General features: G+C 42.8%; 1 protein-coding gene across 1 annotated transcript; it reads left to right on the forward strand.

The window, feature by feature from the left end:
* The first annotated feature begins 13,123 nt into the window (after nucleotides 1–13,123).
* Nucleotides 13,124–33,979, forward strand: Cdc42ep3 (CDC42 effector protein 3). Its single transcript, XM_051177885.1, has 2 exons — nucleotides 13,124–13,308; nucleotides 32,257–33,979. The coding sequence occupies exon 2, from the start codon at nucleotides 32,483–32,485 to the stop codon at nucleotides 33,248–33,250; it is 768 nt and encodes a 255-aa protein (XP_051033842.1). The 5' UTR covers nucleotides 13,124–13,308; nucleotides 32,257–32,482; the 3' UTR covers nucleotides 33,251–33,979.
* Nucleotides 33,980–72,089: the final 38,110 nt, after the last annotated feature.

Raw genomic sequence — 72,089 nt, forward strand, 5'->3', positions numbered from 1 at the left:
CCTGCATCCCACACAACACACCTCCTTGCTTCCACTTATGACTTTGTCTCCTTAGGCCGTTATTTGAGGTGCCACTTTCTAAGATTGTCTTGGGTTTTGATGATCTAGATGGTCTGTTTGAAAACAGGGTAACCTGGCTGACCTTGAATTCACAATCTTCCCAGCTCATTCCTCAGTGCTTTGGGCTTGTAGTCATGTGTCTACACATCTGGCATTCTTCACAGTCTTTGGAGTAAAATTCCCTTCTATTACAAACTAATTTTTTTTTTCATTATTGGATGGAGGTCATGCATTTGAAAGGTAAAGAGCACAGTATAAAGCAAATTCTGATCAAGCTGCTATGAGCAACAAGAATTGTGACTGTTGATGTTGATCTTAGCGACCTATCCAGGCTAGTGTTTATTAGATTACTCTACTGTCCCCTCCCCTTCATAATGTGCTCTCTGAGTGAAGTCACTCACATAGTTCAGCCTGCAATGAAATAGCAAGAATTTATAATCTTCTTCAATGACTAAGTAGCTATATAACCAATTTGACACTATCCTAATGGGAGCCTTGCCCCATTTATTTGATTATTCAGTCATCCACATAATCTCATGGATATTTATTATATGCTGTGGACGATAACTCAATTCTACTTTATGATGCATCTCAAATTATTCTAGAGTTGACCACTGGAACTTTTCTGTTGACTTCTGTGTTCCTTTCACATAGTCATGGTGTTTCAAAAGAGCCTTTTTATTTCTAGAACTACAAGATACTTAAGGCTCATCCTACATATTTCATCATCCTCTCCAAGAACCAGCCATTTCTTTAAGGAGTCTGACTCTTTTATTGGAGAATGGTGTTAAATGCCAAGATCTTGGGTGTGCTTCTTGCAGATGTGATGCTATGGCTTCTAGGCTCATCCCCATGTTTATGTGTCCATGTTGACATGTGTCCATATCAACCTACCTGCATAGTCATAGATCTATAAAAATTCCTATTTGTAATCATCAACATCTACAATATGTATGTGCTAACATTTCAACTCCAGCCCACAGAGATAAATCTTGCAAGCCTACACCCTCTCCCTCCTTCAGTGGGGACCAGGCTCCCACTTCCAGCTATCTGTTTTTTCAACTGATTGACTCCAGTGAAGTTTATAGCACTTTTGTAATTGTTAACCCATACTCCCATAGAAAACAAAGCCATAAACTAGCATGCCTTTAATCTTATGGACCCATTCAATTCCAGATTCACTTGGGTCAACACTGTCCCACACCCACTTCTGTGAAGTTGTTTCATCATTTATCACACAGATAGATTGTTTTGTCATACTTTACACTCCATCCTGAAGTCCTCCAACCTCCTAAGTGATTTTTAAATCTTGCATAAAGTTTATCTTTATCCTTTAAAGTTCTACAGGTTTTAACAAGAGCATAGTCTCATGCATCTACCCTGATAGTAGCAAAAAGAAGTTTCACTGTGTTGATGAAGGGGGGGAGGGCTTAGCTAAATCTTCCTCTGAGCTGGAATCCCTAGAAACCACTTATTTGTTTAGCTTTTCTGTAAGAGTTCTGCCTTTTCAGAGTGTCATGTGAAGTGAGTGATAGGTATGTAGCTTTCAGTCCTGGCTTTTTTTACTAAGCAACAGGTGTGCAAGATTCAATACCCTTTCTGCTGCATGGGTGTCCTAAGATCTGTAGCACCTGCTTGGGGCTAGTTACAAGCCAAGCCATTATAAACATTCTGACACTGTGTGGTTCTTGACGTCATTGGTAGTGTGAGGAGGTGGACTGATGGTGACATTGTGTGTAACTATGTAAAGACCTTCCTGGCTGTTTTCTAAAGTGGCAATTACCATTTTGAATTAATTTCTCCAGTGAGTAAGAGTTTCTATTATCCCACAAAGCCTCTGCACCCTTAACAATATCTGTGTATTTGTGTGCATGTTGGGGGTGGGATATCAGGATGAGAAGGCGTAATCACTTTAATTGGTGTTTTAACATCACATTGTTATTTGAACACTGTTTGAAATACTACAACCTTGTTGGTGAAATTAGACCCAACAAGAGACTTGAGTCACTGCCACAAAGCATTTTGACAGTTGGAAGTGGCTGAGTCTAAAGCAAAAAGGATGGTTCTCAGTGGTTCTCTCAGAGGTGGATGTAGAAATCTTTACCTTGAATCTGCCATTTGCTTGAAGCTTCCACATTCATCATCTCAAATGAAAGGGCAATGATGTAATGCTGAGAGGAGAGAGAGTTTTACAGTGGTTTTCACATGAAAGTCGAAGAAAGGTGGGTTTCTAAATTTTGTTTTATTTGTTTGTTTGTTTAGTATATATGCATAAAGTCAAGAGCCTCCTCCCATCAAGAAAGTATTACTTCAAAATGTCCATAATGGCTTGTGAACGTGACTCAACAGGCTTATCTAGCCCTGGCTTGGGGTGATTAGGCCAAGAGATCTTGCGTCTATAAAAGGAGAGCCTGATAAAGTTGGTGGCTGAGTGTGGACTTAGATTAGTGGTTTGCATATGAAAGGCAGACCCTAAGGCAAGTGCTTTCCTGGCTCAAGGAATTTGCTAAGCATGGGAGAGACCTGCCCCTTCCTAAATCAGCAAGGCTTAAAAGGTTAGAGCACCCTTCTTTGCATGAATTTGATTGTTGGGTCTATTTGCAATGGTGCTAAAGAGGCAGCTTGGCCTTGCTTGTTCCTGAAATCTAAGCTATAGAACTGTGCCTTCCTCCATGGTTGGGACACCCCCTCCTTCACAGCCTGCAAAGGTGTGGTTGCTTCTGGTATGAATGGCTGTGGTGCACCTGTTCTGTCCTTCATGCTTTGCAAAGCACATTGATGCACCTGTTGTACGACCCTTTGTGACCCCTCTGGAGATGGAAGATTTGCCCTGTACTTTTATTGCCATTTAATGGCTCTCAGATCTTCCTTCATGCCAGAGAATCTAAATGTTTACAGATGCCTTGTCTGTTAATCACTGGGTGATCTATGCTGTTTCCTTTTCTCTACTAGGGTTTAGGTACTAGACTTTCTCTCCAGGGCTAACCCTAATGCTTTATCCACCAGAGGCACATCTGCTCTACAGATCCCATAATAGGAAGTGTTCCCAGAGACATAGGGGTGACTGGGCTGTTCCTAAATGGTAGGTAAAATAGATGTGAACATTTGAGAATAAAGCAATCTCATCCATCTTCATGTCACTTTCAAAATATGTGCTGTAACAACCTCCCCACACCAAGGCCACCCTTACAGATGAAAGTAAAGCTTAGAGAGCTGAGGTATAGTGACCCCAAGTCACAGACCTGCTGGTGGAGAGCCAGGGACTCAACGTGGCTGCTGACTCCACAGCATGTGTTTTTCTAGAAACCGTGACCTCCCACAGTCATAACTCAGGGCACATTCCCGTCCTAATCTTTATGAAAGCTCCACTTCAAGTAAAAGCAATATCATTTTGGAAAAAACAAAACTAGAACTTCTTCTATATTAAGGATTTTTATTACTAACTGGATGATCTAGAGGGGGGAAATGCAGTATTGATTCATTTTGTATTCTTTTAATGAAATACTTGGGATAATTAACTTTAACTTTTTAAATTTTATTTATTATTATTATTATTATTGCATGTGTACACACATGAATGCTGTAGCACATGTATGGAAGTCAGAGGACAATTTTCAGGAATTTGTTCTCTCCAATGAGGTCATCATGCTTACATAGCCAGTGTCCCTATACTCTAAGCCATCTTGCCAGCCCCTGAGATAATTAGGTTTAAGAGAACAGGTTTATTGCCTAATAGTGAAATTCTGGACCATGGTTAATGGGATCAATAGCAATGGTTAAGAGTATATGATGTAAAAATGATGTGACAAGGTCTTACAATTCCGAAGGTCATTCTCTCAATGACACGGTCTGGCTCTGAAGGTCTATAGCACCTGCCAATATTATAATCCTTCAGCAAAAACCTTGCAATGCATTAAGCTTTGAGAGACATTTAACATTTAAACAATAGCAATCAGTAACTTTCTTTGGAGCTTCGGTTTCCCCCACCTTAAGATGTAAGCCAAGAACTAAATGACCTTTAAGATTCAATAAGGCTTTGGTGATCTTTAGATAATCAGTTGCTTTCAGGATGAGAAACATCTGAGAAAAGATAGGCAAGGCCCTCATCTGATAATCATTGTAGCTAGTGTTTTTCTGGCAATATTTGTCTTTAAGTTCTGTAAACTCTATTGACTAGGAGTAAGCAGAAGACCAACTTTTATTAACTTGAAAGCACATAAACTAGAAATGCCTACTATGAAAAGCCATCATCTATCAAGCTGCCTGGGCTCACAAGAGCAAGTCCACTCCATCCAGGTACCCTACGGACTACCTTGTTGGTAACCTATAATCCTGGTAAATGGCCCCAGAATGCCAATAAACCAGGGGTTCTTGAGCACAGGCCATTATTTTGAGCCTCTGAACAGCCATTCATTTCTCGATGCTAGTTTTATTGTTATATTTGTATATCCACACTTACATCTCTGTTTTATTACACAGCCATACCAAAACAACACTGGGTATTTTATCAGAGAAGAAGCCTTAAAGTATGTGAAAACAATTTATTTTCTCAGAGTTCTAGAAGCTGCAAACCTACGATTAGCAGGGCCAGTTTCTCTTTAGCCTTCTTATCTTGGTTTGAAGATGGCCCCTTTGTCTCTGGTGTCTCCTTGTGTATTCAAAGTTCCTGTAATTAAGAATGGCCGTCACACTGATTCGAGTGGACTTAGATGATCTCACTTGATTATCTCACTTATTATCTTCTAATATGGTCATTCTGGTATATAGAGGGTTAGAACTCTAATATAAGAGGAAAATTATTCAATTCATCCTACAACAATGCTGGAGTCCCATTGTTGATTCTTTTAAGCCCTCCTCAAATACATTTTCCCTTCATTAAGGCTGAACCTTAACAAGTTGGAATCTCTCCTTCATTATAAGCCCTTTACCCCAGTCTACTTAACAAAGGCCCCACTAGAAGGCTGATTCTTTCAATGACTGAAAACAATCTTGTTTAATAAGTAACGTCTTCTGTAATTCTCTCTGCATCGGCTCACATGATTTTTTTTTTTTTTTTTTTTTTTTGTCCTTTTGTTTGAAGACAAAGAATATAGGAATATAAATCAAATGGAGGATTCACACACACACACACACACACACACACACACACACACACACACACACACACACCTATGTGCACATGACAGAGAGAGAGAGAGATTACAGCTATTGTGAGAGCTCCTTCTTGTAAAAGATAAGAATCTAGGGAAGCTAGGTGATGAAAAGAAGGGCAGGAAAGGGCTTGTAGAAAGATGGAAAGGAAGAAGGTATTGGAGGAGGACACAGGAGGACAGAGATGAAGCTCATCCCCGCCATTCTGCTAGGAATCCTCTTGTTCCTCATTAAAGGAGTCTTCAATCCTCATAGATGCTTTCTGTGTCTCGCCATTTTGCCCAATTATAAAGATTCCCACAACATGTGGTGCCCTCATACCTGTGTGATGGAAAGTTTAAGAATCACCCCATATTAATCAAGGCATTCTTATTCCTCTATCCAAAATCAATCTCTTCTCTTGCAGATCACTCAAAGTGGTTTCAGCTGTGCCTTTTGGAGTCTCTCTGAATCCCTTTGGTTTACTATACCAAAGAACTATTCTAGATACTGGGTGGATTACAGAAACCATTTATTTCAGTTATGAAGGATGGAAAGTCCAAAATGAAGGCCAAGCTCTGCACTGAGTGAAGGCCATTTCCTGGTTCCCAGGCAGCTGGCAAAGAGCTGGGGACTCTCATGGAGGCTCTAAGTACTAACCCTAATCATAAGGGCTTCATCCTGGTTCCCTTAATCACCTCACATGGGCCCTACCTACTTCCTAAAACCATCACTTCAGAGATTAAGATTCTTAATGCATGTGTTTGGGGACACAAATACTGAGCTTTTAATAGAGCTCAAAAGAGTCAGGAAGGAATCTCAGGATACTCTGATAAGAGGGTGGGTGGGGTTCAAAGAGGAAAGAGCTCCTCACTAGAGAGCAGCAGGGACAGCTGCACCTGGAATGGGCAGCACAGGCCCCACTTAGAATTCCATTTCTATATGAGAAACCTTCAAAACTGCTAATGCATAGCCATATGGCAGTTTTACTGCCATACATCCTTTATTATCTATTTCACATTATTCTAATTTTAGTGTATATTGTCCCATCATCAGACAACATATCAGAGTATGAAGTCTTGCCAAATACTCAGGAGGCAGAAGCAGGAGAATCTCTGTGAGTTTGAGGTCAACCTGGTCTACAAAGACTGTGTGGGAGATGACAAATATATATTGCTATTGTGTGAGCTGATGTTTATTATATATTGTCTTGCATTAGTTAGTTGTATGCTTGTCTTATCATCATTTCAGGTTTAAAATACCCATGTCAAGGAAGTGTGTTCATCTTTGTATCCCTTGAGGTTCTTATTACAGTGCCTGAAATTCTGGTGTTCAACAAATAGAAGCTGAATGACAATAAGAATGTCGAAACACGTTCACTAGCAAGCAAATTTGTGTTATAAATCCTAGGAATTACAGCATAATGAAATGAGTGAATACAATACTTATCTCTGCTTTCTAGATACTCACAATTAGAAACAATAAAGATAAGATTTTAAAAACACAAGGAAATCCTATGTCCTCCTTAGGAACAAAGATTTTTCTGTAGGTTTTTGGAGGATTACCTTGGAAAAGTTTAGCCCTGGATGTTGCGAGACTCTCACAGTATTTATGAGCTTTATAAGGTTTTCTGTGTGTCAGTCAACTCTTATATAGGTGCCCAATTTGAATGCCTCCTAACTCTCAGAAAAGTGCTCTGGGACACAGCCAGAGGCCTCTAGATGCCTTGGAAAATGGCAAAAGACATATAGGTCAGTTCACTGTGTTAGTCTGGTGGCTTGGCACAAAGTGGGCACCTCATGAATGTGGGTTGAATATGTGACAGGGTTCACTCCCATTGTTAACCACCCCATTAAATCAGTGGCCTGGTAACTCAAAGCACTGTTAAGGACACATACGAACTCTATTGTTACCTAGAAAGTAAACAGCCAGGTGAAGAATGTAACAAACAACCATTCCACCAAGTAGGAGAGATGTATCCAAGAACCCAAAGTGTTAGCAAAGTGAGGTTCTGGCACCTGAGAGTAAACCACATGAGCATTCCTATCACTTATGGCTCACAAATGTCTCTTAGTCACTGGTTTTTAGTAGTAATCAGATTGTGCCCACATCTACATTTGAAGGTCAAAGCCACAAATATTTAAATATCATTTTCTGTGATATAAATGCCAGGATGGCCCTGTGTGTGTGCATTCTATAGTTCATTTCCTGGTTTCTTTGGGGGGAGGGGATCCTAGTTAACTAACCTGTGATAAACCCTCAGAAGAGGAACTGTCCTTTGTGCACACGAAGATTTCTGACTTTGGGTGGCAGTGAGACCTTTGAGATTTCATGCATCTGCAGATGCAAGGGTATGCTTTTCATGTGTCAGGAGAGAAATAATCCTTCTTCTTGCTTACATTATAGTCTATGTGCACATTTTGTCCAGCACCAAAGAAGACAAATGTCTAGATTTGTAAACAGGCACAAATGAAAGAAAACTCCGAGGAAGAACCAGTTGGGACTGAGATCCACAAAGAGCAAATGATCACTAATCTAGATGACCTGCAGTGAGTCACAAATCTTTTCTGTTATTTACTCACCAAAGTATCCTTTTGTTCAACAAATACTTACCGTGTGTGCCAGATATTAAGTACTGGGGGTTATTTTCTCTTTCAAAAACCACTTAAATCCCTGCTCTGTGCCAAGTACTGATCAAGGGTTTGGGGTGCAACAGTGAATAAATCAGGCAATGTTTCTGCCCTCCTGCAATTTATGCAATTTATGGGGCCAGGGGAAACAATAAACAAACATGCTATCTCGGTATGTCAGGTGGTAAGTCCTATGGAGAAGAATGAGAAGGTAAAGGGATAAAAAGGGCCAGGACTTTATCTTGGACCATTTCTGGGGAGCTAATGTAAAGCAGAAACCTGAAGACAGCTAAGAGGCAGACATATAGATACCTGGCAAAAGACCCTATCCAGAGACCATAATAGCAATGATTCAATTAATCATTCTCAAAGCTGGGAAAGGGAGTGGAATGAGGAAAGACTCACTGTACACAAAAGCCTTTTAAGTTGCCACAAATTTCTTCTGGAATGTGAAAAAGGTTTTGTTGTTGTTTATGTTGTTAGCTTGCAGATTACAGGCCTAAGCATCTTACTACTTGTGGTGCTTTGGAAGAAAATGGCCCCCCAGAGAAGGGTGTGGCCTTTTTGGAGGAAGTGTGTCACTGTGGAGGTGAGCTTTGAGATCTTTTTCTCAAGCTTCCCTCAGTGTGACAGTCAGTCAACTTCCTGCTGCCTGCAAGATGTAGCACTCTCAGCTCCAGCATCACATCTGCCTGCACACTGCCATGCTCCTCCTCATGATCATAATAGACTGAACCTCTTAACTATAAGCAAGCCACTCTTAATTAAATGTTTTCTTTATAAGAGTTGCTGTGGTCATGGTGTCTCTTCACAACATGGTAAAAGACACTAACCAACACAGACAAAACAACCTGAAATGAAGATAACATGAGATATACATAAAAGGATGATTAAGAATAACAAAGGCTACATAAATTGTAGGTGATGCTCATCATCAGTCGCTGGTTTCCACTAACAATCAGCTTCATCATATCTGAGGGTCTCATTCACAAATGAAATTTGTTCCCGCCTGCATTACTAAACTTGCACAAATGTCTTCAAAGTTCCAGGCAGACTTTTTGCCCTGTTCAGATCTGTACACCAGGCCTTCAATCTGTAAGCTAACATAGTCTCAAATATACAATTTCCTGCTCCATTTGATTAGATGAAACTTGGTCTCTTAACCAAAAGGTGACTTGAGCTTCTTTATTTACAAGGAAATTGCTGGTTAGAAAATTTCTTAGCCTTTTGGCAACTAGTGAAGCCGATTCATTAGCACAGGTTAGTGTAGTTCCTCTCAAAGGCAATTACAATCAATGAGCCAAAAGGATCTCTAAGTTGTAGCTACAGATGCAGTTAAAAAGTTTTAATCAAGCTAGGGACATAGCTCAATTATAGAATATGTGCCTAGCATGTGCTCTGGGTTTCATCACCAGCACCATCAAATAAAGTCTCAACCCTCCACTTTCTTAACCACCCCCCCACACACACTTAGATCTAACTTGGGGAGATAATGGAGAACATGCATACTTCAGTTCAACCTGAATGTGGCTTTTGTGGGGGGGAACCCTAGCTGAGCACACGGAGTACATTTCAGCTTTTGCAGGAAGAAACATAGTTATGTTATTATACATGGACTATAAAGACTGTGTGTGTGTGTGCCTTATTTTCAAATGTTTGAATTTTAGAACTTAAACGTGTTTTGTATTTCTTGTTCAGTCAGACTAAAGAGAAGACACTGAAATTTTGGTCTCAGCACTCATGTGGTATAATCCAGGAATGCTTAATATAACATTATGCTGTAGCTAGAGAGTTCAGAAACAAGGCATTTAGACTCACTGATGATTGTTATTAAGGGCTTTTTATTCAACAGATATTACTGATTGCCTACTATGTGCTAGCCCTGTCCTAGGTACAGAAACTACAAAGTACTTTATATCATACATTACAGAATACAGGCCATAACCAAGACTGTAAATATAGATGATGTCATGTCAGGTCATGAAGAAACTATTTTTCCTGCTTTATTCAGGGAAAGGGAATTTGGGTGGGGCTGCTATTTTAGGTGAGGGAAAGCCTCACCCTTGAAGTCTTAGTTGAAAAAAGATCTTAATGAATAGAGAAAGGAGGTTTTGAAGTTTGGGGGGAAGAAGTGTCCAGGACAGAAAGAGAACAGGGCTCAGTTGGCATAAACTGCAGGGCAGGTTGGAATCTAGTATGGTAGAAGCTGTGTGAAAAGCAAGCAAGTGTTGCAAAAATGAAGGTGACATGAAAGCCCATGTGACAGGGTTTCCTATGCATCCTGCCTGTCCCCACCCCACCCCACCCCATCCCACCCAAGCCAGTGGAGCCAACACTAGTCTAGTCTGGCTCTGGCTTCATTCGGGGGAAGTTAAAGAGGTGATAAGTAATGGAAAAGAAAAACTGCTATGAGCCAGACAAGGTGGCACATGTTTGTAATTCTGGCTCTGTCAGATATTGGTGGCCAGGCTAAATGACAGAAGATTCTGTCTCAAAAAAACAAAAAAGGGTGCTAAGTGTGGTGGCACACATCTTTAATCCTAGCACTCAGAGGGCAGAGGCAGGTAGATCTCTATAGTTCTAGGTCAGACTGGCCTATATATCCAGTCCAGGTCAGCCAAGACTACATAAAACCACACTCTGTTATGAGCAGGTATGGGCAGCCCCAACCTGCATATGCTGGCATGCTGTCTGTCCTGTGTATCTTATATAAGAGGTATGAGGAACGTGTCTTATACTCTGCTCTTGTCTAGAGTCAAAACTAATAGAAAAAGATTCATTCATTGTTCTCTGTGCTCTGTGTTCGTCACAGGCTTCCAAGATCTTTGAATTGACCATTCCAAGGCTTAACATGTTCCTAAATTCAGAGCAAAGTGTCAGACTCCACAGTCTTCCTTAAGCAAAGTTTTTCTTCTTCTTTAGGGGGAAAGCCTCCCAATGGTAACGTCTAAATCCACCCCATGAAACCTAAAAGCCACCATAACCAAGTCAGGAAATGAACTCATTCGGAAGGAAAATTCATAACATGAGGTGATGGGCACAAATAAAGAGAAGCCAGGATAAGTCAGACCAGCACCACCAGACCCTCAAAGAGGTGGGTTATTCACACACTGTTTAGGGCCCAGCAGTAAAGACCCAGAGAGAGAGAAAGAGAGAGAGAGAGAGAGAGAGAGAGAGAGAGAGAGAGAGAGAGAGAGACAGAAAGACAGATAGAGCCAGAGATGGACACACAGAGAGAAACAGAGAGAGAGAGAGAGAGAGAGAGGAGAAGGACATCAATAGCACCCAAGAATGAAAATGGGGTTTTGGAATAAAAGTCCTAACCTCTAGCCACCTGCCACCCTATGTTTGCACAAAATGTAAAAGAAATTATTTATTTAGACATGTGGAAATGAGCTGCTTTAAATAGCAGCTAACAATAGAACAAATAAAAAAAGAAATCTCACAGGACATATGTGTAAGGAATGTCTTTATGTGTGCAAAAGGAATTTTTCATATTGTATTTCATAAATGTATATACATGCATATTTGTACTTTTAAAATACCATATGTAATGGAAGTTGTGCATAAATATTTATAAAAATATCTTTATCCAACTAGGCCAGTAACATTTAATATTTTTCAATAAAGTCATATATAAAATATATACATTAGTACCAAATGGAACACTTATTTTGAAATATGAACCCCAAGTAAAACTCTGAGGAATCTGCAGTGGAACCCAGGTATCTGCCAAAGGAAATTTCGGAGCAGTTGTCAGTTGAAAAAAGGAAACAATGCGGGGCCTCTTCACCACTGTTTTGCTTGTCAAAATTTTGGTATTGCTTCTGCAGTTTTATATTTGACTTCCGACCTCAGGGCCAACTATTATTTTCTTTGAGGCTTTTAACACTCCACCCAAGTATTCTGCTTTCCCAAATAGTTGTGTCCGCTTCCTTTTCAACTTCACCTTAACATCCACCGTGGCTTAAGACTTGGACTTAACGTGCACCCCAGTCTAAGGTTTCAGAGCGATGGGGAGCAGGGGGGTGCAGAGCGGAGGGAGCACCCCATACTGCTCTGGGAAGCCAAGGTCCCCAGGAGGGGCTGCGCTTTGTGCCAGGATTTCCAGCAACTTGAGAGTCCCGGGGTTGGAGCCTGGCCCTGATCGTGCGACTCCTCGGGGTTCCAGCTCTTTTTCCAAATCAACGGAGCTGATGGGAATCTCACCCGGAAAACGCCACCTTTTCCTGTCTCCTACCAGGCAGACCGAGGGAGAGGGAAGAGAAGGCCGCCCATTAAGACAATTAACATTAATTAATTCACTGGGTTCCCACTGAAGTTCTGGGGCGGGACGTCCTGAGGCCTTAGCCGGGTGACCGACAGGCGCAGGTGTCGCCACGGGCGGAATTTTATGGTGCGGAGCCTCAGCAGCTGCACCACTTGCGCCGCCTCTCAGAGTGTCCGGGAGAGCCACCACCGGCTTCCGCAGCTTTCCGCCAGTCTCCGAAAGATCTGGAGGGGGAGGAGTCGCCTCCCTCTGACAGGAAAAACCTGCTGCGTCGGCGTTTCCTCTCGTCCCGCAGGGTCTCAGCCTCCAGACACGCGTCTCCTGCGCGCTAAATCCGCGCTCCGTGTTTTGGCGATAGCTTGCGAGGGGAGTGAGCTGCCCATTGACAGCACGAGACCCTCCCCTCCCCTCCTCTCCTTTCCGCTTCCCTCCTGGGTGCTACGGCGGCTTTTGGGGTCCCGAGGGAGGTGTGGCCCGCGCTGTGGCGGCCGGCAAAGCGGTCTTCCTTCACCGCAGGTCCCCTCCGTCAGCAGCAAAGCCCGTCACTGCTAGATGGGCTAGGTAGGACAAGGAGAGGCGGGGACATGAGGGTGAGCTCGAGGGTGCCTGGCGCGGGCGGAGTCCTATTGTCCTCACTGTGCGGGCAGCGACGCTCCTGGGCCACCTCTTTGACCGCCACTTTTCTTTGTGCCCAAGGGAGCCGTAGGCGGCTTTGCCTCTGAGAGGAGCCACATCTCGGGGGAGTGGGACTAGGAGGTGACAGTGGGCGTCTATTGTCTTCCAAGAGCCCGCTGCCGCGCCGCCTGTGGTGCGGGGCTGGGGACAGGTACGGCGGAGGAGGGTCCCGGGCGGTCAGCACCCTTATCCCCGCCCTGCCCCTTCCTCACCAGCCCCGCCCCGCTTCGGGCCACGCCCCGCACCCCGCGCCCCGCCCTCGGCAGGTTGAGGCGGTGCGTCCGGTCGCCGCGCGCTCAGTGTTGTGAGCACTTCCAATCACCGCTGGCAGCACAGCAGCAGGACACATACGGGTAATCCCGTTTCGCGGCTGCTGCCTCCCGGGAAACTCCGTGCACAATTCCCGGAGCAGATTATAAGGTGAGCCGTCACCGTCCCTCCGGATCGCTCGGGTGCACCGGTGAGGACTGCTTACGCCCTCGGGAGGCGACCGTGGCCGACGCCCGTCCCTGGGGCAGAAGTGAAGCGACTCCGCGACCGCTGGTGAGTGAGTGTGTAGTCCTGGCTGCGTCTGTCCAACCGTGAACCTTAGTCCCTTACAGCTCGTGCTGGTGTTGGGCTCGGAAGACTTAAAGGGTGTGAGGATAACCTAGGCACCGCCTTCTTGAGCTGATGTTCAGAGGACCAAATGGGACCTGAAGCTACTCAGGAGGGAATCAAAAGCAGAGCTCTGCCTCTGGCGCCTACTTCTTTAGGGTGGGGCTGCGGGCAGCAGGGCCCCCACCGAGTTATTGACAGCCATTCTGGGCACATGTTGCGTTTTTCCATCAGAACAAACCGCACACACTTGGCTACCGTGCCTCTCTAGTTGTGTTTGCATCCGGGCGGCACATGTGAGTGCACCGCGTAGCTCTGCTGTTCCCTTGCTGGCAGAGGCAGCACTTTGTAACTGAGGTGCCAGCCAACCTGCAGATCTGGCAGTTGAAAAAGGATGTTTTTGTTTTTGTTTTTTCTTTTTTGACTGCGATTTCTGAACAACTGAAGCGTTTACAAAATCTTCCATCCTCCTCCTCCTACTGCTCCTCTTCTTTTTCTCTTCGTCCTCCTCACTAAGTGCCTTGACACAGACATGTGAGGAGGAATGGATCTGGCCAGTCATTTTTTCTTTATGAATTATTATACTCCACCCCCTCTTGCCTTTGGGAGGGAAGGCATGTGTTTCATCTTATAAATAGAAAGTAGCATATTTTTTTGGCAGGACCTGCTTTATACTGCACCGTCTAGGAGAGGTCAGTTTAAAAATAAATATGCACTTGAATGTTACATTACCGAGCTGGCTGTGGCATGGACGATCTGCGCAGACAACAGCATCAAAGCTGGGAGAACATCTGTGTTGAAAGGAGTAAAAGCCCCAGAGTGCAGCCCAGGCTGACAGTCAAGTAATTACATTGTGTTTAAAAAAAAAAAAAAAAAAAAAAAAAGTGAGTGAATTAAAACAGGGTGGGAAGAGGAATGTCAAGTGGGGATTGGAACCTGAATCATTGCAGTGGTGGTGTATTTAGGGGAGTGGACTACTGCTGTGTACAGTGTGTAGGGGACCCTAGGGAGGGAACTGATGGATATGTTAGGGAGACAAGATTTCTTCTGCTCCCTCCCCCCCCCAGCTTGTAGCCCTTGCAAATATCCTGAGTTCTGGGAGGGGGATGGAGGAGGGGTACTGGCCTTGAAAATATTAGGAGGGTAGCAGATGTCCCTGCTATAATAGCAGACCCAGATTTAGGATTTCCCCTTAACATCACAAGGAGAAATAAGCCTCTCCAGGAAGCAGCCACTATGCCCTAGGGGTATCCCTAAGTCCATTAAAAGACTCTTGCAATGTTCCCACTTGTAAAAAAGATCTTTCATCTAGCGACTAAACTAGGAAGCACCATTTCTGGACTGTTCCAGAAGTCTCCACCATTGTGGTTTGATGGACAGTTCCGATATAAGTGTACACAAACACCCTTTTCAGGGCGAAGGACTCAGACATGAGGCAGTTGTGAAATGTCTAACATTGTCAGGTGTGAAATAAACGATAAGATCTATATTCAAGGAATGGCTGACAGTCCATCTGAAAGTGCCTAGGTTTCCCAGTAGCTCCACCCATGGCATAAAACAGGACTACCAGCCCTTGGGGAATTGTGGAAACCTTCTGGGTCCATGGCAATTTCTGTTTTCCAGCCTTCTCATCTGCTAGAGATTTGTAATCTGGATTCCATGATTGGAACATGGTGCTGAGGCTGTGGCAACCCCTGAAGTAACATGAGCTCCCTCTCACCCCACTAATCTGAGCTCTTAAATTCTGCCTAGAAAGACAGCTAAAGTACTGCACATTGTTATTTTGCTTTTTTATTGTGAACTCAAATGGGATCTAGGATACATAGAAAGCTATAACAGTGACTGCAGCACGGCTCCCTGAGCCGGTTGGCCCAGTCTGCTCTCCAGCTTCCCCTTTAACATGGTACTTTGTTTTATGTCTGACATGTTCACAAAAGCTGCCCTTTTCCACTTGTTAAATTCCTGCTATTCAACAGCATGGGGGGATAAAATCACTTTAACCTGTATTATTGTGTGGTTTTAACCAAGCCATAAAATTTTCACAAGCTCTTTGCCCATTAGACATAGAATTTACCCAGTGGGTGGAATACAATTCCTGACCTAGAAAGCCCTCAGGAAGACTGTGATGATTATTATTATTATTATTATTATTACTCTTGCTTTAGTCTGATTTCATGTAGACTCAGCCTAGTTTCTTTCAAACTGGAGTCCCACAGAACTGTTTCTCTTTTCATTGATCAAGAACATATAATTGTATTTTTAAATACGCTGTATTTCCCAGAGAAAAAGTTGAGTCATTTGAGACTAGCAGCAGATTCATTTAGAAACAAAACCTTGATATGTAAAATAAGAAAATAAATAAATAATAACAGAAAGAAAGGAAGAAAATCTCTTCAGAGTGCAGGTCAGAGAATTCTAATGGACCACATGTTGGGACATCAAAAGTAATTCTATCATAAAGCCTGTCGTAATAAATGCTAAGCTAAGTACTCTTCCCCCATTGCCTGAATTAACTCCTTTATTTCTAAGTAATCATTCCATGAAAGAAGGTGTGTCAGTACCTGCATTATCGAGGTATTATGACTGAAGACAAGCCAATTATGTAGTTTGCCCAAGATTAGGCAGTAAAGAACATACCTGAATGTGGATGTGCCTATGTGGCAAATTCTACATGGGAGCCAGTGCCTTTTGAGTTAGAGTCTGGGAAAACCTGAAGTTAACTCAGTGTCAGACAGCCTAGACACATTGCCTGGATCTTTCATCTTAGTGCTTGTGTGATGCTGGGCAAGTGACTTAGCTTATGTGATTGTCACATGTAACATCCATAGCTAGTCTTTTAGATAAATGGTATAGTACGTCTTTTCTAGAAGAAACTTGGGCTCTGAAGAGTTCTATAATTTGGTCAACATTACACAGCTAAGTAAGTAGCAGAGCATGGTTTGAACTCAGGTATGTTTGGTCTAGTACTGAATAGCACACCTCCATTATCTGGCAGGAAGGGGAGAGGAGCTATCAAATATGATTACTGTTATGGCTTTGGGCCTCTGGAAAGGAGCTCATTTTATGTTATTCTATCTCACCATATCACCACCCAAAGGAAGTAATTGCCAGCCTTAGGGAATATAACTTGATTATTAAGAGTTCCTCCATCCTGTGTGTGGTGACCTTGTTCTACTGCCAAGCTAGCATGAAACTACTAGAGTTGGTCTAAGCAGTTAATGTCCCAAACAAAGTAAAAAACATGGGACTCTGACACCAGAAATCCATGCCCCAGCTGGGAACAAGGCATTGTTGTATCTAGGAATGAATACAGCCTCCATGTAGGTAGTCCATGGCCTTGGTTCAGTCAGAGGCAGTAGGGCTAAGTAACCATGCCTGGTAAGTCATTATATCCAGGAATATTCAGTGCCTGTTGGGTAGTGATACTGCCCTGAGAATTCCAGGCAAGTCAGGAGGTTGGGCAGGAAGGCCCTGAACTCTGTCCTTGGCAGGAGGGGGCTTGTGACAGTGGTGTTCATACCATGGATGCTGCTAGATAAATGTGTGTGAAAGATAGAGTGAAGAGGCCTAAGAGGCTGAGCACTCTTGCTCAGGACTGTCCTGGTTCCTGTTTCTCATCAGCTGTGAAGTCTGCTGCTTAGTCCCCAGGACAAAGTCTGGAAATTGCCTCAGAGTTGGGGCTATCTAGCTTAATATGTAATTTTTTTCTCTCTCTTCTCTCTCCCTTTAAAGACTGCAAAACAAAACAACATCCTACAAAATATGACAACTAGCCAAATCTATAGCAATCAGCAATTTATCAAGGAAGGTTTTTTGTTGTTGTTGCTTTTCTTAAAACAAAACAAAACAAAAAAAAAGTGTTCCCTTTGGCCTTGATAAACTTCAGTGACAACTTCTGCTAGATTGGAGTGATAACAGAGTGATAGGGCTTCTGGTGAAAAAGTAGCTTTTAAAACTGTGCAGCTTTATAGTAGGAAACATAGGCATTAAAACGATGGCTATTTGTTGTGGTTTTGTCTTGTTTCTTGTCTTGGTTTTTGAGACAGGGTTTCTATAACTCAGGCTGATCTTGAATGCTTGGTCCTTCAGCCTCAGCCTCCTGAATTCTGGAATTATATGTAAGTACCCCAGTATCCTGCAGTGACTACCCCCACTCATCACCCAGAAGATGACTTCTGAGTACTCAAACTGTGTATGGAAACTGATGAGCCTTATGTTGAGTTTGTGTGGCCATTACTGTTAGCCTAAATGATTAATTCACAATAGAACTCTCAAGTAGGAAGTTTAAAAAGCAAAAGATGTTTTGTGATATGGAAGCTATTTCCATGTTCAGAAAGGATTGGCCTTCTAGCCTTAAACAGTGTTTGCAGTGGTCGCATTCCTGCAATGCCCCAATGGGGTGACTCCTAAAGCATTTCCAAAGACTCAGATAGATCAGGAAAGGATTCTGTGGAAAGCCAGTTTGATGAGGTCCCTTTCCTGCAGGATGTTGTCATTCCTGTTGCACAGGTGCACAGCAACGCTTCCTGGGGAGAGAGTGTCTACTCTGTCTCAGATTGCTTTGCCCTCACAGTGGCTGCAGGACTCACTCTAGAGAGCATCACGACACAGTTGTACAGACTTTGTGCCTTGCAGCCTGCCAAGCTGCAGGCAGTACAGGAATGGGGCTGAAGGAGCATGCCCGAGAAGGATGCTGGCAAATCAATGGTGGTTCTGTTTGATAAAACTGACCCAGATTGCCCAGGGACAATCAAAATATGGGAAGGACTAATTTGAAAACATGTGTTGGTATCTTGACATGGATCCCAGTGGTGGGATTCTGGCCTCTCTTGGAGCCTGTGTTTCCTCGCTAACGAGGTTTGGTGTTAGTTGAGATCATCCCTAACTCTAATAAGCCAATGTCCATCCTTGTGACCTATTAGCATAGCAGGTCCTGCTAATTATAAAGTGTGGCCTTGAGCCAGCAAATATTGATGCAGTTCTCGCCTAAGGAGCCAGAGCAGGCTGCAAGGCAAGAACTTCAAAGGTGAGCTTCTGTTTAGACAGCTTACACATTTGGGAATCCATCTTATTCTGGTGACATCCTGAAGGTTATATTTATAGACACATCTTTTCAATGATAAATCTCTGTCATGAATCTATTTGAGAAAGACCGGTACTATTCAAATACATCACAATCATTTAGGCTACACGCATCTTTAAACACACAAACACATTTCCGGTGAAATCTGGTTTGGTCATTTGGGAATATATTTGATTTCTTACCCTTTATTTGATTTTTTGCCTAGAGTCAGTTCAGGCTGAAAACATTGGGGTTTTGGGTTTTGGGATTTTTTGGTTTTTTTTTTAATCCCAGCAGGAGTGGAGGTCATACACTTTGGGGTGACCAGCTGTTCACAAGGCAGATATTCTCTTCTCCAGGTGTCTTCTATTACCATGTGAAAAAATAGGGAAGGCAGCCAGCTCTAAATTCCTGGAATTATCATTCTTTTTCCTTTTCTGGGGCATGCCATAGTATTCTGGGCTTTCTTCTGTGTGGCACTTACTGTATTTAGAATAATCTTTTTTAAAATATTTATTTGTTTGTTTGCTTGCTTGCTTGGTTGTTTGATGGTTTTTGAGAGAGGGTCCTGTGTATCCCAGGCTGGTTTAGAATTGACAGGTACCTTCCTCTACTTCCTGAGCACTAAGATCATAATCATGAACTGTGGTAGTAATAATCCATTGATTCCTTCAGTTGTAGAGAGGGAGGAATGATGAGCAAAAGGGTCAAGACTATGCTGGGGGAACCCACAGAAACAGCTGACCCAAGAAAGTAAAGGCCCATGGACATCAGTCTGACGTGGGGAACCAATATAGGACCCAACCAGGTCCCCTGAAAATGGGTATAAGTTGGGAGGCCTGGGCAGTCTATGGGACCTCTGGCAGTGGAACCAGTGTTTATCCCTAGTGTACAAATGGGCTTTGGGAGCCTGTTCCCTATAAAGTGATACTCTCTCAGCCTAGACACACGCAGAAGGGCCCAGGTCCTGTCCCAAATGATGTGACAGACTTTGATGATCCCCCATGAGAGGCCTCACCCTCCCTGAGGAGTGGATGGAGGCTAGGATGGGGAATTGGTGGGGGGAATGGGAGAACAGGACAGAGAGGTAACTGGGAACGGTATGTAAAATAAGATTTTTTAAAAATTTAAATAAAAATTAACTAAAAAATACAATAAATTCAGGCTTAAAAAATAATTAATTGATTCCTATGACTGCCTAATTAAGATGTCTGAAGGCAGAGATTAAGCCTACTTTATCTAAGCATTCTTATTTCCCCAGTAAAACTATCAAGTAGACAATTTAATCCTGGCCTTACCACCCAGTTCTTCCTGTAGCATCTTGTAAATTGTTAAGAAGTCTTTATTACTTCTCTAGTTTATTAAAGTCATTTCTTCTTTACTATAAAACATTCAAATTCAAGGGAGGTGGCCTGGTGGCCGTGCCATCTGAGAATGCTATAGAAATTAGGGGAGCCTGCACCAGGACATTATTTAGAGTACAGCTTAGAAGTAGCAACCTCCACAGAGTCTTCTTTTGCCCTAAGGATGACTGTGATGCCTAGATGTCCACTGTGAGCATGAGGGCTCTTGGGTTTCCTTTCACTATCACAGACCTCGCCATGGCCTGTGAACCAATTATCCAAGGCCATGTTCACTTATCTTTCTCTACACATTGTGTATCATTACTATGGCCCCCTTTCCTAGAACAGAATCTGGTACTACATAGTTCTTTAGTGGATGCTGTCTGTTGATAAACACTTGAGGGGCCAGCCTCAAGCTAGGTGACTGTACACAGAAGCTGGAGCCACTTGAGTCTCTGTAGTCAGGTCGTAACACCAAACTAGACATGTTTCCTTATTCTCCAATGTCTTCAGAGTGAGATATCTTCTAGTCATGCTGAGCTGGAGCTTGGTGGGAAGCTTGGTACATGCTCATGCTGGTGGCTTTTATTCTGGATCCTTCATGAAAGGACCACTTAATCCAGTGGCTCATCTGGAAGGAGGTGATTGCTGCCACCAGCGTGGTGGGGCACACTCAGTTGGGTCTCAGCTGCTATGTATGGAGTCAAAACAGGAATTGCTTCATGGTTCAGTTTTGTCTTGAGTGGAAAGTTTGACTTTTGGAACCACATCATTTGGAAGACTTTACACTTAGTTAAAACAAACAATTAGGTGACTAGTTGTTAAAGTCTAAAAGGAATAAAATTGGAAGAAACTTCTGAGAAGGCTATTTTTGGTTGCCATCTTGACTATATCTGGAATTAACTAAAACCAAAGTAGCTGCCTCTGCCTTGGATTGGGCCTCATTGCCTGCTAGACCTTTGCCAGTCATGTCATGCCCTGAGAAGATACCTATGATTCAATTTCAAGTTTTCAGAGGAGTCACTGACTCAGAGGAGTCTTTAGAGGAAGTCACTGGCATTGATTAGCACCCTGATTCCAGGAAGGGGAACAGAAATGGTATAAGTATTGTGATGGGCACTGGCTTCTGGAAACCCTTAAAGCATGGGGTCTCCAGATAAGGTCCAGCAAAGCAGGCTATAGAAAAGTCTCATGCTGCTTAGGGTCTGTGCAAGGAGCCTCCAAGGTCTTTAGCCTTTTCAGCCACCAACTCAAAATGTCAGCTCGCAAGTAAGCTTGTGGTAAGCTAATGCCCAGGTCTGTTTTTATACAAGCTGCCAGCCACATCCTGCCTCATTCTGCACTTATGTTTTTATATAATTAGCTTTAACCCAAATCAGGACTTCCTACTTATTCATTTGATTCCCACCCCTACTAGACTCTTTTAAGGTAATATTAAATCCTGGTCTGTCACTGGCACATGGAGGGACCCTTGTGGGTCCCATGCTATCTAGAGACAAGTGCAGCTGCTATGTCCTTCAGGTCATTCCTCCTATCAGCAAGACTCTTTTCTGGCTTTGCCAAAAAGTCCATTTCATGTGTACGGATCTACTTAACAGCTCTCACCAAAGAAGCAGAGGAAACGAGGTGCTGCAAGAATTTGCCAGTGCCTGCTGAACCGTATTTCTCAATTTCACTAAAAAGAGATGCAACAATCAACATGGAATCTCATTCTTGTTTTGAAAGCAGTATGACTATGTCACTATAGTTTTTCAAAGGCTCTACAAAGTGACCAGATGGAGACAAGTGTTTGCTGCTCCTTAGACATTCCATTCTCCTGAAGTCCTGGGAATCTGTTTTTACATGAAGTGGAGTCCTTTCCTATGGCTGTTGCCTGCTTCACCTAGGGCTCCCCTTCACTATAGACTGTCCATTGTAGGCTTTTAGGACACCTAAGCCAAGTTCTCTCTCCTGAACTTACTTCCCTCTAAGAGGAAAGAACAGCAAGATGGGGCTCATCACTCCTTAAGTTGGAACTGAGTGTAACTGGAAGGTCTGAATGGTCTAAGATAGTCTTAACTCTAACAGTGGTGGGTAGAAGTCATTTCCCTTTTAAATTCCACTTTCACAAACATATGCTCTCTTTAGCACCTTCTGTGAGTAAGATGGTTCTTTCTCATGGCTGACAGCCTAATGGGGGTGTTGGGCAAGAAAGCAGTAACTACAATACAGTGTGATAGTTGGTGGATGTCAGATGAATGCATGACAAGAAGGAATTCCTGAGACCTTGGCAACTGGGAAGAACTACAGCTTCAGGGACAACAGGTCCTCGATTTGCCTGTGTGGTCCCATGCTATCCTATTTCTAGACTGTAAGGGTGGGCCTGCCCCTAAAGGGTTTTAAGATTACAAGTGGACTCTAGGTGAAATGATAAGAGGCATATACACAACAGAGATTGTGGGGATAATGAGGAGAGAGACTTGGTGATAGGACTATGGCTAGGGAGAAGTTGGGCTGACAGCTGGGTTTTGGCATTTACAACGAGAAGAAAGCACAGGAGGCCCTCACTATGAGCAGCCAGAGGGAGGAAAGATGGAGTTTCCCAGTAAAGAAAAGTGGGGACCCTCAGAATGCAGGAGAGAAATTCAGTGATTTTGAACCACTGTTTTGCCTATTGACTTCAATTTCCAATCTGTGGTGGAATAATACTACTTACCGAGCACAGTGAGATATACAGCTCGGACCCCACACAGCAGGTTCAACAGTATACAACCCCCAGAGCTATAGGTAGCCACTTCAGTGAGAAAACAAAACACCAACCATGTATGGCAGTGTTTCTAAGAGCTTTCTTTCTATTTCTTTGCCTTCAGACTGGTCCTGGTCCATAGACCACTTTCAGTGGTTCTAGTCTAGACTGAAGTTCTACTCTGAAAGTTATCATTAGATGTAGTAGTTGTATCCATGTCCAGTGTGTGATTCAAGGGTTGGGGGTGGACAACAGTCCCCTAGCCATGTAGAGATGCAAGCTTCTAAAGCAAAGTTCAAACCCTTCTTGTAAGGGGTTAGTTGATGTCTTACACTTTGAGAGCCACGTACATTCTCTGCCTGGCTATCTCTTCCAACCTTTGAGAGCAGCAGCAATTCTGCATGTTTTTCCTCCAACTTCAGTTCTGTTCAGACTCACAGCCTCATAGTTATTTGTTGGGGGACTGATTATTCCAGGGAATGGAGGGTGTCCTGTCCTGTCCACTTAAGGTCATAGGATGAAAAATACCTGCAGATATTTTTTCCTTGCTTGGGTGCAGAACTACCATCCATGGAGCACCACTGGTTGGTGTAGAGTATAAAAACAAATGCCTGTTCATTGTGTGTTCCAATAAAACTTTGTTTACCACAACAGGTAAGGGCCTAGATCTGCCCCAACTATTCTAGTTTCTTGACATAAGTGATGGAGAGAAAGAATGAGCTTAGTGGCCAGCATATAAAAAGACTCAACAGTAGCTCTCCTTTATAGCACCATACTCTTGAGGTAGACATAAAAAGCCAAAGCCAGAAAACAGGAAAATAACAAATGACATAAGTTCTACATGATACCTAAGAACATCTCCCCCCCCCCCCCCCCCAAGCCACACAGAGTGAAGCAGGATTACGTGAGGTGAGTTTGGGAAAACTTCCTCCAGGAAGGAAATGACTGTGAAACATATCTCAGAGGATGTTATGAATAGTGTTTTGATCGTAAGAAGGTAAGGATGGCATTCCACCTAAGGACACAGCTTGGTTTTAGAAAGTTAGGAGGGCAGTGAAATGTGAACGGTGACGGAGAGCTATTGTCCCATGTCCAGTGATTGCGCACTGTCACATGCTCATGCTTCCTCTGGGAAAAGAATTAACAACATTGGATATTTTCTAAGAACAGGATGTTTGTTTTTTCCTTCAGGCTCAGAGGTTTCCTTGTTGCTTTAAATGTTTAATTTCAAAGTCAAATTCCTTTTGAGATTATTTTTCATAATAGCAAACTTACTAAGAAGCTGTAGTGAGTTAGAGGTGGAAGAATGAGTGTGTAGGACACCATTCTGGGTGTCCGACAAGGTCAAGTTAGTGTCTTTCGGTCATTGCTACTGAGATCTCAACATATTCTTTCTTCTGGTGCTGCTGGGCTTGAGAATAAATAGTTTTGGTTGGTAAGTATCATGTTATCAAATCCACGTTCAGATATGGCAGAAATTCTGGCTCCTTCTGATTGACCCAACACATGAACTCAATATAAAACTGTTGCCTAGATGATGGGGTCTAAGTATTCCATGAGCTAAAACCTGCCTGGCCCACTGCAAGCACCTGTCTATTAGATACTGCATGTGTCAATTCTTTAGAAAGCCAGGCATTTAAGATTCACCTCATCTACAGAGTCATTTGCGCCGTGGGTTGCTTTCTTGGAGCCAATCAACCTGTCTTTTGTGATGAAAAAATCAAACTGGTTATGGATTGAATATTTCCAAATTTGGAGTTCAATGTCTGCTATATGATTGTTGTAGGAGACAGAATGATAAATAAGACCCAGTTTGTGCTTGTAGAAGCGTTTTCAGCTTATTTAGAGCATTCTTGAATTCACTCAAACATGTATATAGACAAGGGTATAATTAACCTAGGGGAGTCTTCTGTAGACATGGTTGACAGTGGAATGGCCACATATCCAGTGCAGATGTGATGCAGAGAAGCCTGTTTTAACCCTCAGGGAGCATGGGTGACTTGTAGACAGCCCTAACAAGATAGGAGGATGGCTTGGGAATCACCTTTGTCCCTTTTGTGACCCCAAAGGAGTTCTCAGAATGTACAATATGAGAATATAGCTCAACAGCAAAGAACCATAGCTTTGCCTCTCTGTAGTGCTCTGAATTTCTGGTCACTGCCAACCTATTTTGCATCATTTGGTACTACAGTCAGAACTGGAGTTCTGCACAGGCAACGCCGGCTGACATAATGTTAGCAGAGTTTGTTGCCCTCTAGTTTTTGAGCACCTCAGCAATCTTGGGAGATCTTGGCTATGGGGCAAAGTTTGTAATGACTGAACAGTTCTAAAAACAAGAAAGTCAAAATTCTTTCTGTGTTGATATTATCCTTGTATCATCACAGACCAAGTTGAAGAAGGTGAGCAGCTCACAGGAATGACCTTGTTGGATTCCTACTTGTCAAAATAGAATGCCTGCTGGCTGCTTCTGGCCTGCACTGAGGCGAAGTCCCTGTAAAACTAGTCATGCAAAATGAACCAGGCATGAGAGAACTTGTCCTTGACGTACCTTGTTATAACTGTCAGGAATCAATGTCCACATAGTCTGCCCTTGTAACTTTTATAAGGGAAAACACCCTAATGGGCTCTGTTCACAAGTGTGAGTACCTTGGGAGGTGGGAGTCCTGTCATTTAGTTTTGCTTCTAAAAGATCTTTCAAATAGTGCAATTAAGTCCTGTTAAATGTAAGGAGTGTATGTAAATTAGCAGTGAGTGTCCCATGTGGTTTTTGTGGGTCCCCATATAATTGGGGTTGTAAAAGGAAAGTAAATACAAGCTGTTGTTTAATCATAAGTAAGAAGTTCATCTGTTAAATAATTGAAGGTGGGTGTATCAGACTTTCTGAGTGGGTCCATACAATACAGGCTGCTTAGTCTGGCAAGGGTTTGCAGGGCTCAGCAATGAGGGACTTGTACTCATAGAAGCTCACAGTCTTGCAATATGCTGGTCTGCCCTCAGTTTAAGAACCATGGACAGGAGATAAGACTCTAAAGATAGAAAAGGCATCTTATCTTCTGGTGGGTGGGGTAGAAGTGGTCAGAAATATGAAAAGCATGCCTTTTAGGATGCTGTTGCCAGGCTCTTCTTTGGGATCTTCTCTAGTCTTGAATACCCCACCCCCACCCCATTTAAGTTCAGCATGGAGTATCTAATGCCAAAATTCTCTCCATGAATTTTGAAATTCTTTCCTAGGAGAAGCCCCCTGCTGAGGTTTGAAAGAGAACTGGCCTGAGGCATCTGCTTTGTAGGAAGGCTTAACTTTCCTGACACCAAAGGTTGCCTAATCATTAGCAAGTGAAAACATAGCTGTGCTAGAACAGAAAGCCTTTTCAGGGGCCAGACTGTGGGCCTGTTTTATGGGGGAGTGTGAAAAGGAACAGTGGGGAAATAAGTGAGTGTGTTCCCCTGTGGGAGGGTTAACACCAAAAAATACCTTGTGGGAGGCTCTGGGTACAAGCTCCTTCCCCTGTGGGGCACTCGGTCTGTAGGTCTATAGAGCATATTTTGTCTGTTGCACCCCCTGGGTTTTTCCCTAGAGAAGAAGTCCAGATCTGTGTTCTGGTGTTTTCTGCTTAGTTGCCCTAAAGCCCTCCCTGAACAAGTTAATCTTTTTCATTACAATGAAAAGAAGCCTTCAGATCACTAAAGATCAGTGTTCTCTTAGTTTTCTTTTAGTTGTTGGAGTGTTCGTTCACCTTCCTCGATTCACCTCCAGTTGCCCTCCTCAGAAACATGTTCCAGATGGCCTTCATGCTTCTAAAGAGTAGAGCCCAGAGGCCAGTGCAGTTCAGGAATCTTTAGTGCAATGGAGGGATGGAGGAGTTACTGCTTTCTCCGCCCGGTTGGTGGCAGAGAGGAATACACAGAAGATGCTCAGGCAGGGAGCAAGGTGGAGGGTGGTTATTCTGTGCTACCTAAGAATGTTGATTTATACAGGAAAGAGTAACTATGTTTTTGCTTTTTGATGGGCAGATGGTGGTGCTGTTGCTGGGTGGGGCAGGGGATGAGGGTGGGGGAGGATGGTATTCATGGTTACCATGCTGGGGCAAAAGGACAAAAGGGAGATATGATCAGAATTTGAGCATGGGGATATGGCTTGGTGATTCAGTGCCTGAACATATGCCTAGACCCTGGGTCCTATACCCAGTATAGATGGGGAAAAGAAGTTGGGATGCCCCTGAGTGATCTGTGAATCCCAACTCATTTCCTACAAGGGAAGGAAAAGAACAAGTCCCTCAGGAAGGTGGCACCATCCTCACACACAACCTACCCTTGTTTTCTCATGTCTGTTTTGAATTAACATTGCAACCTTGCAACCTGTTTTGCAGGATGCAGGACTTTTTTTTTTTTTTTTTGTATCCTTTCTCCCAACTAAGGATGAATCCAAAAATAATTAGTAGATAAACCAAGCATTCCTTTCTTAAAATAAATGGATTCCTCACCCCCACACCCAATTTCAACCTCTTTGTTCTTTTTAGAACCTAGTAAGTTATCAGTATACCTAATTCTGAGCAATTCAAGAACTAATTTTTCCATTAGTAATTTGTTTTTTTTGGTTTTGTTTTTTTTTAATAACCCTTGCCCCACACCCCCTTGCTGTCTGCTTACTTATTTTTGAATTCATATTAGTCAGGTTCTCTAGAGTCACAGAACTTGTGGAATGAATCTCTCAATATTTTTCTCTGTGTGTCTCTGTCTCTCTCTTTCTCTCCCTCAATACATATAAAGGGGATTTATTGGAATGATTTGCAAGCTGCCATCCACTAATCCAACAATAGCTAGCTGTGAACAGAAGGTCCAGGAATCTAGTACTTGCTCATTCCCACAAGGCTGGGTGTCTCAGATGGTCTTCAGTATATCCTAGAATCCCAAAGAAGTAGGCTCCAAGAAATGTGTATGCTAGCAAGGTGAGGGCAAGCAGGCAATGAGCAAAGGCTTCCTTAAGTCCTTGTATAGACTTCCAGAAGAAGGAATGGCCCATATTAAAGGCGTGACTTCCCACCTCAAGATCCAAATCAAAGGTGTGCGTCTTCCTATCTCAAAGGTCTGGACTAGAAGTGGATTCACCCACTTAAAACCAAGCAGAAAAATCTCTCACAGGTGTGCCCTCATTTCTAGATTCTAGTTCATTCTGGATATAGTCAAGTTGACAACTGAGAATAGCCATCACAGTATGTTTTGCATTTGGTTTGCTGAAAGAGTGATAGAAGAAATAGATGATGAGATCATCAACTTTGTGGAGAAACAAGCTGGATATGGTGCCTCCTGCTTACAGTCTCCACACTTGGCAGCAGGATAATTGGAAGGTGAGGCCTGCCTGGGCTACATAGTGAGTTCTAAGATAGCTTAGGCCACAGAGTGAGACACTGGATCCAAAAGCTAGATAAAATGAGAGAAAGCAAAGCTGGACATATTGATCCACACCTATGGCCCTAACAGGATGGAAGCAAAAACAGAGGTTTGGTTATGAAAGCCTCTCATCCTGTGTCCCCCCAAATAATCACCAATAAAGAAATGGTTCCATTTTTTCTCATAATCAAATTGTTATTGCTATGGGTTATTTTTAATTATTATCTACCATATACGCTTAAGATCGTCACAAGTAAATAACTAAAATTACCTAGGCTCGTACAAGAGTGACAACCCCACCATCCGCCTTCCTTATCAGAGGTGTGTGTTTAATATCCCCTAAGGTCTTACTCTGGGTGTTATTATCTGTTTTAGTTAGGGCGTCTGTTGCTCTGAGGAGACACCATGACCACAGCAACTCTTATAAAATAAAACATTTAATTGGGGTGGCTTACAGTTTCAGAGGTTTAGTTCATTATCATGGTGGGACATAGTGTCCTGCAGGCAGACATGGTGCTGTCTATATCTTAATGAGAAGGCAACAGGAAGTAAATTGAAACACGGAGCATATCTTGAGCATAGGAGACCTCAAAGCCCACTCCTATAGTGGCACACTTCCTCCAACAAGGCCACATCTACTCCAACAAAGTCACATTTCCTAACAGTGCCATTCTTGATGAGCTTACAGGGACCAATTATATCCACGCTACCACAACATCCTTGGATTTCTCACGGATACCTGCAAGTAGGAGTATGCCCATCAGAAGCGGGATATCCCCTGTCTTCTTGGGAGAGAATGCCTAATGATTTGCTGGGAGCTGGGCCTATTGTTGGCAGAGTTCCCTTGCCAGTGCCCAGAACTTGAGTGTTTGTCTTCAAAGGAATGTAACTCATAGTAGCAGATTTCAGAGTCAAGGCATGGGCATTGAGAACAGCCTTTCTGTCTTTAAAGAAGGACCCAGGAAGATAGTGAGAGTGCACAAATTCTAAAGAAAGCTGGAAACACTAAAGACTGAACAGCAAGCTCTTGATCAAAGGAGATGGGTAAAGATATGGAACGGGAGCCCAATGTGATGTCAATGACCAAGCACCCTCAGTGCCTGGCTGAGCCAGAGTTCACACTGGTGGTGGGATCTTGACTGAAGCACAGTAATAAACTCTGATCATGTGGCACCTGGATTTTGCCAGACCTAAGTACCATGTGCAAAATTGGCTCTTAGGCCAGTGTCTGAGCCTTACACATTTACTTGTTACATTTTTATGATTAAAACAGCCAGTTCATTCACATGGGTCAGAAACCTGAAATCACAAAGAATCAACATGAATGTATCCTTTTCACCTTTGTCCCTTTCCATTCACATTTGCTCTCTGAGGGCACTCACCATTTTGAGTTTCTTACCTATTTATAGATACATTGTATAGAAACACAAGGTAAGGCAGTTAGATTACATACTTCACCTCTGCTCCTTCTTGGTCTTCCTTTGAACTTGGACTCTTGGCCTATGGCTGTATTAAGTTTCTTTCTTTCATAGATGTAAATACTACCATTTTGTGTGTCTGGACCATCTGTACGGATCTTCTGTAGGTAGACAATTAGGTTGTTTCCAGCTCTTGACTGTCACAAATGTTTGATTGGACACCCTTTACATAGTATCTCCCATATCATTAAGTGAACTGCGTGTCTATATATGGAATTGAGTACAAAGGCGTATGATCTGTTGGCTGGCTGGAAGCTGGGGCTGTTCACATTTCTCCCCTCCTGTGTACAGGAGCCTCTTCTCTATCTTCCTTGGCTTCCTTTGTGTTTACAACAGGCTCTGGAATACAGTCCTTTAGTAACTAGGAAGCCAAATTTCCTCTAAATGTCCTGTCACCTCAAGAGTGGGAGCCTAGCCTTCTGGCTGCTTAGCATGCTTCTGGCTCTAATACACTGTCTTGGCAGGGTGACTCAAAGCCTGTGTCTCATTTGTAAATGGGGACTTTTAACATTGTAACAGGAGCTTCTTGGGTTCTTGTGAGTTGGAGAATGAAGCATTGTGGGAACATAGAGGCCCTCAGTAAATACCATGTCTTTCTAGGGAAGACTTTAGCTTTCTGTGTGAGCAGTGGCAGAAATAGTGTCCAAAGAGCCAAGAGCCTGGAAAGGGAAAGGAGATCTACTAGCTGATAAGCAAGGCTGGGAGGATTCATGAATCCAGGAGAGGACACTGGGTCATAGCTACCAGGTGCTGCCCAGCACTTCCTCTTTCAAATGGGAGAGTTGGTGAGTTGGTGTTTTTGTCCAACATCCTCACGTTTAAAAATCAAAACACCCTTTCATTGTATTTGACAGCTGTTAGGCCTGGCACATGGTGTCTGGTGTCTTACCTTCTATTGCTTATGTAGCTTTCTCACAGCCCCTTCCTTCTCCCCCTGTCCTGCCCCGGTATCTCTGTTTTTTGTTTTTTTTTTTTTTTTTTTTTTTTTGTTTGTTTGTTTTGTTTTTGTTTTTGTTTTTTTTTTGTCTTCATGCCAACAACATAAATCCCAGCCTTTACCAAGCCAAGGGAGCCTCTTGCTAAAAAGGTCACAATCTCTGTAGCCAGGCAGGGGCTGCTTTAAAAGGCCCAGCCAGGAAGCCATGGTACTGAACACCCCTCCCTCAGATAGGAGCAAGTATTTCTTCCCATTCTCCTCCCTACCATCCCCTGTCCTTGTTCATTTGTAAAATGAATGTGAGTGGCCCTGTCAGGGGCAGAAGACTGTTCTTTGGTATTCTGGAATGCTCTGCCCTGGATACTTCTGGGCCTTATATAACCCCTCAAGCAGGCATCTGGCCCTGTCAGGGGCAGAAGACTGTTCTTTGGTATTCTGGAATGCCCTGCCCTGGATACTTCTGGGCCTTATATAACCCCTCAAGCAGGCATCCCTGGCAAGTAGCAAATCTTTTCCATGGCAGCTGCTATCCTGGCATTGTATGCTGATAATACTGCCTTGGGTGGGGAGGGAGAGTGTTCTTCACCAGAAGAACCTACCACCTCCTGGGGCAAGAAAATGTCACGGGAGCCCTAGGTTGGGGCTTTGTGTTGTGTACCTATAGTGCAAGGAAGATATTTTATCAGGTCTTCCAGGGGCTCAGTTTTTTGGGTTTTTGGTGTTGTGAGATAGGACCTCAAGTGTCTCAGAGTGGCCTTGAACTAGTGCAGGATGACCTATAAGTCATGACCCTCCTGCCTCCGCCTCTCTAGTGCTGATGGTACAGGCATTTACCATCACACCCTCTGTAGGGTTTCACCTTTTGTTATTGAGACAAGACCCAAACCAGAGCTGAACAAGACCATGAAGACCCGAGTCCTACTTTACTTGGTGGCACTGTGGTCAGTGAACTGTTGGCAAGAGCAAACCTGTTGCTGCCTCCTCCTCGCACACAAAGCCAAATAGGGCTGGGTGTCTTTTACTCTTCCTTCTCTGCCTTTTCAGGCCTGGGTGGCTGGCCAGCCTGCTGGTACATGCCTGATAAGCCAATTCCCAGACTGAGTGAGCTATTAACCTTTGCCAGTGGGTGGTGGATCACGGCCCTTGTCACCTGTCACTTATAAGTGAATTTAAAACACTTGCTGAAAGGAGAGAAATATGGAACAGATGTAGAGGACCTCCAGCTGCTGCCAAGCAAATGTGACTGTGTTTCAAGCCATTGTCTAACCTAGTCCTAACACTATTGATTGTCAGCCAGGGGACCAGGAGGGGAAGCAGGGTGTGAGAAGAAGGGCAATTTTAGCTTCTCAGTGTCAGCTTCTGGGGTAGATGGGATGGAGGGGGATTTTCAAAAGTTAAGTTTCTCATTAGCAAGGGAGGGGCTGACATGCTTGGACCTTCTTTGGAACTCTACAGTGTCTACAGGGAGGCTGCGTTGGTTTTACCTGCATTGATGTCCACTTATATTAAGTCATGGTTTCTATGGCTTTCTGGGAAAGGTTTAGAGCCCAGGCCTCACATGGGTGCTGGAATCTGAACCCAGGTCCCCTACAAAAACAGCAAGTTCTTCTAACTGCTGACACAGTGTCTCTAATCCCTGACAGCAGATTTTAGAAGAGAGGGAGACTAAAATCTTAGATGTGTTCAGAACACTATACCATGTTTAAAAAGTTCTGATATTCTATGGTTTAGGGGCTAAGTACCTCTTTCACTGTTTTCCCCTGAACTAAGACCAACATTAGTGAATTCTTCCTGAAATTAAAGTTCTTATCACAGTTAAGAGAAGCAAATAAGTTGGGTTTTAGGTGTGAAGTGGCCTTGCCTTTATTTCCAGGCAATGGGATAATAAATTCCTGGGCAGTGGTAGGCCTGAATGAACCCTAAAGGATGGGAGATCACACCTGGTTCGATTTCTTTTCTAGGTGTCTCGGTGCTGTGGAAGGGACTGGATGATGTAACCAGTTCTGCAGGAAGATGCACATGATCCTTTGCTGAGTAAGACTTCCCAGACCCTGTGTCATTTCAGAGCCACCTGAGAAAAAAAATAATGTGATGGTTCTTACCAGAAGGGCTTTTGAAAGTGTGGGATACCCGTGAAGAAGGTCGTCTTTTCCCCATCTGTGAAATACACATTCTTAGATTTGTAAAATGCCAGCCAAGACCCCAATTTACCTGAAAGCGGCCAACAACAAAAAGGGAAAGAAATTTAAACTGAGGGACATTCTGTCCCCTGACATGATCAGTCCTCCCTTGGGGGACTTTCGTCACACCATTCACATTGGCAAAGAGGGCCAGCATGATGTCTTTGGGGATATTTCCTTCCTTCAAGGGAACTATGAGCTCTTGCCTGGTAACCAAGAAAAAGCACACTTGGGCCAGTTCCCTAGACATAATGACTTCTTCCGGGCCAACAGTACCTTGGACTCAATGTTCACAGAAACACCCTCCCCAGTGCTCAAAAATGCCATCTCCCTCCCGACCATTGGAGGATCTCAGGCTCTCATGCTGCCCTTATTGTCACCGGTGACATTCAGTTCCAAGCAGGAGTCCTTTGGGCGTCCTAAGTTGCCAAGGCTCAGCTGTGAGCCTGTCATGGAAGAAAAAGTTGAGGAGAAAAACAATCTGTTGGAGAATGGAACAGTGCACCAGGGAGATACCTCATGGGGTTCCTCCAGTGGCTCTGCTTCTCAGTCCAGCCAGGGCAGGGACAGCCACTCCTCCAGCCTGTCTGAACAGTACTCTGACTGGCCTGCGGAGGACATGTTTGAGCGTCCTGCCTCCTGTGAGCTCATGAAGTCGAAGACTAAATCAGAGGAGTCCCTCTCCGACCTGACAGGCTCTCTGCTCTCACTGCAGCTGGATCTTGGGCCCTCACTTTTAGATGAGGTCCTGAATGTCATGGATAAAAATAAGTAACCTGGAGTCAGCTCTTTTCCTTTGGAGTAAGAGGTACCAAAATAGGCAGAAAACAAAAACTCAACTAACCACAACTGATGGAAAGAACCGCCCTTTCTGATTTTTTGTTTGTTTTGTTTTGTTTTCAGCAGTGTGATGCATTTTCTGAAATAACGTTCCTTTTCCTACAAAATATTTTTTTAACCGCCGTGCCGTTTGCAAAAACAATTTTGAAAACAATAATTTTAAAAATTTAAAAAAAAAAACCTATCCTGGTAAAACGAAAAAGAGAGAGAGGGAATGAATCAGAGCTCATTTTTAGCAGGCACTGATGATATTCGCTCAGTTTTGTTTGTTTGTTTGCAGACAGGCAGAAATCCAGGCTGTCTGAAGAGGGTTGGCTGGGTCAATGGGTCTTTCCAAGGTGCTTTACAGTATGTTGTGAGAAGGAAATCGAAACTTGCTTAACACCTAAGCCTTTTCTTTCCCTAGACTCTTTTGTATATTGTATCTCTTGGGCTCACTATAGTGACTTCTCCAGTGTTAAGATTTTGCTGTTTTCATATTCGAACAACCTTATGGGACCCGGTTTTTTTTTTTTTTTTCTTTTCTTGTGGTTCTTATATATCCCTATTTCCATGTTGCAGAAGTTTGACTGTCAGCTACATGTTGGTAAAAACAAGCAAGGTATTATTGTAACTAAGTTATTTTTAAAGTTGAAATATATTTTTATGTGCCTTTGGCTCTTTATTGCAGTCTACATTTTATAGATAATACATCAAGTGTTATTTGTCTTGTTTCCATTAGGGCTTCCTTGTAAGCTGTGTATGTCTATTTGCCAAAAAAAAAAAAAAAAACCTATTCACTATTAGTGCCCCCCCACCCCTGCTCATTTGTTAATCATACTTCTAATAGCATCAACGATAGACTGTGAAGTGTGTGGGCACAGGATGCCCACGATGCTGCTGCAGAGACTTAGGACATTTCATGCTTCCATTACCTACGTCATACCACACAATAAAGAGTAAATGCTAAAATGAACTTGCTCATTTATAGTTATAATCAAGAACAGAAAAGAAGACATTAAAGACTAGCTAGTAATGTACCCAAGCCTTTAAAATACACTGAGAGATGATTTCTATGTGTTTTGCAGTTTTGACTTCTTTTTATTAAGGTTTACTTCTAGAAACAGCAACATGAGAAATGAACATGTGAGGTTATTTTTGTTGTTGTCTTATACAAATGTTAGTGCTGAGAGAGAGGAGAAGAAGGGGGTGGAGTCTGTAGGCCTTTGCTCAGGCCCAGTTTATTAGCCTGTCTTGTTCATGGCTTATAGACTCTGATGTCTTAAAGACAAAGGTTTGTCAGGCATCCTAGGTCCTATAGACAAGATTAAGGTAGCTACAGACATCAATCAAGGGCCCTTCCCTGTTCAGAGGATCCCCAGATGCCCTGAGGCCATTGGTTAAGGAACCAGGAACAGGAAATTACACACAGATTCCTATCTTGACTCAGGTACTCCTCCCTACTCTGAGCCTTGTTGCCAACAGTGAGTGCCAGCTCTCTCTCCTTCATGTATCCTCCTCAGCAGTCAGCGACTCCTTCCTGGAGTTCAGAGTTCCTGCACTTGTATCATATGATGTATGAAATAACCTTTGAACTTACAAGTAAGATTCACTTCAGTGGCTAGCCAAATAGAGGAGGAAAAAGTTTTACCCTAGAGCATTGAGTCTGCCCAAAAATTCCCAAGTTTCTTACCTTGGCCCCACTTTCCACTGTTCCTTTCTGTCAGATCACACTCATTCACGGTTCAGGACTCCTTCCTTCCTTCCTTCCTTCCTCCTTTCCTTTTGTATAGCTGGTGCCAGCCAAACTCTTTCAACACTTTCCCCCTCTTAATTACTGGTCATATTCAGTCTCACTACACTCTGTCTGCTGCATGGTCTCAGGGAAAGAGGGAGGAATGTGCCTTCATTGTTGCCTCTGTCAGTGGTGGAAAATAGCTCTGGCAGGGTTTCATCTTCGAAGTGGCCGTACATCCCACATGCATTTACCCATTTGGTTTTTTTCTAAACCCTAATACACATTCTCCAAAATACATACTTTTTCTAGACCAAACAACTAAAATGCACACACATGTTCAAGTAGGTGTAGTTGATATAGCAATAAATACCCTTCCATTACCAAGGAAACAGAGCCTCCTCTCACAGCTTTCTGATAGCCTGGTTGTTCTCCTGGGAGCAGGTACTCTGGTGGTGATTAATTTCTGTCCTATAGGCACTTCGACTCACACCTGCTGAGAGCTGATTGGATGTTCTCAAGTGGTATCTCCCACTTATAATCTAATTTATCTTCACTAATTTAAAGATAAGGAAACCAAAATGTCCATTATTTATAAGCCAAAAAAGCATGACAAGCCACCTATGTGTGACCCAACAACCAGAAATATGTCTCACCATCTGTATAAGTAGGGACCCTTTCTTTTAAAATAGGCAAGACTTTTTATAGGTAAATGTTTGTTCTCGTGGGCAGTAAGACCTAACCCCCCCCCCAAAAAAAACTATATTATTTCAGCCAAAAATTATATGCTAAAGTAAAATTGTCAGAGTACTTAGCTATTCACTAATATAAAGTCATTAATTTCAGCTGGCCAGCATCACAGTCCACAAGCACATTGACAAGTAGGAAAGAGAACCCAGGTTTCCAGAATACAGCCTTATCCTTTTATACATCATAAGCTAACACTTTTCCCTGAAGGCCACTGCAAATGTGTACATCATGGAATGGCAGAGATCTATGAGCCCTTGAATTAACTTGATAGCTATTTTAGGGGGGAAAAAAAAAAACAGAAAACATACATTAGGGTGTGGTTCTAATCCGCCCTTTAATACAGAGGCTGGGGAGACTTCGTCATGTTACTTTGAGATGCATCAACCTTAGAGCAGGTTCACACAATGCCCTTTTTGCAGAGGGTTTCACCTTTGGGAAGTATACTGGCAGCCTAGCCACAGATAATACCCTCTGATTTAGGTTTGGTCTCCCAGATTATTAATAGTTAATTTCCCCCCTTAAGCCACTAAAGTATATAAAAATAGCACTGTGTCATATGCCCTTTATAAAAATATAAAACAACTGTCCTGTGGCCCTACCTGCACTCTTAGGCTAGATTCAGCAGAACAAGAGAACATTCTAAATGTCACATCACTTGGTAAGCCACCTGAAGACTTGTTCAGCTTTAAGAGACTGGAGAAAGTCATAACATTGAAAAGTAGCCATACACATTAGCTCATGGTTCTGGTAAAGATTGTGCTCACTTTGTAAGGGAGAAAAATGGTCACTGCTAAACATGCTAACCCAGTTGTTGAATCTGGTTACCATGAAGATCACACACTTTATTTTAAAAGTACAGTTTTATCCAGGGTATTTTTCATCTGAGAATGTTTAATTTTCACTTTACTTTTTGAGCAAGTAAGTCATTTGAGCAAGGAGTCATTATTCTGCAGTATGTTGCTCCAAAGAGCATCATGTGAGAACATCATCTTATTTTATGAAGTGATATGCAACAATTAGATTTTTTCTACAATCACTGTGCCATGCTATCTCCCAAATTTACTTTCAAAATTCTGATAGCGATAAAACTTTTGGTAGCTTCTGAGAGACATCAATCTTCTTCATCCTTTGAAGGTCAGCCAGATTTCACTCATGGGAAGTAGACTGCCACAGCTGATAGAAGACACCCCTCTGAGTTGAAACCATTGTGCATGTAGACACAGTACATCTGACACCATACATCAAAATCAGTGAGGCTGGCTAAGTAAATTTGGTTGTGTGTTTACCATAATAAAATCACTATTAGGCCAGGGAATAGAGCATGTGATTTGTTGCTAAAAGATTGTTGGGAAAAAAAGAGTTCTGGGGTTTCTGGAAGGTAATACTGAAGCAGCTTCTTGGAAGAGGAGTATCCAAAGAGGTTCCTCAGGAGACTGGTAAGATTCCTTTAGGGAAGAGGGGAAGATGGGGGAGAAAACAATTAAGAACAAACAAAAAGGATGCACCCCTACCCAGAATAGGATTTCTATTCAGAACACTCCAGGCACAGGGAGTGTGTTTTAAATGCACACTTTCAGTCCTGAAAGCTTAGACTCACATGAAGACCCAGTGAGAGAAGAGGACACTTTGGAATCAAATTGCTAAAGAGATGGTTCCCAAAATTAATTGTTATCAAAATCTGGGCACCATCTTGGTTTTTAAAACTCACACCCATTCTGTAGGGCTTGAAATAAAGGGCTTGAGCCCAAACCCCCTCCCAAAAAAACAAAACAAACAAACAAACAAACAAAAACCTCTTTGAATTATATTTTCATGAAAATTCCATTTTTATTAGATATCACCAAAAAAACGTCCATTAAAACTCCAAAGGGTGTTGTCTTCATACCCATGGTTAGCCTGTTCATAGGCAAAAATGGTAAATTCTGAACAACTCTGAACAGTCAGCTCTACTGCCAAATCTTCCACTCTACAGTACTTCCATTGCTGGAGATGGGTTCCTTTGAGTGAGGCATCATGTTAAACATGGAGTCTCCTGTAAATCAATAACATCTGAAAGTCGTCAACAATGGGATGTGAACTTGCATGTTAGATGGCAAGTGTAGGAACATAGGTCCCTAGCAAGTCTAATGGGAGGGAGAGAGTAGGACTAGAAAAAACAATGACTTCATTTAATGTATTTTGCTTGGGACCGAAAAAGACCAGGAAGCAAAGAGTGAGGAGGTCACTAAATGTGGCTCTAACCAAAAGAGATTATACAAATTATTGTTAGCTGGTCTCCCTCCCTGGTGCTAGAGAAGTACACCAAACTTTTGTGATTGAGTCTAATTTCAAATCAACCAAATTAGGTTCTACAGAGGATTAACACAAGATCCCCATGAGTGACAGGATTCCCCTCCCACTACGGTTACAAACCTTCAAGGCATTATGTCTTTGATACCAAATGCTGATGTTTCTAAATCACTAGCCTAGGATTCTGCCGTGCCCACCTTAGCAACAAAAGTCAAGTGAAGGGATTCTTTTGGTTTAGTTTGTTTTTTGTTTGTTTGTTTGTTTGCCTTGTAAGACCAGCCATTAAGAATGCCCCATAGACATGTGGGATTTGGAAAAGCCTAAAACCACACTAAATATTGGTATTTTCACAGTAGTAATGTCCAGTCATACTTTTTTTTTTTTTTTAAAGAAAGATGGGGTATTGTTAAAAGTAGAAGAAAACAATGGTTATCTGCATAGCTTTACCCCCACTGCATGGCAATAAAATGGGGAAGGAATCAGAAGTCAAAAGCAAGCATTTATGGTTCTCTGGCAGCAGCTTTTTCCACCATAAATGGCAAGAAGCAAGAACAGATGAACACAGTGTTAGATATTAGATTAGTATCCAATAAAATGCTCTCCTCACAGTTTGACCATTGCCCCATATGGCCAAATAAAGCAGTGTTGTGAAGCAGCGCTCTGCAGTAAAAGGAACAAGGGCTGAGTTTACTGTTATTAAAAATACAACTGTCTCTCTTGACTTCATAAAAGCATTGGATATCCATCAGCTGCCTCGGGTAAATGAGAGGAAACCTTACAAGTGTTTTGATAGTAGAACACACACAAGATCCCTGGAAGTGAAAAGCTAAGGGAAGCAAGAACTTTCCACAGCAGCCACCCTTAGAAAATTTCTAACCAGGGGTTAGCAAAGCATCTATAGTGAAATGGCTTCCAAGGGGAGAAGAGCTACCTTTCTAAACAGCCAGGAAGTAGACACACATAGGTAGGTCTCCTGACTTCCTACCCTTGAACATCATTGGTTTTGCCTTTCAAGGGACAGTCCTGAGCTTCCCTGCTCAGTCTTGCCCTTCAAACTTCAGGTAATGACAGTCTAGTGTCATCAAAGGATGTGATCTGGGTAGGACACACATCTCCAATCTATCTTTCCAACAGGAACTCTTTTTAGATTGACCTACTATTAAAACACTTCAATGAATAATATAGCTACAGTAGTCATTAGATTGCCAAAGACATGAAATCTTCATTCCTAGAACCTAAGACTGACTTTATTGGGGCTGAGGGGTGGGGGTGGGGCTTGACAAGTACAATTGAGGATCTTGAGATGGAATTATTCTGGATTGGCCAAATGACCCTAACTGCAACTCCAATGGTCTCTGTAGCAGAGAGGTAAAAGGAAAGATGTCACATAGAAGAGGAGGAGACAATGTGACCACAGAGACAGAGGCCAGAGATGCATACATAAATCAAGGAATGTTAACAGCCACCAAGAGATGAAAATGCATTCCCCTACATCTCCAGACAGTGTGCGGCCTGGATGACAACTGGAAGTATATAGGATGGTGAAAGCTGAGATGTGTCCTCTAATGTCCAGGTAGCTATTTGGAGCGAGGGCTTAAAATTTTTAATTAAGGTTGAATAAGCTTATAAACGTGGAACCCAAATTGGATAGGACTTATGCCCTAATTTAGAGAGGAAGAGACATTAAGATCATGTGTGCCCATACACATACACAGACACACAGGACAGGCTATGTAGGGATATAACAAGCAAGCAGGCATCTTCAAGCTAAGGACACACCAACTCTGCTGGTACCTTGGTTTTGAACTTCCAGCATCCAGAGCTGTGAAAAAAAAAATACTTTTATGTTTAAACCATCCAGTCTGTGGCATTTTGTTAGCCCTAGCTAACTAACATGGAAAGTTAACAAAGCAGACTTTCTTGAAATGTTAGATTCTCTAAGGGGATAAGGCCAGGAGAACTCTCATGTTGCCAATAACCTCCCTCCCCTCATCTTAGTCTGCACTATAGGGAACATTTCCACAGTCCCTCTGACTGCAATAAAGACAGGTGGGCCATCCTAGGCAGAAACAAAGCCTAGCTCTGTACTGACAGTTGAGAAATCATCTCCTGCTCTAGGTGCAGAGAAAGCTGCATGTTGGGATCTGGTAATAGAGAATCTCATCAGACAAAGAAGGGATGTCCAAGCCATAGGCAAAGTTCAGCCTCCTTCAGGGGGGCTATTGTCACTTATAAGGATGCTGCTGTGGAAAGTAGTATATGAGCGGTGGGGAGATTTGGGGGATGTTGAGAGGAAGGAAAGGATTAAAACATTTTGAATCATGTTTCCAGCCCCAGGCAGCATTTGCTATGGGCCAGATTCTAACTCTGCCATCAGCTAAGAACAGAAAGGAACCAAAAAGACTGTTGATGTGTTGTTGCTAGAGAGACCATCTTCACAGCTTTCTTCCTCTTTCCCACACAGATACCAGGCAAGTTAAAGAGGCCTTTCCAGGATACAGCAGGCAAATCAAAGATGGGGCCAGAAAGCTCTCCAGAGGGCTGTTTAGACAACATTCAGGACACCAACTGACAAAGAAAGCCAATGTGTTGGAACAAGCAAAGTGTCCCCCATCTATTTTCCACAGAAAAACTGGTTATAAAAACACTGTGAGGGAATGAATGTGCTGTCATGGCAACCAGGCTCTGGTACCTACAGTAGATATGGAAGGCTCCATTCCTTGACACCCTTGTAACATACTGGACTCCCAACACTGGCGCTAAGGGAAGTTCCACTCTAGATTACCTCAACTCACTGCTGAGGCTCCTTAGAGGATCCAGGGTCCTGACTACTCCAGGGTGGCACAAGCAGACAAAGAGGAAAGAAAGTGGGGCCTGCTGCCCCAAAGGCAGTAGCAGGGACATAGCAAATCCTTTACTTGTAAGGGAGGTAGGGAAAAGGAGGGAGAACAGAGGACCTCAAGAGCCCTGGAAATAGAAAGAGACCTAAAGAGAACAGGACTCAGTCTAAAGGACAGAGCTGAACTAAATGGCTGGCATGGTCCATCAGTTGCACTGATGGAGGCTTCTTCTCTGGAAAACACGCTCAACTACCCCTCTGAACACCAGGGACAGCCTTGCCTCACCCCAGAAATGTCTTCGATCCCCTCTAGGAAGTCATTTACACCTATATCTCCATTTCCTCATTTCACTGCACACTCTCTGAAGCCACTATCATCTAGGTGCTTTGCTACTGTTCCACTGATGTTGCATTTGCCAAAGTCACCAGGGAGCTGCTGTCCTAAAGCCACACTGTCCCCTCTTGCCTCTTCTGCTGCTCTCCCTCCACCAGGCCCAGCTTCTCTCTCTTCTCTCAGATTTCCTCCCCCCCCCCCTTATACCAACCTAATCCTTCCTGGTCTCTCTCTTCCTCCACCCATCCTAACTCACCTGTGCCTCCATGGCCACCCTCACTGTGGTTATGAACCCAACAGAAGGTGTTTGGACTAAAGACACAGTGGCAGCAGCATGTCCCTCCCCAGGAGTGCTGCTTATGAACCCCCTAGTAACAGAGAACAAGAGATGACTGGGGACTTTAAGTCTTGCCTATTGACTCCTTATAGATTAACCAGTCCTCTTTTAAATTGTCACCAAGTAAGCATTAACCTTTGGGCCACTTGGCATTCTGTTAGTTCACCTACAAGCAAACTTATGTAACCATAAGAGTTGTGAGGACTTACCTCAGTATAGACTTACATTGTTGTAGCTGACAGTGGGGGGGGGGGGGGGGAAGCCAGGATACAACAACAAATAGCATTTAAACTATCTCTCTCCTATTTATAGCCATCTCTCAAAGAACTCCAAAAGAAACCCATTGCCTAGTCAGTGGTTATGCCAGAATTTTCCTGGAGAGTCCAGAGAAAGGGAAGAAAGGCTATGAATATTTATACATTCATCTTTTGTTATAATACATAGTAAATTTTTACATTAGTTTGTGCAAAGTCTTAGTCTTAAATCCCACATCCACAGTATAGCCTAAGAGCCTTTGATTCCAGGACTACCCATTTAAAACCACAATCCCAGCTAAATATTCACCAGCTCCCCATGGTAAAAGAGGGGTTTGGATACTTCAAAATGGATCCTAGGGCCTTTGTTTTCACTTGAGACCATGTATGTGTGTATCATGCTTCAATCACACCGCCCACCCCACTCAGGACTTGCCAACCCCACAAAATTCCAGGCTTTTCAGCTTTTGTGTCTTCATATGGGCACTCCTCTTTTCCTGACACACACCACCAGAAGTCTCACATCCTGTGTTTGAACTCCCAGCAACCAGATATCTTCTAGTTTGGAGCTCTATCACTCCTTCCACAGGTTCCTCCCAAAGGGTCTCTCACAATATCAGAATGCATCCTCCTGCTAAACTGAAGTAGTCTTCCAGGCCAACATGGAGCTATTATTGTTCAATAAAAGACAGGATGAGAGAATGAATAAGAATGAATAAGTGGATTAAAAGTAGCAACTAAAATTAATGGTCATTCAAGAACTTTTTTTTTAACTCTACATGAATGACTTCTCAGGGACCTTAACTGAATAGAAGAAGTGGCATCATTTTGGAGGAGAATTTTTGAGGAAAAGAGAACAAGGAAATATGAGTTTCTGAATAAGAATGACCCCCATGAGCTCATAGATTTGGATGCTCGGTGATCAGGGAGTGGAACTATTTGAAAGAATTAGGTGTAGCCTTATTAGAGGAAGTGTGTCCCTGGGGGTGAGCTTTGAGGCTTCAAAAGCCCAAGCCAAGCCCAGAGACTCTCTGTCTGTCTCTGTTTCTCCCCTCCCACACCCCCCTGCTGCCTGTGGATCTGAGTGTAGAACCCTCAGCTACTTCTGCATGCCACCCATTCTTCCTACCATCCTGAAAATGGACTAACCCTCTGAAACGGTAAGACAGCCTCAGTTAAATGCCTCCCTTTATAAGAGTGGCTGTGGTTGGGGTGTTTCTTCACAGCAATAGAACACTGACTAAGACATCTACCATATTAAAAGAAAGAGAGAGAGAGAGAGACTAATAGGATTAAAGCCATTTCCAAAAATAGACATTTACAAATGTTTGCTTGGACCTGAGTTGATTTCTATATTATAGATTTTAGTTAATTACCTAATAAAAGAAAAGTAGTTCTATAGAAAAACATTATTTTGCAGCCTTTTAAAATGCTTGAAGGACAAGAATGTGACTTGGATCTTGTAGGAGTCCTGAACAAGCTTAAACAAACATTTTTAATCAACATTAGTGCTTTAAGAACATTTTAATCTGCCACTTAAGACACACTAATGTGCAAGTTGGCACAAAAGAAAACAAAATCCTGTTACCTTCAACATACATTATTTAAATGCACTCCAGTCACTGTGTTTCAGATGCCCTGCCCTGCCCTGTTATGAGCACACAATAGAACAGGAAGTCAGAAGCAAATAATTTTACATCCTAATTGAGATTCGTGATAGTTTGAATGAGATTTCCCCTATGAATTGACTGGCTGGATGCAAGCACTAGGAATGAAGACAGGCAATTCTGCCTTCTCTTTGTTGTGTCAGATTGTAGACTTCTGTTCACAAGTGTCACAGTTCCTAAAACAAGGAACAGATTCTACACAGATATTCCTATATGCTAAAACAAAATGTTCATCAGCTTATATATGCAGTGTGTGTGTGTGTGTGTGTGTGTGTGTGTGTGTGTGTGTGTGTATGAGTATGAGAGAGAGAGAGAATTACACACATTTTGAAAACAAGCAGGAGAATAAAACTTGAAGCAAGAGTATCACCAAGAAAGACAGCACCAAGCAGGCCCATCTCTAGGGTATGTGCCTCTAGCACCATTTTTTCAAGGACCTCATCTATATAAGCAATTTAAAAAATATATTTTACAAAATTCATGTGCCTATTTGAGACATAGTTATTTTAAACAAGGTTTCAGAATAATGTATCAAAAGGATTTTTTTTCTTATTTTTATTGTCCAATCAGTATAGGTAATGATTAGGTGGTACTTCCTGTAGATGCCAGAACCAACCCTTTTGTTCTTCACTGTCTGATGTTCTAATTCCATATTTCTTTATCAGAAAAAAAGGACAGAGACACTGTATGGCTCTTCAGACTATGTTCTGTAATCCCAGTACTGAGGAGTTCAACGCCATATACTAGAGGCCACCTGAGACATACATACCATTTTCTGTGTTTCCCCGGTGCCAATTATTTAATGTTGGTCCTATTGTCACTTATGACATGCTTTCACTGCCCTGCCACCCACTAATCCCAGCTTTCAGTGGCTTAGAAGTTGGTGCTGAACTCTGAGGGTAACAAAAGGCTTAGCTTACCCAGAATATTCAGAAAGTGTGAATGTTAATTTAATTTTTTCATACTGTATTCCTTATTTTGTATTTTATAGCAAAGCTACAGCAGATTTTCCCAACTCTTTCTTCCTTTGAAGTCCTTAGGGACATTGCTACATTCCTGTAATTTGATTTCTTTCAACACTAACAGACCCCTAGCCTTTCACACACCACCTCCAATGGGAAAGGTGGGAAATGTGGGAAGGGATCAAGAGTAGAAAACTAAGGGTGGTCCCATTTGTGCAAAGAATGCCGGTCTCTTTCCAATGCAGCTTACACACATAGATTTCATGTCAACACACTGGCTGGAAACAGGGAAAGCATAACTAAGGAGCTGCTGGCTTTGGAGGACAACAGTTCCTAACAATCTCTGAGTACAAGAGTGTGGCTACTCTTGTACTGGCTGATTTCTCAGGGGTGGCTGTGGACTATCCTAGTACATGAATGAGAAGTTGACAAGAGCAAGGACAGAGGATGCCACCTTTGCTTCCCTGGAGTGTCATGGACTGGAGGATGCTGGGTATCAGAATATGAAGCAATAAGGGCTGATAGACCCCACATGAAACACAAGTGTAAGAGTCAGCAATAGACCACAGTTAACTCAAAGTCTTGAACTCATAGATACCAAGTGATTGAGAGACATCAACATCAGTGCATAGCACTCTGGGCTCAACCGCACACAGTCTTAAAGAATGACTTTATCTGAGGAGCATCTTATCAAGCAGCCTTAGAATCAAGGTCAGGCTTAGGGCCCCAGCAAGATCCCATCAATGTAAGGTCTGAACTTCTGGAGAACCTTATATGAGAATGAAGAATAGAACTTAAAGATCACCACAAAGAGGATGAACAGGGACCAGGCTCTCATCTCCAGACACTTCCTTGAGAGGGCACTGCTAGCCCAGATCTTCTCAAAGGTTTGGGAATACAGAAGAGACTCCAAAGGATAGAAATCCCTGGGATAACTGTGGTGTCCGGAGCTGAGGATGACCAACCACAGCTTTCACCAAGCATTTTAGCTAGAATTTTCATCACTGTCACCAAATACGTGGCAGAAAAACTTAAAGAAGGAAAAGAATTTATTTTGGATCATGGGTTTGGGAGGCTTGGTCTACAGTTCCTTGGTACATGCTCTTACACAGGGTATCATGGCAATGGAAACCTGGAATGGATAAGAGCTTCTCCATCTCATTACAGACAGGAAAGAGGGAGGGAGAAAGGGAGAGAAGAAGAGAGAGAGAAAAATAGAAGAAGGAGAAGAAGAAGGAGGAGGAGAAGAAGAAGAAGAGAAGGGAAGGGAAGGAAGGAAGGACAGAGAGGCAGTAATTCACTTGCCCTATCAGGCCCCAGCTCTCACTTTTTCCCAGCTTCCAATAATATCATCATATTGTCATCTATCAATTGATTAGATATGGGTCCTTATGATGGAATTAATTCTTTTTCTGGAAGCCCCTCCCAGGCACACCCAGAAGTATGGTTTTCTAGTCTCCTAGGTGTTTCTTAGTCAAATCAAATGGGCAAAATTAACCATCACACCAACCCTAAGGGTCATGGAAAAATCCAATGAACAGACTAGCTAAGCTAATGTCCTCCACACAACTACAGAGTGATATATATTGAACCCAAATATCCTGGTCGCAGAAGCCAAGTTCTCCCTGTGTGAAGTTACCTGGATATTGTGTATTCAGCTAGACAAAGCCTGAGTCACTATTATGATAAACACCAGTCTGTAACTTTAAATAAGAGTCCTACCTCACAATACAATTTTGTCGGGATTAAACTAACTTTGCTATGTCCACACAGTCTCTGTCACAACCACTCAGTTCAGTAGCATGAGAGCAATGGCAGATGACAGACAATGCGTAGCTGAATGCACATCGATCTCTTTACTTCAGTGAAACCACATAAAAAGAACTGGGGCCGGGAAGGTGCTTTTCCTGTGAGCAAAAGTACCTGGGTTCAATGCCCAGCAGCCAAAAACAAACAAACAAAAAACTGAGTGTGGAGTATACAATGATGAAGTGCTTGCAGTTTCCACTTGGAGAGACAGAGACTGATGGATCCTGGGGCTCACTGGGTCTAAGCCAACTAAAGTCCCTGCCTATAAACAAACAAACAAACAAATAAATGGCAGTGTTTGAAAAATGATACCTGATATTGTACAAGTGTTTGTGCGCACGCGCGCGCGCACGCGCGCGCGCACACACACACCCACACCCACACCCACATACACAGAGAGAGGGGGGGCAGAGAGAGACAAAGAGAGCTGAGTTTGGTTTCCAGGCCTCCTTAGTTTACCAATTAGTTATCTAGAGAACCAGTTTGGACAACAGTAAAGGACTTGCAAGCATTCAATAAACATTAGCTATTATTATGCTAGCAAAATAGCTACATTTAAACTCATTAGTTTAAGGTCCTGGTGTGCTCACCATTAAAAAAAAAAAAAGCCACATTATTTTAGAGCAGCTTGAGGGGAATGGTGAGGGGATGCACATTTTCATCACTTGAATTCTTCCTCTATACTGTCATTTGTTCAAAAATTATTACAGATACTTGCCACTGACACCTGCCATTATGTGAATGAAATATGAGTCAACAGGATCAGATGATAATAAAATTAAAGTAGTGATCGTGTGCTCCAGGAATAGGTACATAAAAGAAGCCACCGTCTCTTGGTGTAGATGCCATATATTTTAAATGCAATGCATCCTTCATATTCACGTTTCAGCTACATAAAGTAGTGGAAATCTCAAATGTTGCAAGTCAGTGTTTCAAACCTAATTAATCTATGTGATACAAAGTCAGCTTTACTGGCATTTATTTGTGACCCCACAGCTACCTTTATAGTGACGTATCTGAAACCCACATATCTTTGGTGAGCAGCTTTCCTCATCTTTGGGAAGTGAGCTTTTTCTCCAATCTAGCCCTGTGATCTAGCAGCTACCATTCATGCCAAATGGTTATGGTGTTGGGGACTGGGAAGTAGAGGTGGGCCTTCTGCTAATCTTAGGTCCAGCTGTCCAGGGGATGTTTGTCAGACAGATTGGAACCTGTACAAAAGGGACAGCAAAAGCCAAGGATGGAAAAGGTATGTGTGTGTGTGGGGGGGGGCGGTTCTAGTGACCCAGCCCTCCTTCTAACTATCTTATAGATGCAGCTTCTTCCCTGTCACCCTAAGGTTTGGTACAAGAGGCAAGGAATTCCCCTTTTGCCTAAGCAAGTTTCAGCTGATCTTGGATCATAATACCCCGAGGGATGTGAATTAGTGCATGTGGCTTACCCCATCCTCAAATGTCACTCGAGTGCTGTGGCTTTGTGAAAGCAGGGAAGAAAGCTCATTCAAGGACAAGACAGCTTGGCTGAAGGTGGCTCACTTCAGCTTCCCCAGAAAATCAGGGAGAACTGAGTAAAGCAAGAAGAGAGTGACTATAAATGACTACAAGTGGCTTTTATATGTGTCTTTTATGACAAGCACAAGAAGCAATGCTGTTCTTACTTAGAGGAAGGGAGTAATCCCAGCTAATCTCAAGGTTAAGGGATTATATATTGAAGATATCTTGCAGCAAGTGGCCAACCCTGAAGCTTAGGCAGCAAAGCATAATTCTGGAGAAACCTTGTAAAAAAAGAAATAGCAGAATCCACTGATTATTTTTTCAGTTGTATTTCTTTCTTGGATTTTAGGGAATCGTAATATGGTCAGTTGGGAGGTAGAGAACAGGTATAGCTCACACAGTGCTTGTGGTACAGTTTAGACTCCTAGGCATCCTTAAGGTGAGAAGAATCAATTATCTGGTCTGTTCCCATCTGCTGTTCGGTAGCAGGTGAGAAGGAATAAAGAATGAGCAAGACCTCTCGGGGCCAATGATCCTGTTCAAGTCCTGAATCATTTTTTTTTCAAAAATTAAAATGGAGCCAGGCACCAGTGGTGCATGCCTTTAATCCCAGCACTCAGGAGGCAGAGGCAGGCAGATCTCTGTGAGTTCGAGGCCAGCCTGCTCTACAGAGCGAGTTCCAGGACAGCCTCCAAAGCAATACAGAGAAACCCTGTCTCAAAAAACAAAGAAACAAAAATTAAAATGGGCTACTCAAATTCTCCAAAAATCAGCTTCCTTTTGCATAAAATCAAGTGATAAGATTGCCTGTTTCAAATGGGATAATAGGTGCAAAAGGTAAGATGTACACTATTCTCTTATAGTGAATAGCTATTTTCATTTGCTAATCCTCAAGGGCATCAACTATTCACACATTAGTGTGACCTAACCAACCAACTGCTTCTCCTAGGACTTACCCTGAGAAAATGAATGTTCTAAAGAAGTAGAAGAAGAAAATTTTAGGGAAGTGGTGTATAAAAAAAAGGAGGAGGAATTTGATGACCTTCCATCACATCAGAGCTTGAATATGAAACAGTTCTCCATCAGCTCCTATTTTACATGGCTGTTCCCCAGCTACAGCTGTTTCTGGAGGCTGTGGGACTTTTTAGGATATAGGGCCTAGCTGACTGAAGTAGTCACGAGCAGTAATTAGTCCTTCAGACATTATACCTGGACCCTGTTCAGGGTCTGATCTTCTGCTCCCTTATTCTGCTGTAATACAAAATAGCTGGCCACCATATTTTCTCCCAACATAGTGTGGGTGTCCCCTGAGCCATCAAGGACAGACTTTTCTGAAAGTAGAAGCCAAAATTAGCTTTTCCTCTTTCAATTGCTTCTGTTGGGTACTTTGGTTACAGTGATGCAAAAATAACCAGTAGAAAAAGGAAGAGAGATGGGTGTGGTGGTGCAAGCCTTTAATCCCAGCACTTGGTAGTCAGAGGCAGGCATATCTCTGTGAGTTTGAGGCTAGCCTGGTCTACATAGTGAGTTCCAGGACAGCCGTGGCTATGTAGAGAAACTGTGTCTCAAGGAGGAGGAAGAGGAGAACAAGAAGGAGGGGGAAGAGGAGGAAAAGGAAGAAGAAAAGAGGAGAAGGAGGAAAGTTGAACAGTTAAGGGGTTAAGGGGATGGGGGTAATCTTGACTGTCAGCTTGACAGGATTTAGAATCCTCTAAGGCATGTTTGTAAAGGATTATCTTGAGTGCATTAAGTAGGTAAGAAGACCTACTTTAAACATGAGTAGTACCATTTTGCAGGCGGGGGTCTGAGTTTAATAAAAAGGAAAAAGAGAGCTAAGCTTGGCATTCACCATTCTCTACTCCATCCCTAAAGCTCCTGCTGCCAAGACTCCCATCATAGTAGACATCAAAATGAAAGCCAAAATACACTTTCCCTTTCCTAGGATGCCTTCATCAAATATTTTGTTCAAACAACATGTAACTGACATAAGAAGGGAGACAAACTGGGCCTAGTAGCACAGGCCTGTAATGCAGCTATTCCAAAGGCTGAGGCAGGAAGGTCATGAGTTTGAGAACAACCTAGCCTACTGAATGATGTAAAGACTAACCTAGGCAACTTAATAAAAAGTCTGTTGTGGGCAGACTTTTCTATCCCACCAGCCAGTTCCAAATAACCACTCAGAGACTTATTATTAATTATAATGCTTGGCCAATAGCTCAGGCTTGGCACTAGCTAACTCTTACAATTTAAATTATCCCATTTATAGTAATCTACATTCTGTCACATGGTGTTACCTCTCTTTCATCTTGCACCTCCTGTTTCTTCTCCTTGTCTCTCACTGGCAACTCCTCTGACTCTGCCCTTTTTTCCAGAGTTCTTGGTCTTTTTTTTTCCCACCAAACTTTATTTTGTCCAGCTATTGGCCAGTCAGCTTCTTTATTAAATTAATCACAGCATGATTTATACAGTGTGCAGGAGGATTATTCCATAGCACCCTGTCTTAAAATTTTTTTAAATAATGACTGGGGGGAAAAAATAGAGCTAAGAGGTAGTGTACTTGCCTAGCTTTCATTAGTGTCTGGGTTCAGCTCTCCAGTCTCACCCAGATAAAAAACTTTAAAGCAAAGTGTCTGTCAGTCAAGGATGTGTGTGTGTGTGTGTGTGTGTGTGTGTGTGTGAGAGAGAGAGAGAGAGAGAGAGAGAGAGAGAGAGAGAGAGAGAGAGAGTTGTCTGTAATGAAAAGGTCTGAAAAACACAAAATAAAGTAGGCCAGAGGTCATTAAAGAACAGTTCCATGGTTTTCTGAAAATAACTCTGAAACCAAAATTCCTGGCTCACCACAAAGTCTATTAACCTCCATGCTTTTTCCTTCATCCAAAGAAAGGTAAGCATCCCTGTCAGACAACCTTATAGTCACTGTGTCTGCAGCAGGAGGTGAGCAGAGAGCACAGGGTCCTATCTGTCTCATCACTTCACTGTAGTTATCTGACTTGGAAAGTCTTAAGCCACACAGCACCAGCTGTGGTCCACCAAGTTTCAGTTTCCTGAGACACATTGTTTTTATATCTTTCCATCAGGAAGCATCTTTGAAAGGCAAAGAAGCATAGAGCTGACATTGGACTTCATAAAAACTAACAAGTGTCTAGTCATCACCACAGCTTGCTTGTACAGCTGCAGCAGCGTCTGCAGCATCTTCTTCATGCATGCTCCTGCCAACCCTAACACTGGGAGGAATGCTCTCCTAAAGGGTTAGTGGGAACCCAAGCCCACCAGGGATTCTTTCCACAAGTGATTGCAAATGCCTTTCCCCTCAAGACTCCTCGGTCCTAGAGCATCTATCTTACTAATATTCTTCTGTCAGAGACTGTGAATTTGAAACTTCAAAACTGTGTTTTCCAGAATCTTCCAAGTTGTAACTGCCTATTAATTACCTCTGCTTTTTCAGCTGGCCTCACAAGCAGAGCCTAATTGTTTAGTCTGCAGTTTGTATAATCAGTCTCCTGCTCCATAATTACTCTCCAGAATTACTGCTGCTCTGAAGGCACCACCACAAAGTCTGTGGCTTTCATGCTCTCACAATAGCGCATTATCAGGTCTGCATTCATAATGCCTTGCTTGGAGGTTGAGATGACTCCATACAATGCAGATCTTTTGAACACGTTCCCCACTTTACACCTACTTTCCTAGACTCTTGGGTGGGGAGCCAGGCAAGTGGGCCAGGTGAGCCCAGGAGCAGAGGCAGGTAAGAAAAGCCTCCTGTGTTTTCATTGTATACAAGGAAGGAATTCCCACACATCCCAGGGTAAGAGGAAACCACTCCACTTTCTGAGTTAGATCAACAATGCACTTTGTAGAGTTCCCCACCAGGCCTTGCACACTCACATGACGTACCCACCCTTCAGGTTAGCTTACTCAGTGGACTCAAGAAAGATGGGCCTCCCTAAATATTCTAGACTTCTGGCTTCACAAGGAAAAAATCCAACAGGGAAAAAGACCCAAGATAGTTTCTGAGGACCAGTAAGACAGTGATGCCGTTGGGAAGGGTGCTCACCTCTAAGTATGAGGATCTGAGTTCCTTCCCTGGAATCTGTATGGTAGATGGACACAAATGACTCCGCCAAGTTGTCCTCTGTCATTGCGTGTGTATGAAACAATACACATCACACACATACCACACTACACACATACTATACAAATACTACACATACCACATATTACATACACTACACACAACACACACACCACACCACACACAACACACATACCACACACACATATACCACACACACACCACAAACACCAAACATATTACACACACCACACACACTATACACACACACACCATACACACACCACACATACACTAAACAAACACCACACACACCTCACATTACACATACCACACACACACTACACACAACACACACACAACACACACAAATCACATGACACACACAACACACATAACACACACACCACACATACCACACACACACCACACATACCACACACGCACCACACATATCACACACACCACACACACACACAAATCACATGATACAACACACATAACACCCACCACACATAACACACACAAATACCACACATACCACACATGCACCACACATACACATACACACAACACACACACACTAAACAAACAACACACACAAAATACTCATTACACACACTACACACATACACTCCACATAAAACACACAAACCACACCACACACACCACACATACACTCCACACCATATACACACTCACACACCACACCACACACACCCCACATACCACACAATCCACATATACCACACATACACATACCACACACACCATACATATCACACACACTACACAGACTATACACACACACCACATATACACACACACCATATACACCACACACACACACTAAACAAACACCACACACACCACACATTACACAAACTACACACATATGCTACACACACCACCCACAAACCACACACACCACACACACTGTACACACACCACACCACACACATACCACACATACCACACAATCCACACATACCACACACACATATACCACACATACATATACCACACGCACACCACACAGACTATACACACACACACCACATATACATACACACCATACACACCACACATATACACCACACACACACACACACACTAAACAAACACCACACACCACACATTACACACACTATACACACACGCTACACACACCACACACAAACCACACACACCACACACACTGTACACACACCACACCACACATACCACACAATCCACACACACCACACAGACTATACACACACATACCACATATACATACACACCATACACACCACACATATACACCACACACACACACACTAAACAAACACCACACACACACCACACATTACACACACTACACACACACGCTACACACACCACACACAAACCACACACACATCACACACACCACACACACTATACACACACCACACACACACACACCACACCACACACACACCACACACATCACATATATCACACATACCACACACCACAGATACACACACCACACATCACACACACCATACACACACCACACACACAAACCACATAGATCACATACACCATACACACATACACTACACACACACCATACACCTCACACATACCACATATACCACACATGCCACACACACACCATACATACCACACACACATTACACATACACCACACACACAGACCACACACACACCACATGCCACACACACAAACACACACACACACATACACACACACACACACACACACACAGATCTGGAGAAATGGGGGCTTTGGAGATGACCTCTTTAATATAACAAGTCTTTCATGGTGCACAGAGAATCTCCACCCCACAAATCAAGGGCTTCAGTGATATCTAGTGTTGTCTCCAGTTGTCTGTTACCCCCAAAATTTTGTTTCAGTCACATTGGCTTGTTTGTCTTGGTCTTGCACACAGAGATCAGTCATTACCTCTGTAATTCCATTCATTCCTCCTGTCTGTCTGGAATCCCCTTCCACACTCAAATCTGTCTCCTTCAGAGAGATCTTCCCTCTCTACCAGTCCTATCTCATCTCTGGCACTTTCAGACAACTCAAGATATTCCATTTAAAAATAAACACTAAGGTAATGGCCTTTCCTGCTTTCCTCCTATTGCCATCTTGGGGAGTCTCTCAGTTTCCTATGGCTGCTCAGCCTTGCAGTGTTGAGTTTCCTTTCCCAGTGCTGAGGATCAAACCCTGGTCCCTTCATTGTCAGATATATTTTCTTACAAATGTAAGTTCCTCAAAGGTGGAACCTTGTCTAACTTTCTTCATATCCCAAGGCATCCGCTATACTCAATTACTGCCTTCCTTTGGCTCCCTTCATTGGCTGTATCACACATGCCAAAGCCAGAGTAAGAAGCATCCAATGACGATGATTCAGATCTTTCAGCACTGACATTTTAGCTCATTTACTAACTGGTACTAGACAATTTCAGACATTCATTCATTTCTTATTCCTTCATTCCAATGTATGTCTACTTCCAGAATATATATACTAAAGACTTCTTTCCTAGGTTGAGCCAATTTGTTCTCTGTTCCCTGAAACAGAATTAGTCATGGTTACTGAAGAATTGAGAACATATTCAGAGGAAATATTGGTGCATGAGATTGCTTCTCACTCCAAATTTGCACACCCACTGAATTTGTAAATATTTACTGTAACTTATGGTGGAAAATATTGGCTTCCTAAGCTATAGTGCTGCCAAAATGTCTCCTTCCCACCAGCCTGCCCAGAGTTCTGGCTTGTGGCTGGCAAAATACATTCTGTCTTAAGTTAACCTCATCACAAAGATAAAGCTTCAAATGGAGAAAGGAGGGGCGAGGGAAAAGAGGGAGAGAAGATGGAGGGAGAAGGAGAGGAAAAAGGAAAGAAGGCTATATTCCAAAAATAAAAGTGGCAACATAACAACAAAAGTATTGCTTGACAATGTCTCATGTGGCACAGGCTTTCCTACAAATTGCTCTGTAGCCAGAGATGGTCTTGAATAATGATCCTCCTGCATCTACTTCCTGAGTACAGGCAATCAATCCAGGTATTTACCCCCAAATTATGGATTATTCTAATAGTATCAGAAGCCTACTTTCTGGGTTAGAGAAAACAGAAACCTAACAAGCACAAAGGTTTCTTAACAGCCTGGGCAAGGATGACTTATCCATAGAGCTGACAGCTTTCCCAGCTCACATAGGCTCCATTCTGTTTAAGAGTGAGAAACACTCACCACCCCCACCATATCTGGGGGCCACATGAACGTCTTTTGCTGAATCTCGGGACCTCACCAGAGCAACTACAACAGAAATAGAGTTCTCACCAAGGTCACACAATTCAAGGGCCAGTTGCCAACACCTCTATCCCATGGACCACTCAGCTCCGTTCTATCTCCTCCATACAGTTTTCTGACTCCTGAGCCTACGTGACCATAGTTTCCATGTTGAATAGGCTGGATATTGGAACTTGGTACTGTTTTTTTTACATCCATGAAGAAAACAACTAATCAAAAACCAAAGTAAACAGCGGCCCTTTAACAGCAGAACACTTTCTTTCTTATGTCCCTCTTCTTAGCCTGACCGCTGACAATCATTCTGTCTGGTTCTCAGCCTGGTGGAGTCCAGGACTGCTAGCACTAAGGTCTTATCTGAGAAGGAATTGAGGGGCCTTTCACCTGACCCCTTCACTCTTGCAGGGAGACTCTTCTACATTAACTTAAATGATCCCTACTATGTAGGGCTGTAGGCCACAGGCAGACATTTGAGGTCTTAATATTTTCACTGATCAAATGGTGCCAATTGATGGGTTCATCCATGCCTCCACTAAGCCTCAGTGAGATCCAAGCCAGATGAACCTGGAGTAAAATGAGAAGAGAGGACAGTGCCAAAGGGAGGTCAAAAGTGAGAAAGGTCTCCTTCAGGCACTCCCTTCTTCAGGTCCATCATGCCCATGTCCCTTGACATCTGACTATAACTCACTCTCTAGATGCATCTCCCCCTTTCCCACCCTCTCCATTAGACCTTTCTACACACTTCCTCAGCACTTCCTTACTGTGGACTTCCTGTTTACTTCTTAAGAATCCAGTTCTTCTCTCTTTCTTATTTATTTTTGTGTGTATGGTGTGTGTGTGTGTGTGTGTGTGTGCGCGCGGTGTGTGCATATGTGCGTGTATGGAATGGTAATGGTGTGTGTGTGTGTTTGTGTGTGTGTGGTGTGGTATGTGTGTGTGTGATGTGTTTGTATGTGGTGTGTGTGTGGTGTGTGTATGTGAGATGTGTGTATGTGTGGTGTGTGTGTGTATGTGTGGTATGTGTTGTGTGTGTGTGTGCGTGTGAGATGTGTGTGTAGTGTTGTGTGTGTATGTGTAGTGTGGTGTGTGTGTATGTGTGGTATATGTAGTGTGTGTGTGTATGTGGTATCTGTGTATATGTGATGTGTGTCTATGGTGTATGATTGTGTGTATGTATGGTGTGTGTGTATGTGTGATGTGTGTTGTGTGTGATGTGTGGTGGGTGTGTATGTGATATGTGTGGTATGTGGTGTGGTGTGTGTGGTGTGTGTAGTATGTGTGTGTGGTGTGTGTGTATATGTGGTATGTGTGTATGTGTGCTGTGTGTGTGTATGTGTGATGTGTATGTGGAGTGTGTGTATGTGTGGTGTGTGTTTCGTGGTATGTGTGTGTATGTGTGGTGTGTGTTTGTGTGGTGTGTGTGGTATGTGTGGTGTGGTGTGTGTGTGGATGTGAGGTGGTGTGTATGTGTGTGTGGTGTGTGTATGTGTGGTGTGTGTTGTGTGTGATGTGTGGTGGGTGTGTATGTGATATGTGTGGTATGTGGTGTGGTGTGTGTGGTGTGTGTAGTATGTGTGTGTGGTGTGTGTGTATATGTGGTATGTGTGTATGTGTGCTGTGTGTGTGTATGTGTGATGTGTATGTGGAGTGTGTGTATGTGTGGTGTGTGTTTCGTGGTATGTGTGTGTATGTGTGGTGTGTGTTTGTGTGGTGTGTGTGGTATGTGTGGTGTGGTGTGTGTGTGGATGTGAGGTGGTGTGTATGTGTGTGTGGTGTGTGTATGTGTGGTGTGTGTGTGTGGTGTGGTGTGTGTGTGTATGTGTGATATGTGTATGTGTGGTGTATGATGTATGTGTATGTGTGGTATGTGTGTTTATGTGTGATGTGTGGTGTGTGTATGTATGTGTGGTGTGTGTTGTGTGTGTGCATGTGTGGTGTGTGTGTGGTGTGTGTGTATGTGTGGTGTGTGTGTGGTATGGTGTGTGTGTATGTGTGGTGTGTGTGGTAGGTGTGGTGTGTGTGATGTGTGTGTGTTGTGGTGTATATGTGTGTATGTTGTGTGTGTATGTATGGTATGTGTGTTGTGGTGTGTATCTGTGGTGTGTTTGTGTGCTGTGTATTGTGTGTGTATGGTGTGTTTGTGGTGTGTGTATATGTGTGTGTGTTGTGTGTGTATGTATGGTATGTGTGTTGTGGTGTGTATCTGTGGTGTGTTTGTGTGCTGTGTATTGTGTGTGTATGGTGTGTTTGTGGTGTGTGTATATGTGTGTGTGTGAGCGCACGCGCATATGCATGACACATAGGCAGAAATCAGATGACTATTCCTGGGAGTTGGTTCTCCCCCTTCATGATGGGTTCTAGAAATCAATCTCAGATTGTCAGGCTCGCAAAGCAAGTTCCTTCACCTTCTGGGCCATCTCACCATTTCTCCCTTAACCTTGTAAGTGATGGACTCCTTTTCAACAAGGAAAGCAAGGGTTCCTGAGGTGCCTGAGAAACTCACTCCTTTCTTCCTACCCAGTCCTCCAATTCTCTCTCTCAATCATTCCTGAGTAGGTGGGCAGAAGAAATTTGAAGGGTTCAATGCAAAGGGAAAATGTAGAGTGGATCTCTTGTAAAAAGTCCACAATTTCGTGTCTGTGTGTGTGTGTGTGTGTGTGTGTGTGTGTTACCAGCAATTTCCAGAGAATGACCATAGAACAGTATTCTCAACCTGTGGGTCGAGACCTCTTTTGGGACTGCATATCAGATATCCTGCATATCAGATATGTATATTACAATTCATAATAGTAGCAAAATCGCAGTTATGAAATGGCAACAAAAATTATTTTATGGTGGGGGGGGGTCACCACAACATGAGGAATTGTGTTAAAGGGTCACAGCATGGGGAGGATTAAGAACCACTGCCATCAGATATCCAGGACTCTTGAGCATAGGTCCTATGTGACTAGGTGGGTACCATACCCACGAAACTGGTTTCAGCTTGAAGAGCCACAGGAATTACAGCCATTTACATGGAACATGTGCCATTTGTGGGCAATTACCTCATGGCAAAGTAACAACCGCATGTTTCATGTTATTAACTGAAAATTTGTAATCACTACACCAATACTGCTTTGTGATGATACAATGCAAAGTATTGTTTTTGAGAAGCTGTAGGATTTACTTTGTTGACTAGAGTAATGATTGCAGAACCAAACCCTGTTACTACACAGACAGTTCTCAGAGGCAAGGCATCTACTCACAGATTTTAATTTGAGGAGGCGATAGATGGTGTAACTAAGAAGACATTGCCCAATCAACCCAACCAGCACCAACAATGGGATTGGAAAATAAACCTTCCCTCTTCCATTAAAGTAAGGAAATCTAGAAAATTGAAAATTATGGGTCCTATTAAGAGAAGTGATTCTTGAACTTCCTATGGGCCAATGAAATTTCCTAGAAATTCAGAGGATGAACATGAAAGGTACACATTTGAAACTTGCAATATAAGGACACAAAAAACATTAATCCATTAAAAGGAATATTTATGATAAAAAATAATGGAGTCTTTACATGAGACACTAAGTGGATTTGCCATCATGAACAGTTCACACCAGCAATTTTCCATCACTTAAGGCAGAGGATGGCAGTCTGACATGGATACAGAGCCAGTAGCTAAAGAAAAGTGTGAAGTCCTTTTGTTTTAACTTGGGTGATTTCTTAAGGCCATTGGCCCATTCTTTTCTTTGGAGGAAGAACACATTTGACTATTGTCATTTAGATGCAAGACCCCTGCCTTTCTGTTCCACAGTTCCATCCTTTAGAGGTGTGGTTAAGCCTGACCCTAACTGTAGATCTCCAGATGCCCTTGTGTTGTCAGTGTACCTGTGCCTTGGTACTATATGTATCTCTGGCTCAAGTCTGTCCATTAGCTCCCTCATAATAGCAAAACTCCATTCATTCAAACACTTGTTCAACTTTGCCAATGTTTGTAGAGAATTAGCAGTCATGCTAATTCTCTTTTTCTTGAACCCTCCTCCCCCCAAAACAACAGATTAACCCTCTTCCTCACATGGAATAGCTGTCCTCTAAGTAAATGTCTTCAGTCTTTAAAATATACCACTACTGGACCTTCTAAGAGAATTCTGATAGATTTAATATTTTCTTCATTTATCTCTTATCATTCATGCCACACACTTATTGAAACTTTTCCTGGTTACTCTCTCTTCCTGTAATCCTGTGCTCATCTGAATTTATGTACTGTGAAGTGTCTGTACCACATCATATAGTACTTCCTTCTGTGTTCTGTGCTAGTGTTTCACATCTATGTGTCTTTTCCCTCAATTCAGTTGAAACATCTTTGTGTCAGAATAGTAATTCTTAAACTCCTAATTGCTCATTCAGCAAGCAAGATTTGGGGCATCTTCTATGCCAGGCACAGAAGCAGAAATATCATGAGAGTAATTCTAGTATACTGTGAAAGTGCTATAGTAGAGATGTGAACAAAGTGTATGGGAGGCCAGAAGACTTGTAAAGGAGGCATAAGAGGTCTCAGGAGCTTCAGAATCATAACATCCAGCTCAAGTCACTCATGACATGTGTGTCCTCGGGAGACTGATAAAGCCCCTGAACCAGTGTCTTGTCTAGTACCTACAGCATTGTATGACAAGCCTTCTTCACAGAACCATTGATGAAATCAGAGCATGTATTATTGTCATAAACTGCAATTCACAAGATGAATAGTATAAAACAACTTTAAGTGACTTTCCAGCAGAGCAAACACTCCTTGCATAGTACATTTGAATGAATAAAAACAGACTTATTTTAAGCCATACCAAACATTTGGACCAACTAATCTGAAGCATCCTTAAAGCTTTCCTTATTTTTCCTCTGATGGACTTTATGAACTTAGTTTTATTCCCAAAATGAATTATAAATCTGCTTATGTGTGAATCATTTGCTGTCCTCATTTAGCACCACAAGTCTATTTTGGGGGTCGGGGGTACAGGTGGAGATGGAGAATCTATAGCAATTATAAGCTTCTGCAAGAATATGTAATTTGCTCAGACAAAATGGCCCCATTCTCCAGCAGATACATTCTTAAAAAAAAAAAAGTTGGTTAAAAACACTAGTTTCCAGCATCTTTGGATCACTAAGCTATTGCCACTAGGGTGTGGGGTGCTAGATGAGGACACAGGCAAAGGTCACTCCAATGTCAGTCAGAGCTGTCAACTCCCACAAGTTAGCCTTTCTTCCAACCACCTACATTCAGAAAAGCAAGCAATGGCCTGAAATTTCAAGATTATTTCAGAGACCAAAATAGCAGGATATAATAAGACAGACATAGCAGGGAAAACACAAGCGATCCACAAAGCACTACACATCACATGCTCTGATCTTTTTTTTTTTTTTCATAAGCCTTCAACTAATCAAGTGCTAGCACTTTGATCAATTAATGTCACCTAGCATGGAAAAGGGAAGATGAGAGAGGGAGAGGGAGAAGGAGAGAGAGAGAGAGAGAGAGAGAGAGAGAGAGAGAGAGAGAGAGAGAGAACAGCAGATATTTTCCACTGACCCCCCCACCCCCTGCTTCTTCTCTGTGGTTAACAGTGAAAGCCCTGTTTGTTTCACAATGCACTAATTCTTGCTGCTTGCAAGAAAGTATTTTTGGAGGTATCATATTTTAATATAAGTTTCCATGAATCTTTCCACATGATTTGCTTGCTTTTATGTTCTGCCCTCCCAGCCAGGCTCACTCAACAATGCCCAGGCTTCATACAATCCTAAGCCTTGGGACAGGCCAAACACTGTGTTTACTGCCTGGCCCACAGCCCTGGGTGATGATGGGAAGGAAGATGATGGAAAATGAACTCAAGTGGCAAAGTGGCTTTTAGTTGGCAAATACATCTGAAAGGAGTCACTGTGTGTGTGTGTGTGTGTGTGTGTGTGTGTGTGTGTGTGTGTGTGTGTGTATACATGAAGGAATTTTTTAAAGATCTAAATTAGGTTTGGAAATCTGCACTGTTGTAGGGTATAGCTCCTTCCAGTCCCATTCATTCTCCAGCTCTCTGCTTCCTAACTGGTGTCAGTGGAGAATGTATTTAAAAACAGAGCCAAAGAAAGGATCAGTGCTTTCTGCTAAGACTTAAAACATGAGAATGATTAAAAGAAAAGCCACACTGTGTCCTTCACATTTTGATGAACCTAATTATGCCAGATTTTGTTTACCTACTGTGTTCTCTGCTCAGAGTTGAACTCTGAGCAGAGTTCTTACATTGGCAGCTCAGAGGCTGCCAATGTAAGAAAGTCTGTCTCAAAGCAGGAAAGCACTAATGCAGTCACTGTAGCAGAGTTTCCATGAAGAAGCTGAGGGCCATTCCTACATCCTTCCAGATTCCAAGTACTATCACCATGTTAAAACAGATTCTTCCCTATTTTTCTTTATACCTCCCTGCTTACTTTCCTCTGTTTGCATGTGTATCTCGTGTGTGTGTTTGTGTGTGTGTGTGTGTGTGTGTCTGTGCGTGTGTGTCTCTGTGTGTGTCTGTTTGTATGCATGCCTGCATACATGTGCATGGTCACAAAGTAACCTTAGTTATTGTTCCTCAGATTGTTCCTCAGGTGGATCACCTTGGGACTAGGGTTGTCACCACCCTCCATCTTACACTGAGTCTCAGTGATTATATCTGCCTTTGCCCCCCCACCCCCAGTGCTGAGATTATAAATTCACACTACCATGTCCACCTTTTTATGTGGATGCTGGGGTTGAATTCATGTTCCCATGTTTACTCAGGAGGCATTTATAGGCTTAGCTACACTCCTGGCCCCACTTCTATATTTTATATTATTTCAATTGAAACACAATAAGCATTGCTTTAATCCATTCTTGTCATTTTATCAAGTTAGGATCTCCATTCTATGTGGAGAGTGATATTGAGCTATAGGTTAGGTTATAATAATGCTTAAAGAGACATTTGATGTAAAGCCTACAAACTTGAGTGGTATTAGTAGGTGCTCTATAAATGAATACAATGTTATTATTGGCTAGTTTGATAGATGGCTGTGTTGTGTACCTTTTAATAAAACAAACAAACAACAAAAAAAACCCTCACTGAGTCTGAGCTTTACGATGAAGTTTGGTCTAGCCAGTGAGACATTAGCTTTTGGGATATAGAAGCTTTCTAAGCACTTGCAAACCAAGGCTTGTTTTCCTAGATCCAAGCTGCTGTACTTTGAGACATTCTAGGCTATTCTTCTGAAGAGGGGTCATATGGAGATGCCTGAAAAGGTGAGTGACAGGAAGAGGCTGTGTCCAGAACTGAAGTATTCTACTTCAGCTCCCACATAGCACAGTGTCATCACCAGAGAGAACACATGGTCTGCCATCAGAACTGTGAGAATTCATCACATGGTCAACAGAGAATGGAAACACTGCCAAAGAAAAGTCCACTCCAGGAAAGAGTTTTAACTCAACAGATGAAGACAACTGAGCAATAATAATCTGATCATTTGCTTTGGAGTCAGTGTTAAGTGCAGGTTGAAGTCACCACTAAGTGTATGTATGACTGGGTTAAACTAATGTGCTGCCAGCTTGTGTTTTATCATATGTGCCCAGACTAATGGGACTTAATTTCATAGGGCTGTTGGGAGGAAACAGAAAGCACTGGTTGGTGCCAGACTGGCATTTTATAAGTGTAAGCAACCTTACCACTGTTTCACTGAGGTAGAAGCAAGGTACTGTTATTGCAACTACTAGAACATCCTGCTAATAACAAGTTGGCAGAAAGCATTATCCAAATCTGAAGCCCTAGGGACATGCTGGAGAAGCCAGTCATTGCTACTCAGGTCACGTCTGCTGTGCCCACTAAAGTAGAAGGCCACAGTTGTGTACAATCTTTCCCTTGGACTTAAAGAAAACATTGACTTTGGGTTTTCCAGGTGTTTTAGATTTCCTCACAGCCCCCTTCAGTAGCCACCTGCCCTTGTTATTCTTTTATACAGGGCTTTATATGAGGTTTGTTGACCCCAGCAAACCTCATTTAATTCCAGGAATCTGACCTCAAAAGGGTAGGGGCACATGCGAATAGATCATCAGAGAAAATGCATGGCAAGCAGGCTCAGGCAACCTCACTTACCATGTTCTATTGGATTGGTACTCCTGTTTCATTTCTAAGGGAAGGCTGGGGTTCTGCCAAGATTCAAGCATTTTGGAACCGCCTATCCCCCAAAGAAGGAGAGCTGAGAGTCATTGTCAAGTGAGAGCCCTCTAACACATGCAGTTGATGCCTAAAGGATATTACTGGACATAATCCTCTAATATCGGTCCCACATTCCTGATTTGGCACTTCCTTGGGAGGAAGCACAGTGCTTCCTTTACTGTCAGCAGGAGTCTACTGACAAGGAGAGAGTCGGTGTTTTCAAGCAGATGCACTGTATTCTGAAGGCCTGGAAACTTTCTGTAGGGAAATGATGAGGTGGGACTTCCCAGAGTCTTGAACAGGAAGGGTAATTTCTCTGTGTAATGTCCCCTCATCTTCTGACAGTGCCATGACCTGTGGGTGCTGGGAAGACAGAAGTCTCTTGAGGTGACTCTCCTCCTACCCACCATGGGCTTCTGCCTTCCCCAGCTCACACTCTCTAGTATTTCTCTGCATCTTCATAGCATTGAACAAGAATGTCCGAAAGTCCCAGTAATGTTTCTTAGATTACAGATTGCCAAGTAAGCTTCTGCTTGACTTATAAAATCACTGCTTATTTAGCAACTAGAAGTGGAAAATGTAGCTGGCTTGGAACAAAAACAACCTAAAGGCCAGAACCTCCTAGAAGCCAAGACCTGGTGAGAGAGGAAAAGACTATATGGCTGTGCAAAGGAGAGAAATCCAGCAAGTGAAGAATGTACCCAGCCACCCTCAAGGCATAGGAGCTGGAGAATGATAGTCCCTCAGTCCCATGTAGCTCTTCCTTCAAGCCCAATGTGTTCAAGGGAAAATCATGGCAGAGCCCTATAGCAAGCACAGAAAGTGGCAGGCATAACTGCCCTCCTCACTCATATCAGCCAGCACAAAAGAATGTGGGCACCTTGTTGTAGTTAGGATTATTTTATCTTATTTAGAGTAAGATGTGTTTTGTGGCTATCTGTAGCTAGAAAGTTTTCCTTTCATTATTATATGAGAAGGACTGAAAATAGAATGATATGAATATGAGATTTCATCCAAAGGCAAAGGACAAAAGACAAAGGCCAAGACAGAATCTGGAAAAAAAAAGTCATGAAAAAGAAACAATATTTACAATTATAATAAGTCAAATTTCACCTGTTGAATACTTTGGTGTGGCATGTAGTGGTTTCTGCAAGCCCTTGTTAGCATCTTTCTCACTGAGGTCTGGTTAGGAAGTCAGGGGAAGAAAGATTGCCCATGTGAAAATGGAGTTTGCAGCTCTGGAGACCTCTGTGGTTGATGAGATGAGAGGCCCCTCTTTGCCTGCTTCCTCTCTTACTCTTCTTTTCCCTCAAGACCTCCTGTCTATTGGCTGTGCCACCTGCCCACTGTGTAGCTCAATACCAATAGGGCCTGAGATGAGAAGATTTGACATTGTTGAGGGCTGGGGAGATGGTTCAGTCAGTAAAGTGGTTGTCATGCAAGCATGAGGACCTGACTTCAGATCCCAAGAATTTGTATTGCAAGCTGTGTGGCAGTAGACACCCACAGAATAAGCAGATACCAGGTCCCTGGAGCCCACTGGCCAGACAATCAGCTAAATGATCAGTAGCTCCAAGTTCAATAAGAGAGCTTCTCCAAAAACAAGAGGGGGTTAGGTAATCGAGAAAACCACATGATATTAACCCGTGGCCTCCATGTGCACAGAGAAAGAGATGTAAAATATGTACATACAAACACAAAAAAGAAAAAGAACCAATTCAAAGTAAAGTCTGCCTGTGTTACCAACACAGAAGTACTCAGAATAGGAATAAACACGATTAAGCAGAGAAAGATTGAAACATCCCTTTTAGTCCTGATGAAGCTCCTAGAGACTACGGTTTTGATGAGAGGATGGAACGAGTGTGCCAGTGTCACACCCCACAATGAAGTATATACATGGAACTGTTGGGTAACCTCCCCCCACTTCTCCCAGTCTCCCAGAAAGTCATCCCCTGTAAAACAAGTACAATGAGTGGAGGGGATCCAAACACAAAGCCTTGGAGGCAGGCTGATATCTAAGCCAGATGAACATACCAGTGGCTGAGCCATTCTCTCTAAGCCACGCCTTGCCTTGAGAGTTCTGGATCAGAGAACTCACCACAGTTCCTTAGAAGGATGAGAAACTGCAGCAGAAAAGTATGAAAGTGTCCCAGTTCTACTCACTGGGAAAGGAGGTGGGTAAGTGACTTCGTGTGTGCTTGTTACTGTGGGATAACCAGGCCCGCACTTCTCTAGTGAGGATGTGGGCAGGTGATGATCTCCACACGCTAGAGATTCACCCTGCACAGTCCACAACACCCGGACAAGCATCTTTGGCAAATACTGACTCAAGAGACATGGTAAGGGCTCCCCACGTGGAGTGAATTCTCTGATGGAGAAACTTAGATGGGGCGATGAACCCTAGGCTCAGGCCCTGCGCATCCCGCTGGGTTTGAGATCCACCTCAGAGACCATTAACTAGAGGATTACAGATCCCTACCACAACCCATAACTTCACCTTTCACTGCACAGTCACAAGATTGGGATTTAGGGACACTGGGCATTTTCTCATAGGTTTAAAGAGAAAGACCTATTTTTTGTTTACCCTAAAACAACCACATGGGAATACCTATATATGGATATAAATATAGGTATTCACACACATATATGTATAGAAGACTGCAGCTGTACTTCTAAAGATTTCCCTATTTGGTTGTGTATAATGTGACAAATTTAGGAGTGAGGTTATTGGGTTCCCCTGCAAGGTACCTGTCTCACTATGTGGATATTTTTAAATGTTCTCTCTCTTTCTGGTTCATATCTGAGTTAGAGTTTTCTTCATATGCCTGTGATTTTTCTCAGTATAAGGCTTCCTTTCAATTTCATCTTAAAAAAAGAAAGGAAGGAAGGAAGGAAAGGTGAAAGAAAGAAAGAAACAAACAAACAAAGAAAGAAAGAAACAAAGAGAAAGGAAGGAAGGAAGAGTGGAAAAAGACTAAAAACCAAACCAGTTTCCACATTTCCACTGGAGTGCCAATGTTCTATGATGGAAATTTACTGAATTTACTCAAAATTCCTGCATGCATGCATTGTCCTTCCTCACCTCCAAATCTTCACATAATAGCAGGAAGAAGGGTGCTGAGAGGAGATGAGGGAGAGAGAAACTAGAATGTGCCATGGTGTCTACTAAGAGAAGAAGGAAGTAGGAGTCCAGACCAGTGAAAGGAGAACTCAGGGGCAGGCAGGGCTTGTCGGGAAGAGACCCAAGGACATTTTTGTGGTAGCTGATTTGCTTCCTGCAGAATCCCTGTAACTGTTTACATCTGAATCTCTTGCTCTGTGTCCCTGCCTGGGTGGGATAGCTGCCTGAGATGGCAAAAGAGGAAATGTAAAACACCCCCTACAATGCAGAAAAGAACCCAGAGGCTGCCTGGACTCTGAGTTGTACTGCCACCCCCTCCAAGACGGCAAACAACAAGAGCCATAGATTCACAAAGAACAGGTTCCACATTGTGAAATCCTAGGATTTCATCTGGCACCAGACAGCAATCCCTCTGAAAAGCCTTCTAAACTTGTTCTAACAATATATTTGAATAGTTTGAAAATTGTTATCACTCATAGTCACCAACTAGAAATTATTCCTCCTATGCAACTATTCTCCAAGTAACTATTAAAATGTTTCTCCCATGTAATGGCTGGTTTTGTATATGAACTTGACACAAGCTAGAGTCATCAAAGATCCAGCTTTAAGGCGTTTTCTCATTTAGTGATCAATGTGGGAAGACCCAGCCCATGATGCATGGGGCCATCTTGGGCTGATGGTCCTGGGTTCTATAAGAAGGTGGATTGAGCAAACCATGGGAAGCAAGTCAATAAGCAGCTCCCCTCCATAGCCTCTGCATCAGCTCCTGCCTTCAGGACACTGCCCTGTTTGAGTTCCTGTCCTGACTTTTCTTCAGTAATGAACAGCAATGCTGAAGTGTAAGCCAAATAAATCCTTTCCTCCTCAACTTGCTTTTTGGTCATGATGTTTGTTGCAGTAATAGTAACCTTGACTAAGACACCCCCACTCCTGAATGAAGGTTTTTACTGGATTTTGAAGATTGGCCTACCTGAAGTTGGCATTTGCTGTCATTTCCTGTCTGTACAACCCCACACGAATCCCCAGTTTTTGGCAATGATTTTTAAGAGAAGCTTAACAGCTAGACATGTGCATTGAAATTTTCTCTGTTATTGCTATTTCTCTTTATACAGAACATGCTCAATTGTTGGTGTCTATAAACATTTTTCTTTTAAGGGAAAGGCTGGATTTATGATGCAGAAACCTATTAATATATTGGGACAAAGAATCTGGAGGAAGCTTTTTATGTAGTATTCCTATTCACTGGAATAATTTTTCAGCTTTATGTACACAGTTAGAATTTGATTTATAACACAATGATATTCTTTAGACACCTCCTTCAAAAACCTTTTCCCCCTCTCTCTGCTAATGGAAGCAAGCTAGCATTGTCCTTGCTGATTGTGAACTAGCAATTGCAGATATTGTGTGTTTCTCCTCCTAAGGGACCTTCTGTGAACTACACATCAGAATTTTATTCTGCACAAAACACATAAACCTCAGAGAATGGAAGTGGGGAGGGTTACAGGAGGATCAAGTAGGGGAGGGAAGGGAAGAGGGGGATGAGGGAGGTGGAATACAGGGAAAGAGTGGTGATAAAACTAAGGGCCACTTGAGGGTAGTTTGAAAACATAATACTAAATGAAGCTTCTGTGCTGAAATTGGGTTACATCCAATTGAATTGTGCCCAAAGGGATCCTATGAGAACCCCCAAATAACCAACACTGTTGACAGTGCTATAGTTTGCTCTCCACATACTGAGGGCAAGACCTCGTTGTTGAAGACAACTATACAACTCACTAAACATGGTGAAGTGGACTGGTGCCTACATAGAGTGTTCATCCCTATGTGCTAGCATCTTTGATACATGTCTTTGCAAGCTACCCAAGGAGAAATGTAAACACCACCAAGCCGCAAACCCTTTGATCTACAGTGGTGCCCTGCCTGCAAGACATTCTAGTTCAATGGTGGCACAAAGCTGGTAGGAGGAACCAACCTATACCTGATTTGACTTAAGGCCTGCCCACTCCACAAGATGGAACCTATACTGCCTCAATGACCAAGAGCCTGAGAATAGCCCAGGGACCTAGGGTAAAACTATATATATATAGTTCCCAATGACATTTTGTTATACTCATAGATCGGTGCCTTGCTCAGTCAATATTAAAGAAGCTTCCTCTTAAACTAGATGGGAACAAATGTAGAGACCCACAGCTAAATAATATGCAGAGAGTGAGAGACCTTGGAACACTCAGCCCAAAACAGGCTATCTCCATCAAATCTTTCTCCTCAGGGCTCAGGAAACCTGTTCAGTTCATATATGTTACTTGTATGCATATGTTTTCAGGGCTGACCATTTGGTATTAGATAAGCAATTACTGGCTCTCCCATGGGAAAGACTATTTCTCCCACTCTTGGCATTCCTTAGTTGAGACCTCCTGAGCTTTCCCCTATTATTGTGTCTATTGGTGTCATCTTTGTTCAGCTCATTCTTAAGCAGCCATGTTAATGAGACTTCATGGCTGTATCTTGTGACATTACTAGGATACAACCTCATAAAAAACTACCTGACCTCTGGCCCTTACAATCTTTCTGCCATCTTTATCATTTAGGTGTAGGGGATGGGATGTAGGTGTATTAGCTAGGACTGGGCTCCATAACTCTGTGTTTTGGTTGGCTGTGGCTTTCTATAATGATCTCTGTTGCAAAGAGAAGTTTCCTCGATGAGGGGTGATGACAACACTTACCTGTAGATATAAGACAAATATTTTTAAAATGTAGTTAGGCATCATGCTAGTTTAGTAAACTGGCAGTTGTAGGTTTGTCTACAAGATCTGAAACTTTCTTAGTCCTGGGTAGTAGGCTAGACTTCCAGACTTTGAAGTTCTTTCATTGTTTTGTGGCTATGAATAATTTCTGGTTTTGCTCTTTAGTATTTATATTTTTCTTATTATTTTGTTACATGCTAGGAAAGAAAATGCTATAACATTTTAGTCAGCCATCTTTTTTTTCCACACTTAAAATTTTTTTCTTATTTTACATATCGATCCCAGTTCCCTGTCCCTCCCCCCATCTCATGTCCTCCCCCCCTGATGCCCCTCCCATGCCATTCCCCACCACAATCCACAGGGAGGGTCATGCCTTCCAGGAGGGATCAACAAAATCTGTCAAGTCATTTGGAATAGGGACTAGGCCCTCCCTCCTGCCTCTAGGCCAAGAGAGTATACCTACAAAGGAAATGTGTTTCCAAAATCCTTTTGTGCACCAGGGATACATCCTGGTTCCATTGCCATTGGTTCTTTAAACTGCACAGGCCTTCTAACTGAGAACCATGTTCATGGAGTCTGAGTTGGTCCAATGCTGGTTTTCCAGCAATCAGTCTAGGGGCCCATTAGCTCCCCCTTGTTCAGGTCAGCTATCTCTGTGGGCTTCTATAGCCTGGTCTTGTCCCCATGTTCTTATCACTCTTCCCTCTCTGCAACTGGAATCCAGGGGTTCAGCTCAGTGTTTACCTGTGGATGTCTGCTTCTGTTTCCATCATCTACAAGATGAGGGCTCTATGCTGGTAGATAAGTTAGTCATTAATCTCATTATCAGGGAAGGACATTAGGGTAGACATTCAACTGTTGCTCAGATTGATACTTGGGGTCATCCTTGTAGGTATCTGGACATTTACTTAGAGTCAGTTTTCTCTTCAAATCCATAATGGCTCTCTCTTTTATGGTCTCTCCCTCCAACTCTCTCTCTCTCTCTCTCTCTCTCTCTTTCTCTCTCTCTCTCTCTCTCTGCTGTCCTCTATTCCTCCCCTGATTCAATCTTCCTAGCCCCACATGCTCTCCTCTCCTCCCCTTCTCTTTCTCCTAACTCCCACTCCACTCACTGCCCCCTGTAGCCATTCCCAATATTCTCAAGAGATCTTGTTCCTTTCCCCTTCTGTAAGGAACCTTGTATAAATCTGTTAGGTTCCTCCTTGTACCTGGTTTCTCTGGGGGTATGAATTATAGGCTGGTGATCCTTTGCTCTATGTCTAAAATCTATATATGAGTGAGGACATACCATGTTCCTCTTTTGGTAACTGGGTTACCTCACTCAGGATAGTTTCTTCAAGCTCCATATATTTGCCTGTGAATTTCAAGATTGTATTGTTTTTTTTCCCCTCTCTGAGTAGTATTCCATTGTGTAAATGGGCCACATCTTCTTTATCCATTCTTCAATTGAGTGTATTCTTGGTTTTGTCCAGGTTCTTGCTATTACAAGTAATGCTGCTGTGAACATAATTGAACGGATGTCCTTGTTGCATGGATGTGGATCATTTGGGTCTATGCCTCAGAGGGGGATTTCCTGGTCCTGTGGTTCTGAGGAACCAGCATACTGAACTCCAAAATGGCTGTACAAGTTTGCACTCCCACCAGCAGTGGAGGAGTGTTCCCCTTTTTCCACATCATCTCCAGCATAAGTTGTCATTGGTGTTTCTAATTTTAGCCATTCTGGCAGGGGTAAGATGGTATCTCAAAGTTGCTTTGATTTGCATTTCCCTGATAGCTAAGGATGTGGAGCACTTTCTTAAGTGTCTTTCAGCCTTTTTGGTTTCCTCTATTGAGAATTCTCTATTCAGTTCTGCACCCCATTTTTTAATAGGGTTATTTGGTGTTTTGGTTTCTTGAGTTCTTTGTATATTTTGGAGATCAGCCCTCTGTCAGATGTACGATTGGTGAAGATCTTTTCCCAGTCTGTGGACTGCCATTTTATCTTGTTGATTGTGTCCTTTGCCTTACAGAAGCTTCTCAGTTTGAGGAGGTCCCATTTATTCATTGTCCATCTTAGTGTCTGTGTTACTGGAGTTATGTTCAGGAAGCGGTCTCCTATACCAATTTGTTCAAGGGAACCTCTAACTTTCTCTTCTAAGAGGTTCAGTGTGGCTGAATTGATGTTGAGGTCTTTGATCCATTGGACTTGAGTTTTGTGCATGGTGATAGACATGGGTCTATCTGCAGTCTTCTACACACCATCATCCAATTGTGCCAGCACCATTTGTTGAAGATGCTTTCCTCCTCCCATTGTATTCTTTTAGCTGTTTTGTCGAAAATCAGGTGTTCATAGGTGTGTGGATTAATATCAGGATTTTCTATTCAATTCCATTGGTCTACCTGTCTATTTTTATGCCAAAACCAGGAGTCAGGAATGGTGATGCCTCCTGAAATTCCTTTATTGTACAGTGTTTTTTGCTATCCTGGGTCTTTTGGTTTTCCATATAAAGCTGATTATTATCCTTTCAGGGTCAATGAAGAATGGTTGTGGGATTTTAATGGTGATTGCATTGAATCTGTAGATTGCTTTTGGCAAGATTGCCATTTTACTATATTTATTCTACCTATCCAAGAACTAGGGAGATCTTTCCATTTTCTGGTATCTCCTTTAAGTTCTTTCTTTAGAGCCACAAAGTTCTTATTATATAGGTCTTTCACTTGTTTGGTAAGTGTTAACCCAAGATACTTTATGTTGTTTGTGGCTATTGTAAAGGGTGATGTTTCTCTGATTTCTTTCTCAGCCCCTTTGTTGTCTGAATGAAGTAGGGCTACTGATTTTTCTTAGTTTATTTTGTATCCTGCTAGTTTGCTGAAGGTGTTTATCAGCTGTAGAAGTTCCCTGGTAGAGTTTTTTTCAGTCGCTTATGTAA

This window comes from Phodopus roborovskii, unplaced genomic scaffold, assembly GCF_943737965.1.
Source record: "Phodopus roborovskii unplaced genomic scaffold, PHOROB, whole genome shotgun sequence".
In the NCBI taxonomy this organism is placed as follows: Eukaryota; Metazoa; Chordata; class Mammalia; order Rodentia; family Cricetidae; genus Phodopus; species Phodopus roborovskii.

Coding starts and splice junctions, on each gene's coding strand:
- Cdc42ep3 (XM_051177885.1), top strand. CDS start 32,483: ATGCCAGCCAAGACCCCAATTTACCTGAAAGCGGCCAACAACAAAAAG.